The sequence below is a fragment of the Clarias gariepinus genome, chromosome 15 (genome assembly GCF_024256425.1).
Source record: "Clarias gariepinus isolate MV-2021 ecotype Netherlands chromosome 15, CGAR_prim_01v2, whole genome shotgun sequence".
Classification (NCBI taxonomy): Eukaryota; Metazoa; Chordata; class Actinopteri; order Siluriformes; family Clariidae; genus Clarias; species Clarias gariepinus.
In genome coordinates this window covers 23,838,810-23,910,898 of record NC_071114.1, presented here as the reverse complement: position 1 = coordinate 23,910,898, position 72,089 = coordinate 23,838,810, and the positions used below count along the sequence as shown (strand labels likewise).

General features: G+C 38.5%; 3 protein-coding genes across 3 annotated transcripts; all 3 read right to left on the bottom strand.

The window, feature by feature from the left end:
• Positions 1–5,145: 5,145 nt before the first annotated feature.
• pycr1b (pyrroline-5-carboxylate reductase 1b) lies at positions 5,146–12,513 on the bottom strand. Its single transcript, XM_053513913.1, has 8 exons — positions 12,375–12,513; positions 10,505–10,590; positions 10,163–10,233; positions 9,867–10,046; positions 8,461–8,682; positions 8,163–8,255; positions 6,190–6,353; positions 5,146–6,092 (listed from the first exon to the last, which is right to left on the bottom strand). The coding sequence occupies exons 2-8, from the start codon at positions 10,569–10,571 to the stop codon at positions 5,930–5,932; spliced, it is 960 nt and encodes a 319-aa protein (XP_053369888.1). The 5' UTR covers positions 10,572–10,590; positions 12,375–12,513; the 3' UTR covers positions 5,146–5,929.
• Positions 12,514–23,842: 11,329 nt separating this feature from the next.
• On the bottom strand, positions 23,843–25,947 carry LOC128543309 (myeloid-associated differentiation marker-like protein 2). Its single transcript, XM_053513693.1, has one exon. It carries the CDS (start codon positions 25,426–25,428, stop codon positions 24,514–24,516), a length of 915 nt encoding a protein of 304 aa, XP_053369668.1. The 5' UTR covers positions 25,429–25,947; the 3' UTR covers positions 23,843–24,513.
• A 7,000-nt stretch (positions 25,948–32,947) lies between these two features.
• aspscr1 (ASPSCR1 tether for SLC2A4, UBX domain containing) lies at positions 32,948–71,432 on the bottom strand. The gene is made up of 17 exons (XM_053513294.1): positions 71,337–71,432; positions 70,957–71,012; positions 68,816–68,930; positions 56,423–56,523; positions 54,476–54,533; positions 54,277–54,350; positions 52,705–53,248; positions 51,702–51,761; positions 50,691–50,830; positions 47,677–47,758; positions 47,360–47,426; positions 46,849–46,911; positions 46,686–46,738; positions 39,713–39,764; positions 39,363–39,432; positions 35,324–35,520; positions 32,948–33,169 (listed from the first exon to the last, which is right to left on the bottom strand). Exons 1-17 carry the CDS (start codon positions 71,424–71,426, stop codon positions 33,159–33,161), a joined length of 1,833 nt encoding a protein of 610 aa, XP_053369269.1. The 5' UTR covers positions 71,427–71,432; the 3' UTR covers positions 32,948–33,158.
• Between the last annotated feature and the right edge of the window lie 657 nt (positions 71,433–72,089).

Genomic DNA, 72,089 nt, shown 5'->3' with positions numbered 1-72,089 from the left:
TGACTTCACATCATGCACGCAAATAAACAGTGGCCTTCGGAAAGCGCTACACAAGGCCAGCATTTCTAATCGCCACGCTGACACTGGAACTAATCCCGCCGCCGCATGTCATTCAGCATACTTGAGGGATATGAAAACATCTCCCTCAAGAAGAGACAGGCACTTCCCATGTTTCTCATTATCACACTTTTTTATGGTGAGGAGGGTTAATCGGTTCTGCACATTTGCCAGTAAATTGTGTGTGGAATTGTTTGCAAATGAGCTGCATTTATCACAGGTGCAAAAACATAAATGGACCTAATAGAGTACCAGGAGGAATGCCTGTGCCCTTGGGCGGCTTTTGGAGAAACTACCATAACGTACTTAGAACTGTAAAACTGTGCCTCTAAGGAATGGCAGGCTAGAGTGATGTCATTGTTCACTTCCACTGATGTTCCAGAGTGCTCTCTCTTTCCAAAATTGTGCTGTTGGTTCATGGCTTCCTCAGTGTGCGGTCTGACATGTGGGTCATCCCCAAGGTGTCCTGTTGCAAATGACGCTGACAGTGGAGTTCTAAAACAGGCAGCTCGTCTCTCCAGGTGGCGAATCGTGCCTTCTCTCCATGTCAACCGGTCAGGAAAAAAATCTATACAAAATTCTGTTCTATAAATAACAGAGACTTCTGGCTGTCTCGGGTACTACCAGTACCAACGGAGTTGGCAGCACACCACAGAAGAAATTTTATGCTCTAGCAACACACACTCATACACAGAATACAGTCATTCAGTAAGGGACAAAATGTAGGTGCAAAACGTATTTGTCTTTGATGTAACTTGCTGTAACTTACATCTTGGTAAGCAATTTGTAATGTTAAATGGGAAAATTATGAGAGTTAATGCAATATGGTTTTATTATGCAGTCGTGTGAGGTTCATTTGACAGTTAAATGCAACAAGGATGGAAAAATGAAGGTCTTTGCTCAAGATATTACAGGTAGAAAGAGCATTTTTTGGGTGATTTTTCAGACTTTTGGATAAACTGCATGTGTGTTAGATTAAAGTGTGCCAATTAAACTTTTTGAATTTTGTCCTCTTTTTTTTTTTTTTTTTAAATATGCAATATTATTCAAAAAGCTATTTATGTGGCTTTATGATATACACAAAAGTTTTCTTTTTAAACCTTATAAACCTCACTGCTTATAGTAGGAACTCATGAAGACAGTATTTTAATTTTTTTTATGAATTGATAATTTTAGAATGATTTCTTTTACTTTATTTGCTATCACTATTTGCACTTTGTATTGGTGTATTGCATTGTTTTTACATCTTTTCCAACCAACATCTTTATTTCTCTTGAGAGCATATTCACTGTGAAATAAACTTAAAACATATTAGGGTAAATATGAAAATTTAATTAGAAAATGCTCATTTTGCATAAATAGATGTAAATTCTTTAAAACCTCCAGTACAAAAAAAATTATAAAAACATAACTCATCCGCTACTGAATACTAATTTGTTTTTAAACGATCCTTTTCACGTTTATTGTCTTGCTTTAATTTGAAGCGTATGAATTCCATCTTGTTAAAAGACAAACATCTGTTACTTTAAAGGAAAATGGAGGTAATGTGATGTGAGTATCAAAGGGAATAAAGTACTATTATGCAATCCTGTAAGTTGAGTTTTACAGTAAAATGCAACAAGGAAGGAAAAAACGAGGCTCATGGCTCTCTTGCACAAGCTTTTTTGTGATGCACACTGATAATTTTTCCCTGCAATACCAGTTGAACAAGCATGCATGACTTCTTTTTGCATATTTATGTCTGCACTACGTAGTTCAGGACTATATATAAATATTGCAATGATGTATTTATAATAGATGGTATCACACAGTTTTTCAATGTTAAAATAACTCCAAGCAGAAACCCATTGGCACGCTCACAAAACAAATGTTTTAAAAATGTAGCTAAAAATGTTCAAATGTTTAATGAACCAAATTTTTTGTGAAATGTTTGTACAACCGCTGATGACCTTAAAATTAAGAATAGGGTTTTTAAATAGAAAATTTAAAGTATGAAATAAGGGGAAAAAATAGAACAAATATAGAATATACAAAAAATTTTAGCTATAAAAATGTACAATATGTAAAATAAAATAGAACAAAATTGAAATGACATTTGGATATAAAAAAGCATGTCCAGTCATGAGCAGAACAATGTGCAGAATAATGTTCAGAATAAAGTGCAGATTTGCATTAACTTGCAGATTAAAGTTCAGTGCAGTTCAAAGTTAAAAAAAAAATGAAGAAAAATATATTGTACACAAAAAAAAAAAAAAAACTTTTTTGGATGCTGTTATATGTCTTTGGCATTGTTTTGATAAGCTTCTGATCTTGTATTAATGATGAAGGAGTCAGACTTCTGCATAAAGTACTCTCAATCAAAGATCCTCAGTAGGGTTAAGGTCTGGATTCTGTGTAAAAATAATGTCTCATGCTCCTTGAACCACTCTTTCACAATTTCAAGATGATGAATCCCTTCATTGTCATCTTGGAATATGCCCATGCCATCAGGAAAGAAAAAAAATTCATTAATTAAAAAAACCTGGTCATTCAGTACATTCAAATTTCAGCTAACTTAATTTTTGGACCAACATGGGCTTTTTCCAATGCCAAGAATTTGTCCCTTCTAAAACAAAGTAACATCTTTGCCACATTCTCAGGATGTCTTCTCAAATAGTGGTTTAAGAAATGACAAACCTACTCACTGCACCAGTTAGGGTTAAATAACTTGTTGCCACCTGAACCATATTAATCACTTTAATAATTATACAATAGAAGGCTCTTAACTATTAGCTTAGTTAAATCCAGGTGGGGTTTTTTTTGGCCGCAGTGTACATTTCTTTATTAATAGAAATAGCAGTAAGGTTTCCAGGGGTGCCGTCTGGACAGTATCACGCACAGGGGCACTCAGATGGCTATCAGACGTCTGAGGATTGTGTTAAGCAGACATGACCCTTGTGTGTATGTTGGAACCTGGAAGGTACCACACAACAACAACAAAAGTCATCCTTACACACAGTGTAGATGTAACAGCATTAATGATGGCGTGTCCAGCAGAAAATTGTCCCATATCATGGCCTAGATATCTTGAAACTTGAAATGAGGTGCAAGTTATCCCCTTATAGAAGGATCAACTTCTGGGATTGGAAGGATTGCTACAACCCCAGCAGTAAAACGTCTGACATACTGCCTTTATGCATCAGAAATTTCTATTTAATTAAACTGAAAAAATATAGCATATATAAAATCCCTGGCTTTGCAGTTCTTGGTCTTAAATGTGTATTACCCTTTTAGTCTTATAGAGTTTTAGAATAAAACAAGGTAAAAACAACTACAGATGAAATTAAAGACATGGAGGAAAACTTTTAGAGTCTATAGTATTTGTGATAATTCTGTGGTTAAGGTTTTTGCATTAACTGCACAAAGTTAGGGAATGTAAATCCCAGACTTGGGCCCTAAATAAGGCCCTGAACTCTCATTTACTCATCATTATAGTTTACGTGTAAGATGCCTTTGGGGAAAATACACCACACATAAATAAATATTAATATGATAAAAGCCATCGTAAAACAATAAAATGCATTAAACACCTTTTTTCCAGTACCTGAAGAACTTATTAAACACTATACTGTACTACTTGCAGGTCAATAACTGAATAGCTGGTGCTGAACTGCACAAAAGAACTTGTAAACATCTATAGATCAGGCTTTTAGTTAAACCAGGTAAATCTGTGGTTTGCAACTTTACTCTTAGAGGACCTGCCGTGCATATTTTAGTGTTTCCCTGCTCTACCCATTTCAGTGAAAAAAAAGCCTGTTACTTAGTTGATTGGATAAATCAAGTGTGCTGGGAGCTGAGAAAACACTAATATGTGCAGGCTAGTGGTCCTCCAGGACCGATGTTCAGAACCAGTGAGGTACATAATACTCCATAACAGAAATCAAGATGAGCACTAACAAAATGTTAAAGAAAACTCAGCTGAATATTGAACCTGTTACACATAAATAAATTAGCAGTGATTTGTAGAGCCGGCATTAAAATTTAACATTGCTTAAAGGTCCTATATTTTACTACTCCTAAGTTAATATGGGCCTCAGAGTTCCCCAAAATGTGTCCATCTGTTAATTCTGCCGCTGAAATACTCCTCCGACAATGTCTTTTTTAACCCCTCACACTCCCTTTATTTCACTCTTCCTTGAAATGTGCTGTTTAAGTGTCCGTGTACCTGAACTACAGCTGAGTCCCACCCTCCAGGAAAAAGCAGAGGTAAGCAACAAGCTGGGGGAGGGATCTTCCTTAATGATGTCACAATAGAGGAAAAATCTAATTTCATTGTGTAAAACATGGTCAAAGCAAAAATAGAGACAAAAAACGGAACAAAGCGTGTGAGCACACACACTGAAGACCAATTAAAATGTCTAAAAATGCATAACAGGTCTAATTTAATTTTCATTCTTCACAAATCAAAGCTTAAATTTTAACTGGGTTTACAACCGATCTGCTCAAAATCTCATATCTTATGATCAGCTGAATATCTACAAGGTAGTACTGCTTCTTAAATACAAACAGATATAATCAGGAGTGACAAGAGCTATGGAGGTGAAAACACATGGTGATTAAAAACAGCAGATTGTAGTTGAATAATTTTGGATCTTACAGACTTTAAAATTTGTGCTTGGCACTGCAAATAAATGACGGAGCACACAGGTTATTAAAGAGGTCCTGTAAGGTTGACTAATGGACTTCAGGGAAAGGTTTCCAGTTAATTCAATTACTGAACCATTAATTATGCATACTATCCTCTTGCTATAATTACACACAGGGAACAAATAAATGGAATTTCTTCCTTATCTGAAACTCATTTGGTCTGTGATGTCTCTTAAATCAAAAGCTTTTTTTTTCTTGTGGGTCAGCAAAAAAAACAAAACAAAAAAAAGCCCTCAGCTCCAAATAAAAAGTGTTTCTTTATTAGAATCAGCATATTTGAATTGAAGCCTGCAGAAAGCCAAACTAGTTTCATTCATTTCCACATAGTGGAAATTCCTATGATATAAAGGACGAGTAGATTTTTCTTTTTACTTTCAAAAGAAAATTCACATACAATGCAAATATTTTTCCAAGGGAGCACCTAATGCTTTTTTAATTAATTAATTTTTTAAATACTTTATATCAATTCTTTACAAAGGGTTTTAACAAAAGACACAAGAGCAGAAAAGACATTGCAAAAAAAAAACAAACAAAAAAAAAAAAAAACCACCACACATGACTTTTGCACCTTCACTTCCTTCTACAGAAATTTAAGGTCTTTTTGCGCTTCTGGAATCTTGAAGGGTAGGCGTAGTGAGTCACTACAGTGATTCACCATGCAGCACAAATAAATATATAACATACATACTGTATATAATTATTATGTGCTAAAGTAGAGCACTAAGAAAAGAACAAACATACTTAGTGATTTAGTCCCAAATGTTAGACATGAATACTTCAAAAAATAAATATTACAAATATATAGATTACAAAATCAAATTTGACATTGTTGATTTTTTTTTAAAGGACAGGAAGGTACTTAAGAAAAAAAAAAGAAAAATTTAATAACGTCACAGAGCATCTGCTGCCTGTAACTCCTGATGCTACTCCCGAGGGAGCGAACAAACTGTCTGCTGCTGCAGGGAGGCACAAGGCGATAGACAGCATGCTGGAAATGCACTTCTGTTCATTTCAATCTGAGATTCTGTATAAGTGTGTGTGTGTGTGTGTGTGTGTGTGTGTATATACCGTTATGCCAAACCACTCTGTTTAAAATTCATCAGAATAGTTGGAGTAACATCTGTCTGTGCCCAAACAAGGGAATAAAGTGAAAAAGTGTGCGTGTGTGTGGTATGTAATACATCTCTTAAACTTTCTTAATTCCGCTCCTGTTGTTGAACATGTTGACTCTGCTCTTGGTTCCCACTGTGTTAGCAGAGACACCAGGCTGCTGCAACACCTTGTCCAGCGTAGTCTTCTTAATAGCAGCGGGGGAGATTTTCTCCTGATCAGCAAGAAACTGCAGTTCCCTGGAAAGAAAAGGAAAACCAAAACACAATTAGTTGTCATCTCTGAAACCATCTGTTCACATCTCCAAAAGCAAGACAAAAGGCAAAGCCGGCGTACTTGGTCCTTATACATGAAGCCTCGACGGCATTGATGAGAAGGCTCCGGAAGCCACCACTCTCCAGAAAGTGCAGGGCGTGGATGGTGGCGCCCCCTGGTGAGCAAACGTTGTCTTTCAACTGGCCTGGGTGCTGCTCTGAATCTAGCAGCATTTTAGCAGCGCCCTGAAATTGAAATGTAAAGCAAGATGTGTTAGATCAGACACAGAATAAAGTTCTTTCCAATGACATTATAAATGATTCTAATATAAAAGATACTTTTTCTGATTTATCCTCATTACATCTGCAAAAATTACTCGGGTAAACTGCAGATAAGAAAATGACCAGATAAAGTTTCTTTAATCTTCGATTGTCTGATTTGGCCAAACTTGCCACAATGTAGCCTTAGATTCCTGTTCTTGCTTGATAAGTTTCAGCATAATGCAAGTTGCTTTTCTGTCTACCATGGTTACACAGAGTGGTGTGCATTATTGTAGGCTTCCTGTCATAAAGACTGAAATAGCAACATAAACCTGTGCAATTATTTAAGTGATTATTCTAATATAATTGTATATCTAATTAGTTATATTTATAGCTGGACATTTCTGTAGGGTTTTTCTATATTTTATCTTTAATTCTTTTAAATATTTTTAATATGTTTAACAAATAATGGATCATCTTAATGAGATCATTAATGCAGTCATTTGGTATTACCTAGAAAAATACTTAGGAATACAAAAACTGCACAATTTATAGTTTAATATCGCAATCATGATGTGTGTCAAATTAATTTTTTTTTAAATATAAAATCCTGCAGTCCTCTTCTGACCTCTCTCATGATCGACATTTCTGACCACAGGACTGCTGCTGAAGTGATGTTTGCACTATACTGTGTAAAATCCTGAATCTGAAAAATCCTAGGTGATCAGCAGTTCCTGAAAAGTTTCAACCAGCCCACCAACCATGCCACGGTCAAAGGAGTACTTTTTATTTTTTGCCATTCTAATATTTGATGTTAATATTATTTGCATAAGTAAACAGGGGTACATGTTTCTGTTAAAAATGGCTTGTAAGAAAATCTAAAAATAATAACTTGCAATTTTGTGATTACTAAATGTCTAAAAAGTTCTCATAAATAATGCTGAGCATCATTAAAAGTGATGATGTAAGCTAATGAGCTCAGTATAGTTAAGAGAAGAGTCATTGCAGACAGAGTGCAGGTTGCAGACAGAGTGCAAGTTCTTATATTTCCCCATTAATGCACAAACATTTCAGTGCTATTTTTGTCTCTTTAACATTTTATCATGTGAAGTTCTCTAATGATTGGCCAATAACAAGATTAAAGGGAGGACTTGGGAAATTTTTAGCCATTGATCGATATGGCAATGTATACAATAATAAATAAATAAAAATATATAAATAAATAATATATAAATAAATAAAGACTCATGCTCTCTTTAAGTAAATATCATAAATGTGAATTAGGGATAACTTTAAATACGAGGTGTACCAAAAAGAAGAACCACCCACAAAATAAACAAAGTTAAAAATAAATAAATAAATAAATAACTCTAGCAATGTTACTCAGCCTGACACACTCATTAACACTACACACACCACCAAGTCAAGTGTTGTGACTATACTAAGAATGAACATGCTTCCAAATATCAGAGAATCAGTGATGGTCTTGTGGGCAAGTTGAGGTTCAGTGGTTAAAACTCTGGGCTACTGAACGGAAGGATGTGAACTCAAATCAAGGTTGTGTCATTTCACATAACCCTTAGCTTACCAAGTGCAAATTGCTTTTTGTTTTAAGTAAGATAAGAGGGCAAACTATGGACAAAATACTACCAAAAATAGAACAATGTAGCTGTACCTAATAAACTGGCACAATATAAAAACTACATAAACTAAAACAATGAATGAAAACCATATTGAATTTTAGCTCTTCTGTGCTGTCTAATATAAAAATATGCATATTAAAGCACTACATACAAGCAGTGCCTGCGCTCCCAGTCTCATGGCCAGCCTCCTGGGCAGCCCCATCTTCACACCACCATCAGCCAGAGCATCGAGAGCCGTGAAAGCCTGGACACATGCACAAACATAAGCAATGAACACCTCGACATCTGCTGACTTGTCATTTCCAAACTGCTACATTAAAATCTGCTCATCACTGTTTAACTGGACTAAATAATTCAGCAAATCCTGCACCTTCTGTACATAAAGAATATGCTTAATCAGCGTTCAAACAGCAAGCCTCATCATTTTCATAAACCCAAAAACCACTCACGTAAGCTGGCCCGCTGCCGCTGAGTCCTGTAACGGCGTCAATCAGATCCTCCTCCACCTCTGTGCAGAAGCCCACACTGGCCATGAGCTGCTCAAGGAGCTTCCCGTCCTCAACCTCGGCGTGCGTGCCGGTGGCGTACACAGTGGCCCCCTCGCGCACCACCACTGGGGTGTTGGTCATGCAGCGGATCACCTTAGGGTCAGTGCGGTACTGGAGCAGTTTCTATTTTAAAAAAAGGTTAAAAAAAAAAAGAGCAAGAATAAAAGAGAGCGGGAGAAAGAGGCAGAATTAGGTTTAATTAGATTGACTGGACAATCAAAAGCCATCATAGTTCATCAACAGTAATCTTTACTCCGATACAAAGAATAAAACAAACAAAAACAAAGATGTATGGTAAAGATGATATCCACTAGGGATAGAAATCACCAGGGAACAGATGAAACAATACAATCATGACAGTGTTTATTCAGTTATTATTGCAATTTTTAACTTCATAAATATGTCTATGATAATGTTTTTGTTTTAGATTTAGTTACAATCCTAAACAAACGTAGCAACTAATTTTCTCCCACCACACAAAAAGCTGTGCTGCCTGGCAATATATGAATAGCTTAGAGCACACCACCTGTAGGATTATACAGGAACATTTAATCACCTCAAAGGCAAACACATTATATATATTTCAATAATAATGATAATTAAAAAAAATAAAAAAAAAGGTGGATTTGGAGTCAGTGTGGAGATACATGAATCCATAAATCCATTGCATGGCATACAAACGCACACACTATAGGCAATTTGAAAATGCTAATTAGCCTAATCTGCATGTCTTTGGACTGTGGGAGGAAACCGAGGGACACCCGGAGGAAAACTAACCAGGCATGAGGAGAACATGCACACATACCGGAGGTGGGAATCAAATATAGACCTTGGAGGTTCGTGGCTACACTGCTAACCAGTACACCAAAGTGCCGCCTTCATTTATTATTATTAGTCAAAGCATACAACCAAGTTTTTTTACTTATGGGATTTTCTTAGACAATGGGTAAAAACATATGCATATAGGCTGTGTAGAGCTCTGAGTCAGGACCGAATAAAGACCTCTTAGTCGTCTAACTGAGGACCCAAGTCAAAGTACTGACTTGAGCCCTGAGCCAAGTCCCAGTGTCACCCTGATTCGAGATCAGCCTAGGTGAAGATTGCAGACTTTTTGATTAATAAGTTTAGGTCATTGGTTCAACTAAAAGTCATGTTCTCTGCTTTTTAAATTCAAACCTAATTTTCTGTCTAATGTATTTGGACAAAAAAAGCCACATTGTCCTTATTGAGCCTTTGTATATAAAGATGTTTTAGGTTTTAATCAAATAACATTAGAACAGAAAATTTGCATCGTTCTTATCCCATACTTTCTCAATGGAACTAATGGTGACCCCAGCAGCACAGGACACGATGAGATGCCGGTCTTCAATATCAGGTCCGATTTCATCCAGAACAAAAGGAATAATATGAGGCTTGACGGCCAAAAAGAGGACGTCACTTTTATGCGCTGCTTCCTTGTTGCTGGTTGTTAAGGTCACGCCCATTTTCTAAAGTGTTTAAAAAATAAATAAAAATACATAATGACATGACAACTCAGAGACATCATCATAGACAGTCTATAGGAAAGACACACACACAGCTGCTGAAGCTAGAACACACTGACCCTGAGCCCGGCCACTGTCGGCAGATCTGTATCTGGAGAACTGGCCGTGATCCGGTGAGCTGCAATTACACCTGAGAGAGATAGCCAGAAGCAACGACAGAAACAAAAAGAACAGCGAGTGTGTGAACTTGTGTGAGAGCACATAAGACACCCAGAACGCTCATTACAGCGACCACAGAAGAGCTCAACTCAATCAAATCAAATCTGTGGAGCACAAGCAGAGCCTGCAGGTTATTTTCCTGCTCTTAATAATTAAGCTCAGGCATAAACAAGCAATTGAAGCTCTCTGGATACCAAATAACAGTTCAAGTCACACAGTCACCATTATCAGTGAGGTCTCACCTGCCGCAGTGAAGCCCTTTACCAAGGCATGGGCCAGCTGACCCGCTCCAATGAAGCCTACACTCATCCTGTTTACTCTGGCAGACCTGCAGATTACAACAGACAAACTATTCAAACCAGGGTTGCATAATGTATTGCTCATTTGTTAACCGCTGCAATACTGGATGCCCCATTACTCACAGTGCAGAAACCTGAAATTTAGAAATGAACACTGATTTATTCAGATTTTGAGGCTGAAATTAATCTCAGCAAAAGCAAGGCATGTTTAAACACGTTAACCTAGCCTGCATAATGCAGACTCACTTCATACTGTGACTTAACATCCAACTGAGTACAGATGGTTCTGAGAGTCACCCAAAAGTGGATGCAGTATTTATAATCTGGTTTCTCTTAAACCAGATTATAAGCACTTCTTCTTCATGTTATTCCCCCCCCCACCCCCTCCAAGTGCTGCCTCTGGTTTGATAACTAGAGACTTTTGTAAAGTGGATGTGTAACAAAGTGTAATTTTTAAAATTGCTTTTCAAATAAACTGGAATAAAAAACTCTATGTCCTTATGGCTGAAGAGTGTCTGAAGAGTTTGAGTCATGCAAGTTGGCCATCTTATGAGCAGTGACTCACTTGTTAGTTAATAGAATATTGGATCAGCATCAACTCATGCAAAAGGTTTCAGTAAACAGGAACAATAGAATTATAATATACAGGCTGGCTTAAAACTCTGGATCCCACTGGAATTTTCCTTATATGAAATGTTGATGCTGAATATCACTGTAAAATCTTCCTATTTGCTTGCATATGAACCTCAGGTTTTGAGCCAAGTCATTTTATGGCAGTTTGTAGCAGTAAAATAGTGTAAGCCAATTTTCTTCCATATTGTGAAGACCATTTTTTTTTATATATAATTGAGCAAACAAATAAACAAAATATTTCAAATAGATCAAGTGCATATTATGATATTTGGATGAAATTCAGGCCCAAAGAATAAAAACTATACCTTTTTAAATATTATATTAATCTCCTATACCGTATGCTGTATACACGGTTGCAAGGACCTAGAGCTTATCCTAGGAGACTTTGGGTACAAGGCAACATACACCTAGACAAGGTGCCAATCCATTGGAGGACATGGACGCACACACTATCGCCAATTAGCCTAATGTGCATGTCTTTGCACAGTGAGAGGAAACCGGAACACGAGGAGGAAACCCAGCAAGCTTGGAAAGAACATGAAAACGCCACATACACAAACCCTAGATGAGACTTGAATCCTTTACCCTGGAGGTGAAATGCAACAGTGCAAACCACTATACCTTAATGCTGGCTTAATTTATTATTATTATTATCATCATTATTATTATAATAAAGATGCAAAAAAAACAGGTTTAGGTTTTTTTACTTACTGGAAATTGTAAGGCATATTATATCCACACTAATGCTATATTTGTCTACATTTAACATATTTCAGCATAAACAATATAAATGCTAAACAATAAACAATATAAAATAAGTACACTGTAATTAAAAAGAAAATCTTGGAGGGAAAAAACAAGAAAAAAAAAGATAGACAGGCAGATAAATTGATATTATTTTGCAAACAGTTGCTGGCTAGTTTAATGTGCTTCCGCAGGATGTTTTAGGATTAAAACTTTAAATGTTTAAGAACATTTAAAGAACACTAGAAGGTTTTAATACCATATTTCACACTTTAATGTCGCACCTGTCACCATAAACCTGAGCTCACCTCTGTGGATAAATACTCTAGTCTGGCTTTTACTTTGTAGCATCATTAGCAACATTAGCATTGTAACGGCAACAGCCAGTAGCCGTTTCCTCGTGAACATTATTCCTGTATCAGCGTTAATGTCTTACCTTTACACCTCTTAGTCTTTTACAGCAAACTCTTCACTGCTTTTTATAAAATCTGTCTTTTTTTTATTATTTAAAACGCTCGCTGAATAAAAATCACCGCCTCTGTGTCAACGTGGCTACCTCCCGCACACAGTCCGCCAAGAAGACGATACAAGACAGGCAACCAATCAGAGTGGAACGTCTTACACCTTTTAACCAATCAGCGCTGATCTTTGGATGTGGGCGGGGCTTAAAAGATGAAGCTCTAGTTGCATCATTTCCTCTCCCAAATTTGGGGCTCTGATAAAAATAATGGTTCACGAAGTTCACAGCCATGTAGTGAGGAGAGTGCAGGAGCTGTGCAGAATAGACGACATGTTAGTGTGTGACTTTTCTGTATATGTGCTTTATTATTTAAAAAAAAATAGGACAAAAGGAAAATGCCATGAGATAACATGAGATAAGAGACAATAAGATTCTGGGACTTTAGTTTATCCTAAAGCAAATTTCCACCAACTTGCTCATGAAAACACAAACACTCTCACTCACTCACTCACTCATCATCTATGCCGCTTTAGCCTTTAATCAGGGTCGTGAAGCCCATCCTAGGGTGCCAATCGATTGCAGAAAAACACAAACAGTAATGAGCAAATATTAGTGAAAAGCAAGGGCTGATAAAAAAATTAATTATTAACATGATAGAGCTGTAATTCATTTTGAAATTCCAAATTCATTACAAAGATATGGGTTGTAGGCAGATTGGTGTTTCCAAATTCCTCGTAGTATATGACTGGGTCTGAGTGAGCGTGTGTAAGTGTGTGTCTATGCCCTGTGATGTGTTGACATCTACTGTTTCTCTCCTTCGTTACCCCCTATTAGATTACTCATACTAATTGTACTAAAAAAGTTGAACCTATTATTAAAAATGAATTTCAAAATTAAATTTATCTCATATTATTCCTTTCGTGGGGCGGCACGGGCTGTAGTGGTTAGCACTGTCGCCTTGCACCTCCAGGGTCCGGGCTCGATTCCCGTCTCTGTGTGCATGGAGTTTGCATGTTCTCCCCGTGCTTGGTGGGTTTCCTCCGGGTACTCCGGTTTCCTCCACAGTCCAAAGATATGCAGGTTAGGCTAATTGGCGTTCCCAAATTGCCCGTAGTGTGTGTGTATGTGTGTGTGCCCTGCCATGGATTGGCACCCTGTCCAGGGTGTACCCTGCCTTGTGCCCTAAGCCTCCTGGGATAGGCTCCAGGTCCCTGCGACCCTAAATACAGGATATAGCGGTATAGAAGATAAGTGAGTAAGTAAGTAAGTATTCCTTTTGTCCTGGATGAAATCGGACCTGATATTGAAGATAGGCCTATCATCGTGTCCTGTGACCCTGAGCTGCTGGGGTCACCATTCTTAATCAAAATTTAGATTGAGAAGATTTCACTAAAAACTTTCTGTTTCTGATTTCTATTTCAGTCTGTCTTTCTGCAGTTCATGGCACAATCACTCACTTACTCACTCATCTTCTATACCGCTTTATCCTGTATTCAGGGTCACGGGGGCTTGGAGCCTATCCCAGGAGACATAGGGCACGAGGCAGGGTACACCCTGGACAGGGTGTCAATCATCGCAGGGCACATACATACACACACTCACACTCTCATTCACACACTACGGGCAATTTGGGAACGCCAGTTAGCCTAACCTGCATGTCTTTGGACTGTGGGAGGCAACCGGAGTACCCGGAAGAAACTCACCAAGCACGGGGAGAACATGCAAACTCCATGCACACAGAGACGGAAATCAAGCTTAGCCGGAAATCAAACCCAGACCCTCAAGGCGACAGTGCTAACCACTCCACCACTGTACCGCCATGGCACAATCAATCAACAAAAATTATAATTAATCACTTATTATAATCATGATTTATGCTCAATTGATTATTTTAATGATACATTTATAAACCACTGTTGACAATGGTTGATGGGACAAACAAACATACTGTACAAAAACAGTAAATAAGACTAAACCCCATCTATTCATAACAAGTTATGTTGAACAAAAGAACATGTATGTAATATTTCTCATTATAAGATTGTTGTAAAATATACTGTATGACCATTAATTCTATTCATAGACACATTTATCAATTATTTCTTTAAAGAAATAAAAGCTTATAATATTAAATAATAAGAATATTACCTTTCAATACACTATAATATGACTACTTCAAGCTTGAAATGAGTAGAATATCCTGAAATAAGTGTAATACTTTGTACTTTAAATTAAAACAATAAAAAAAGGTAATTTGAATGTGCCTATAAAGAAGATATATTTAATTGCTAGGATATACTTTTTTGCAGTGGGAACATCAGTAGTTATCATTGAAAAAGTTTTATTAATCATACTTGTTCCGAATTTACAGTAACTCAATAATAGGCACTCTTGGAGCTAACTGGTGGAGAGAAGGATGCTACACAAACTAGTAGCCATCATGGAGAACACCTCACATCCCCTTCACTACCTACAGACTAAACAGAGGACTTTCAGCAAAAGAATACTCCAGCTCCACTGTGACAAAGGATTTTTTTTTCTGCCAGCTGCAATTAGACTTTACAATAACTCTGCTCAGTGTGAGAGGGATCTCCTTCTCTGACATCACTATGAAAAGGCTCATATACATTCTGTTTAACTGTATAAATATGATCATACCTTTTCATTCACTTTTTTATTAATATTACAATCTATGTAATATTAATATTACTGACTTAATTATATAATTTACATTATAATTTACTCTGCGACCCGACTTTGGATAAGCGGTTAAAAATGGATGGAATTTAGATTTTCAAGGTGCTTCTTATAAACCTGGTTTTGTTCTTCTATCTTATGACTGAACCCTCACATAACACAACTGGACTTGGTTTAGCATGCAGTAACGTTGATTAATGCAGAAAATAAAAATCATATAGAATTAAATTAAATTTTATTTTAAACTAACACTAAATATGAACAGTTTGACAGCAAAATAAGATTTGCATTTTTGAGAAATTAAATATTTTCAATAAAAGCAAGAAATATGGCGAAATTAAAATATTTTGTAGATGCTTTCGTTAACTCAGAATAGAGTTTAAAAAGCACAAATGCCACGAATGGTAACTTAGTGAGAATTTTGTGTGATTTTGTGAAACATTGCAATTCCACCTCCCACAGTTTTGTCACAATGGGTAAATCAGCCTGCAGTTGTGCTTGTAAATGAATGTATAAATGTTGTGATTATTTAAGTATGCAATTTAGTATCAATAATAGACTTGGATCAATTTTTATGTAAAATATAGCAAACCAATGATTTGATTGTGTTTTTGTATTGAACCACGGGCAGCAAATTAGAACAAGGAATGAAGGGTTGAGTTTTGGTGCACACACTACAGTATCCTACGCAGCTTTTGTTAAGTAAATAATATGGTTTCCTACTTTGCAGAATGTATTGTGAACATTAAGCTATGTGTACCTGTTATGTATTGCAATGGCAGTGACTGATTGCATTGGCAGTGAAAGAGTGTAAACGTCCTTTTCTCTGGTTCGATATTGTCCAAAAATCCATCAAACACATTTAGTTTCCTCACAGCAGCCGGATGGTCCACTGTTGCAGCCCCCCGACAGGAGAGGCCAAAAGGCGAACAACAACAACAACAGCAGCCATTGTTTTGCACAGTAGTTTTGCTTCACTTATCATGTGACAGAAAGAAAGTGGTTATTGGCATTTCAGGATGTGTTGCGCCCTGCTGTGAAATGCAGCCACTCCTTGCCATGGTTTGCCTAAATGTGGAAGTTCAAACCCTACAAAAAAGGATATGTAGGTTTTCAACTGAAATGTTTTGTATGTCAGATGAAACTAATTTACAAAAGTGAGTTGTTGTTGTTGGTCATTCGGCTGGATCATCACAGGAGACCACCCGATCCTCACACAACTCGACACTCACTCATCCTCTATGTCGCTTATCTTCTACAAGGTCATGGAAGGCCATGAGCCTATCCAAGGGCACTCTGGGCCCTAGGCAGGGAACACCCTAGACAGGGAGCCAATTGTCCTTAGGGCACAAGCATACACACATACTTTAGGCAAGTTGGAAGCACCAACTAGCTTTGGGAGGAAATCAAAATACCCGGAGGAAATATGCAAACTCCACACACACAGACCTGAGGCAATACTTAAACCCTCGAGTCTGGAGATGCGACGCCACAATGCTAAGCACTACACTACCATGCCACCTAATGCTTATACACTAATACTGTAACACTAAATGCATTTTTAACGCTTGAGTTTATTTCAAAATAACACTTTTTACATCTTCTGGCTAATTTTTGGTTTTCGATGAACACTTCCTTTAATTTACTTGATTAAAATCTTGACACAATATCAAATACAGTATATATCTTCCTGTATTCTATAAGACCCCTTCATATGACTAGATTGGCAAACTAAAACTATCTCAGGAGTGTACAAGCACGTGTGCACCCTTCCTACATGTGTTTTCCACAGGGATCAGGACACAGACTGCTCCTGAGAATCTGCTTTCAACGTGAGTTGGATAAGTCTGGAATGCAGACAATGCCGTCTCCAGTCTGTCGGCATGCTTTCAATGCTTTCATTTTCATGCATCGATGATCTAAAACGTTTCTCATGATTCACAATGAAAGAGCAGCAAACACAAATCAGCCTTAGTTACAGATCGAACCGAAGTGAAACCAATTTCATTGCTCTCGGTTCGCAAATCATTACACAACTAATAGCATGAAACGCTGGACAGCTGGACTGTTCCAGATCATCATTGTGATACAGCCAGGTTGTTTTGATAAGCCATGTGCAAATGTAATGACCAGTGTGGAGAGTTATGCCGTCTGTGGAATAGCAGTCATGCCTTGCTGCTATGTATACAGCAGAAGGTAAAGATAGGTTTCAGAGTGTAGCAGCTGTTTTAGGCTGTCAGCTGGGCAGCATTAGAGCTAGGGTTATTTGGACCCTGGGGCAGTCCAAATTTACACATGCACGATATCCAGGTCATGCGGTCTCAACAAACCTGGTGTGTGCAATGTACTGATTACAGGATATACTGTATACAGTGGAGCATTTTTTAAAATAGGTTTATATACATAAGTTCATGGTTTGCTGTGGCACTGTAACAGTAAGTCAGGTGCATAGTTGCATCCCAATGCAGCACATATATATATATATTTAATTCTACATTTGAATGATTTCACCACTTTTTTTACAGACTTTTCTCACATTTTTCCAACACATGAAAGATTCCCTGATTAGATGATGAAATGTGTTGCAGTGAGTTAAATAAGCGAGGTGGTAAAAAGATCAATTAAAATGAGAAAGCACTGCTGTACATGATTGTGAATGGTTTCCATTAGCATTACTGAAAAGAAATGCAAACAAATTGCTATCACTTAATTGCTTCTCTCAGCTCCCAGACAACTAATCTACAGTACATTGCATTCAAATGAAGCTCAAATGTAGCACTGCATCCATTCTGGATCTGCAATAGCACGACAATCCAATACCAGAACTGAGCTGTTTTATGAATATGTGCTTGAGAACAAAGACAAGCCTTTAATCCTACTGTAAAACATGGTGGTGGATCGTCGATGCCTTTGTTTTAGTTGATTCAGGGGCTGTTGTGAAGATTGATCTCATTTGCTAGGAAGTCTGGTTGCAAGAAGGTTAAGACTTGGCCATTGATAGATCTTTTAAACAAAATAATGACCATGAACGTTCATCCACGTCAACACAGAAATGTTTTCCAGGACACTAAAATTTTCATTTGCACTGACGATCTCTAGATATGACCCTAATACAAAAAAAACCCCTCACATGTAGGTTATTTACAGGAAACGAGCAGTTACCTCTCAAGTCTTTTGGTCTGAATCACTCATTCTTTTCAACTCCCATAGATGCTATGCTGTGTAATAGATTCAAAAGAATGAACAACTCGGACTAGAAGACTCATGAGGAGAACTGCTCAATTCTGTTTCTTGTGTAATGCACTGCATACCATCTATACTGTAGCAGTCACGTGACAAAAGAACAAACGATTTGGACCAGAAGATATGAGAGGTGAGCTGCTCATTCTGTTTATCATAATATGTCCTTAGCTGCATTATAATGTTCTAATTACTGGAACTATAGCCAAAATTTGTGTTGGGGGTCTGTTTATTGCAAATGTAACATTTTATTTTTATTTCTGATCAAAAGAACAAAATGACGCCGGCATGGTGGTGTAGTGGTTAGCACTGTCGCCTTGCACCTCCAGGGTCCAGGATTGATTCTCATCTCTGTGTGCATGGAATTTGCATGTTCTCCCCGTGCTTGGTGGGTTTTCTCTGGGTTCTCCGGTTTCCTCCCACAGTCCAAAGACATGTAGGTTAGATTAATTGGTGTTCCCAAACTGCCCATAGTGTGTGAACGAGTTTGTGTGTATGTGTGTGTGCCCTGCAATGGATTGGCACCCTGTCCAGGGTGTACACTAAGTCTCCTGCGATAGGCTCCAGGCCCCCTGCGACCCTGAATAGAGGATAAAGTGGTATAGACAATGAGTGAGTCAGAATGAAATGAACTGAATGCCTCAAAAAAGATTTGTTCATTTTGATGAACAAAATTTAAAGAACCGAGTCGCTAAAATGATCCAAATGATCCCATCACTACCTCTAAAACTAACATGCCACCCTAATTGAAAAACAGTAACCCAAGCTCATAATCATACCAATGAAGCTAGAAGGTGGCAATGGTCCCCTACCACTGTGCCAGCGCGATTAAACATTAAACCAAATAAACAGCATTTTAGTATTGTTGATGCTCAAAATACCACACATACAGTATATATACGTATGTTTAATATAAAGGGTCATCTTGATGAAGGGTGCCAATAGTTATAATTTAGTGAGTTAGGACTATTTCCTCCTAATGCATGTACTGTATTGTTGGGTTTTGCTCAAGAGCCCAAGCATGTATTGAGTATCCCTATGGCTGCAGACTCACTCCCATTACCCTGGCTCTGATGAGACTTGAACCTCATGATGATGAACACAGGCCCTTAAACGTGGAGCTTCCACAGACCTGTTGTTGCTATTTCGTGTAAGCACGAGATAAGACGAGCATTTCTTTTATTACCTAACAAAGAGTTAGAAGAAACCAACTTTGCTATGGGGAGGCCTTACAGAATTTGTGAAAAACTCAATTAAATCCTCCCCGCGTGGGCACAATATGCCTCTCTGTGGCCGCCGGAGCGTGCCGACACTCATTCGATGCCACCCTCAAATCCCTTCAGATTTATTAAAAAATACAGAATCTGCTCAGTCTAAAAGGGAATTCAGGCGAAACACGGATGACAATTTTATGTCACCGTGATTAGGCGGAGTTGGCATGTAGAAGGAGACGCACGAATCCAAATCCACAGACTGACAGTTTTTCTTCAGGGGCTCATTTTGATCCCAAAAAAAAAAAAAGTAGAGAGAGCGACAAGAGGGTGAGTTAAAGAGACAGAAGGTATAAAGAGAAATACGAGGTGTTCCGCTGAATTTCTATTCACGGGTCATATCTCTGAAATTACCACACCGTCCACTGGATTAAAACCACAACACAAAATAAGGCGGACGAGGCCGGGGGAGCCGTGAAAGCGCCTCCTTTCAGACGGCCTTTGCTTTTCCCTTAGGTGGGTTTATTTCTCGGTGTGAGGGGCTCTTTGATGTTCCAGCCTTCATGGTAATAAACCGTCAGGTCGAAGAGTGCTGCTAAATCTCTCATAACGCCAGCAGCCGTGGCGCACTCAGTCAGGTGCGAGGAGCCTTCGGTGCATACAAATGAGTTTGCGCTTAGGATCGCTCCATGGGTTCGTCATTAAAAGTCCACCCACATTTGCATAGTCGACACCAAACAATGCCGCTGATTTATTAAAGGCAGGCGTCTAATTACTTTTAATTAATGTTGATTTATTCACCTTGATTGACATGCGAGAAACACAGCAAGGGCCCAGCTGAGTTGGATCGCTTGCTCCCAGGAGTGCAGACTTGGTTACACTATATTCAGTGCACAGACATCATGACCAGCACATGTGGCATGTATGAGTGATGTGCCATGACAGGCGGCTGCTATTCATGCTCTTACCCGGAAGCCCTGAGTGGTGGAGGTCTCTGGCTGCTGACGGACAGCTGTCTGGGATGATCTCGCTCAGACGGCGCGGTTACCCGCTGCAGTGATTTGGGCACCGAGCATACCGAGATCACAGACAGAGGCCAGTGCTACAGAGAGTGAGATGCCACCGGCACTTCACTCCACTGATTCTGAAGAGCCCCATGAGCCTCCTGTTGGTGCCTGAGCTACACACTCAAACACACACACACATACAATGATGAGAGACCTGCCAGACTGCCGATGTCGCTGTTAAACCGAACGGATGATTTGGAGTTGTCACAGCCCTTGAGCAGCCCTGGGGGTTGATGGGAAATCGGCAAGGCATTGTGGCACGCGCTGGCTCAGCGAGGAAGGATTGAGCTGATCTGTGCGGACTGCCACCTGAGGGGGCGACACACACACACACACACACACATATATATATCCACTTCTACTTCCAACCTACAGTATGCTCTCTACCATCTGTCTATTGCTGCATCCCTGAACCCCTTAATTCTTGTAGTGGGGGTTCATAAGGGATGGAGTGAAATGGGAAAGAGAGAGAAAGAGAGAGGGGGGGAAAGAGAGTAGAGGGAGAGAGAGACAGAGATGGCAGAGAAAGCAAAGCAAAGCAGAAACATCAGCGACAGCTTGAAAAAAAAAATGAGAGCGATTATCTACATCAGCAAGTCAGCACTCTTATCCTCCGCTTGTGTTATCAGTAAGCACCTTTTGAAGGGGATGTGCTGCCACTCGGGTAGCCACACACACACACACACACACACACACACACACACACACACACACACTCATGCGTGTGCTCATTCTCTAATTATAACCATGTACGCTTTATAATACATTCCAAAACACACTCCAGGGGTGTGTGCTCCTATTTTATTGCCACTTTATTTTACAACAGCATCACTTCTAATTGTGTATTCCTAGTGTGTAAAAAAATATCAGGGCCACAATGTTTAAAACCATAAATAAAATACAAACAGGAAAAATAGAACCTTTTTTTTAATAGACGCCTGGTCACTGAAACCCCCCTAAAATGAAAAGTTCTTTAAATTGAATGATTCAATGAAATCTTTGTTTGATATGATCATAATTCATCATCAACAACAACAACAACAAAAACAACGTCCTATTTTGGACAAAGAGATAGGACTTCTTTTTCAGAAGGAACAATGTGTAGTTACTTGATGGTGAACTCAAAACTTGATGGAATTGATTTTTGCTGCCTTGTTGGAGAATCGGTGAGGCTTTCTTTTATGACTATCTCATCCTAAAATGAAAAATGTCGAATTCTTGACCATGTTATTTGGTCAAGTATTTCCTATTGGAATGGTGTTCTGAATTTCTACAGCTTTTTCCTTTAAAAAAAAAAAAAAAAAAAAAAAATCTTCTCTTCTGTAATCGCTCATATGATGCAATGGATAGAGATTAGGTGCAAAAAATGCCTTTCAATGTGTCTTTTGTGGATTCTCTTTTATGGCCAACTACAAGAAGTAAAAGAGAGGTAAAAAAAAAAAAAAGAAAAAAAAATCCCCAGAAGAACAAAAGAAAAAAGGGAATGGATAACAAATAGCCATGTCCGGATGACAAAAGAGAAGAAAAGCAGCCGTGGATGAACAGATCAGCAATATGAGATATAAGAGAGCGCGTGATTGATAGAGAACGCTAGAGCACTGGCTGGAGAAAATGAAAAGTTGAGTGAAAAATCTGCCGATCCTAATGGCGTGATGCTGAGCTGGCTGGATTGGTCACCGTGTCATCCAGGAGAGCAGAACATGCTGACAGAGAGAAAGAGAGAGAGAGAGAGAGAGAGAGACTAACCAGCTGCCTGAGGAAGGAGAAGACCCTCGGGACTATGAAGAGGATTACAGCACTCATGCTACAGTTGGCTTTGTGCTACAGGACTAAAGGTGCTTGTTTAAGTGTAAGTGTGTGTAATGGAGTGTGTGCAGTTCAGTTTATTTCAGGTCATAAAGAAAGAGACGGATCAACACTTTCGATAATATTACTAGTAGAACTGGGTCACGTCTAATAGTCTGTGCAGCACATTAACTCAGATTTACACGTATTTAATAATGTAGTCCCAATATTAAAAGCATTTATTGTAAATAATGCAGAAGATTTGTTGAATTTAGATGCTAACAATTGTGTCCTGAAGAGAAATCATGTAATGAATAAAACTTTACTGTTGCATTAAAAACAAAAAAGTTTACAAAAAGTAAAACTTCTCTATTAAAAAAACTATAAAAATTATCTATTGTGTAAAAAACTTTTTTTTATTATGAATTTATTTTTTGTAAATCTAGTCGATGATAAAAACAACAAAAAACAAAACTTGTCTACTATTAAAAAATACTTTTTTTTCCAAACTTGTCTATTGTATAAAAAAGTTTTAAATATTTTTATTGTAAATAACCTTTTTGTAAAACTTTACTTATTGTAAAACAAGCAAAAATGTATGCATTGCTATAGTAATTTTTTTTTATGTAAAACATTTCTATTGGGTAATAAAAAATTAAAAATCATAATAAAAAACTGTTTTATAGAAAAAACTAACAAAAAAAACTCACTTTTTTATTGTATAAAAAAAACTAAAAGTAAACAATAAGTGTAAAAAATTAATACTTTTCTACTACATAAAAATCAAAAAGTAAAACTTGACTACTGTAAAAAAAAAAAAATTAAAAAGCATTGTTAAAAGAAAAACATTAAAAACATCTTACTTCACTATTGTAAGTGCGTCATACTTCCCTTAGGTATTTTGTTTTGTAAATTACAAAATGTAATTTTATGTTTTATCCATTGAATGTGAATTATGGCTGTTAAACTTTGTTAAACTCTGTTTTGTATAACTTGTGAACTCGCTGCTGTAGCATCATAATTTTCTATTGATATTAATACTTTATCAATCAATCTATTGCTTTTAACAAAACATTTTTGTATTGTCTATTGTCATTTTTTTAAAACATTTGACTACATAAAAACAAAAAAACAAAGGCACATATACAAGAAAGGCAAACAAAAACAAGCAACAAAAAAATCAAACAAAAAAAAAAAAAAATTAATTCAAAGCAGTTCCAAAAATATTTTAAGAAATAGTAATCTTAATTAAAATATTAAAATGTTTGGATGTGTATACAATATATTGGCTATTTATTGAAGGTTTTAATTCCTGAACTTTCCACACACAACACAAGTTTAATATATAATATAATTATAAAATCACAGGCCATGCTTCATCGAGGGCTGGAAATTCCGGACCTCATTTTGAGAACCACAACTGTAATCCAGACTGTTACATAATAAATAGAAACAGCTCAGTGAAACAATATTTTTCTTTATTCCTTCCCCAAGACTTACTGTGATCTATAAAGGCTTTTTTGGCAATCTGGTGCTGTAACATTGTGAAGGCACCATTTTAAACAACCAGATAATATGTCATGGGGGTAAGAGTCAATGCATCGAGCACATCGGGCGATGAAGACTCCCCACCCCGGGAGAAGTATCTGTCGCTCCAGTGGCAGTTTCTTACAGGATCATGTTTGATGCTAAAGTAATTTCAACTTCTATTCCTAATTCTATAACAGGAATCACTTCTATTTATAGATTTTCTATTTAAAATGTAATGATGTAGCTTAAACATGGACATCCATTAAGCAAGTATCAGATATCAAACATCTCTTAGCTGATTGATTTACGGAAGTGAAAGGTAGAAGTGGAAAGATGTTTAAAATTGATTTTTTTTTTTAACCTAAATATGTCTTTAAGCAAGCATTTGCTAACCTAAAGTTTTTAGATTTAATGATCAACGCTCTAAAAGTGGTCCTTGTCCTGCCTGAATGAGGAGTTCATTTTGCAGTGGAAACAGTAGAACAGTTCATAAGCATTATAAGCACTCATGCCTTATTGATTTAAGGCCCAGTCTCAGATCCGGGAACAAACATGAAGGTATAGAGCGTGCATACGGCGTAGGTGTCACACACGTGGCTGCCGGGTCACAAATCGTGCTTTCTGGGAACAGCAGAGATCTGCTATATAAAAAGCCAGGTTGAGAAAGCAGAACACGCTCACAACAAGCTGGCTGTCCCATGCACACCTTCCCCCAGGACAACCCTGAGGTCTGAGCGGTGAGCCGTATTTCCTGTCGAAGCAGAACACAGGCCAGGTCACAGCAGCACTCACATACAACAGCACTGCAGCAAACGTGTAGAGTACTACAAACCGGTCGAGAGGCAGACTCAGGAAAGTTGTACGTCCGAGGACTCTCAGTGCCACCACCAGCACCGTCACAGCAAAACAGAACACAAACACTGCCACGCAGTACACAGTCGCCGGGTGACGCCAAAACTCAGTCCCATTAGCAAGAGTGATGAAAATGACACATCCGACGTAAGCCTGCACCACCTTTAGGAGGCCAGATGGAGTGGACATGTAGCTGGCTGCTCGGGTTGGTTTGGCTCGGGACAAGGAAACTTCAGTGATGTACGCCACAAACGCTGCCCAGGAACACACAGTTACAGCTATCCGGAAATTTCTTACCTCACAATCATTATACGGGCACTCATTGCGTAAAAAGTAAACTGGGTAGACGATAGAAGCTGTGAAGTAGAGCAGAGCAGACAGTGCAGCCAGGGTCACAGTCAGGTTCTCCCAGGACACAGGAAGACATGAGTGTAGACGCGTCACATCCAGAGCGAAGATGGCTGCCGAGGAGGCAAAACAAGTGCACCACGCTGCCATGCAGAAAATCCCGTAGACAGCACTGTATCCTGCACCGTGGACCACTAAAGAGATCACGGTACAGCCGAGAACAAGCTCTGTCAAATGGACAGCGCCGAGAGGGGAAAGCACAGCTGTCTTGTTTAAATAATGGCCACCCTGGGGGGTCATACTGGAGTTATGCTTTCCTCAGCTACGACTTGGACTGCTGTGACTTTGATTGTTTTAGACCACTACATACAACTTATGTCAGGTTGTCCAGGTGATGGTGAGCACTTACAGTGATGGTGACCCCTGGCTTCCTGTCGTCCGTTGCCGTCAGTGGGCGTTTCTGTAAAACTTGCACCCTTAGGGTGGTTCGACGTTCTAGTTCTTCCTTACGGGCATTTAAAGTACTTCCGTCTTTATTTTTGGAACACAAAATGTCACAAACAAAATCCTTCGAAACGGACGGCTGAGCGGTGTACCCTTTAACCGTAGCTGATTCAGACCTTAGTCTACATCACAGTCCACTACATACAGTCCGACCGGCTCAGTTTAAACCATGCAGAAGCATATGGAATATTTACCACCCGGAATTGCTTCAGAGGGTATAAGGTCTGTAGGGAGCTGGTTTCAATAGTCTCTTCTCTTCCATACATTTCATGATTTTCTAAATCTCTGGTAAATCAGCATACGGATAACCTCAGGAGAAGCGTGTCTTCGTCCGACAACAGCGCAAAAGAAACAAGACGAGCCATACTAAGCTGTATAACTCCGTACCCAAGTGGCCACGTGCTGGACAGCACCGAAACTGAAGATACATAGAAGGCAGGAGAAAGTTATTTAAGCTGGGGTGCGGCAGGGTGTGGATGCCTGAGGGTCGGTATGTGTGTCTGGACAGCAGGATGAGGGCAACAGGCACCTGACCCCGACATTGTTGGGGGGGGAAATGACCAGAGTTCATCTATAAATAGCACTGGTAGTCTCCACAAATGATCAGGATGTAAAGATATGGGAAGTTATGTGGTTGCACTCGGTACCCTTTGACACAACTGTCTGCGGATAATCTCAAGTCCGAACAGGTGGCTGTTGATACGCCCAAAATAGCGTATAGTTAGATATTTCATTTTTGTTAATATATATATTTGCTGAATTTAAACTATTTTATAATGTACAGCATGTTGTTTTCTCCTTACCCCTCCATATGTACATTTTATATACAGTCATCTGCTTTATATAGGGCAAGATTTGGGACCAGATTGGTTTAAGACCAGATGAAAGCTCTGCTGCATCGCTCTCTTTAGGTAGAGATCAAGTGATGGCTTAATCACACTTATACCTTATGCCACTAGCAACGGGCACTGCACGTAAAAGCCAATGTGGGTAAATAAAATAGACAGCACTTTATTACAAAAGAAATCTGGGATACCAGATTTCAAGTCATTCAAGGTGGATTTTTCATTTGAGTTCAAATCAGGTGATGTTATAGAAAGTTCATTTAACATACATTCTGGGGTCTGCTGCCATCTTGTGGACCAACACATTCAATGCCAGAGATGTAACAGGTCTTGAGATCCTGTCAGCACCTGTAGCGTGCAACATACACATACATAACTACATTTTCCAAATCTTCTATGTACAGACTTACCTGGTTCAACTTCCATATATATATATATATATATTTTTAAATCAAGGACTTATAATGTCCTGAATAATTATTGGCAAAAAATCAAAAGCCCTTGTAAAATATGTCACCAAATCATTGACTTTTTACACCTGTTTTGTGACTAGGTGGTGCCATGAGTCCTGCTGCGTGTCAGAACATTTCAGTCCCAAATCTGTTTGCTTCTGCCAGGAAGTTAAACCTGACCTGACTGCAAATTAAGTTATGCCTTTATTTCAGTCAGGTCAGAGCGCAGAATCAGCCATGACATGTCACCCCTGGAGCAGACAGTATTAGGGGGCCTTGGTCAAGGGACCAACAGTGGCAGGTTCATGAACCGCTAACCTTCTGATAACCATCTTAGAGGCTTAACCTGCTGAGCTACCAAGGCCTGTTACTGCCCATGTGAAATTATTAACAAGATACTGAGAAAAGAAAAAAAATCATGTGTTGTGCACATGAAAATCAGTGTTGTGCATCTACATTTCTGGATTTTAACCTGATGGAATGTCCACATGAAATGTCCACATGTGCAAAAAATGTAAAATCTTGCTTTGAGCATGAAGGAGCGGACTCCACTATGTATTAATTACAAGGGTGCTGACAAATTGATCAGAGATGTGCATGAATTAGAACCACTCATGTTTTGTGTGATGATCACATATTGCACATGTAATACTTTTTACATACTCTTTTTTGCATTATTTTATAAAAGGTACCAATGATCCTGGAGGGCCTGAAAATGAACAAATGTTTAAATACAAAAAAATCAAGGTTTTAGTTTCAGACGATTCTCATTGAGTTACCTCTTAATATTTGACCATGTTTGATTACTTACTATAGCATTAGAAATAATTATTTAAAAAAATATATTTTAGCATATGGCTTCATTTGGTTCTACTCATGGCAGGGTTGAGCTTTATGCTGGAGGTCAGACAAAATTGACATCTTATTGGTTCAGAGGCTGTAGTGTTATTCAAATGTGCTAACCTGAATGATCACTACAAAACCAAACAACCATTTGCATAACCATTCAGCTAATCATTAATGGTCACGCATAAAAACTTGCTGCTATTCAGTTATGATCTTTGTACTTTGTACTAAATTATAACAACGAACTTCCAATAAGACGTGATGATTTGTGTCCTGATAACGTATCTGTCTTGTTCTCACTGAACGAGAGAAAATGTAAGAGAGAGAAGAAAAAAAAAAACCTCCATGCACTTTTACAGTCTGTTACTTATTTAGGCCACCTTCTCTCTACGCTCTCTCTCTCTCGCTCTCCTGGCTCTTGTTCTCTCACAGCTGAACGTCTGGCTGCCATCCAAAAGACCTCTGTTCCTATCAGACAGAAACAAATGAGAGCATTCCTATGCATGACAGGATTTTATGAGCAGTGGGTTCCCTCCTTCTACGTCCTCCCCTGCATCTCTCGAGCGTAACACTCACTCAGCAACCCTAAACCTATTTTCCCCTCTGCCCTCAGAAACACTCGCTTCCTTGAACTACCTAATACAGGGTCTGCTCGAGGTCTCACAGGCTACGATGGAAATTTTAACCTTTGCTACTGAAGTAAATTATACCCAGGAGCAGTTTTTTTTTTCTTCTTCTCTCTGTCCCTGTTCTGCATATACTGCTTGAATTAGCTTCCAATTTCTCTGCTGAAACTTATCACTCTTTAAGCAGCAGCGTTCCCCCTGTGGTTGTCGAGATTCTGACTGCCGAACAGAGAACCCAGCTAATTACTTCCTCCAGAATGACTCACTGGGAAAGGATGCTGATGTCTAAAGGCATTTCAATCACTCGCTGAACCCTGCCAACCTTCTCCCCTTCCTACTGAAGAAGATGGCATTCCCCACCGCTGTTAAGATTAACCTTTACCCAAATTCCCCACGTTGGTCTTTCTCCTGGTCTATTTCGAAACTGAGAGGTCATTCTCTACACTGACGGTTCATCATTCTCATGCAGCAGCACACACAGCTGCAATAAACTGTCTCTTTCAAACAATACCAATGTGACAATTTATACAACAATGCTATATTGAATTCTGATCTTGATTTGGACTTTCTGAATCCTCCATAAGGTGATAAACTGCATTTGAAAAGAGGCTAATAATGAACACTTAATAGCTGAGAAACAAACTTGTTTTGTGGAGGATCCACAACATGAAATGTCACTAAGATATTATTATTATAAGAAAAATTATGACTTGTTATTCATCCTTAATTTAAACATCTGTTTTTTTTGTATCCCTTATATAATACTAAGATTGTGATAAATTACCCCACTATACACTTGTCTGATATATTATCATTATTCTTTTTTAAAAAATTTAATTTTATTTTGGTTTCCTTGGAGCATTTCTTTTGACATCCATCAATCAAGGCAGCACTGTGAAGATGAGATGGTGACATCAATTTCTTCAACTCCTATTGTATGTACCATAATACAGAACATGATCACAGCTAGCACTAATCTTTGCTTTACATGTAATATTGATAATAAGGTCCAAAGTGGACTTGAAAAGCTTGGTAGTCCATGCTACAGTAATGTTTAGTTTAGGTTAGGTTAGTTTAGTTAATGTATACATGTGCTTCTACCTAATGATTACAACTCTTACAACTCTACATAATACTGATGTCTTCCTTTAAGGTGTCCCTTTTGTCGTGGTCACATACACAGTTTGTACAAATGTATGTGTGACAGACCACAGTCCATATCGGTAATAAAAATAAAAATAAACGTCCTAAAGGTTAGACTCTATTTTACATTCATAGAAAAAGAAAACACGTTTTTCATTAATTCCAACAAAGGCAAACAGTTTTTTGGAGAGAAACAAAACGATAGTTTAAGGTATAAAAAAATGCCAGACCTTTAATTTGTATTATTTTTTGCAGGATTATACTGCTGCATGATTTGTAGTTTGGGAGAGTGCACGAATAAGCATGTGTACAGGTGTTCCTAAAAAAGTGGCAAAGTGTACAGTACTGTACAAAAGTCTTAGGCACCCTGTGTTTGTTATTTATTATTCATGTTTATCTTATGACTTCATTATTAAAAAATTCTGATTTTCAAACATTAGTATTCCAGGAAAAATCATCTTACAGAAAAATATCTGCAGGCCAGAGAAGAAATCAGCATATTATGTAAAAGACAACTTTTATGAAAAAGAGAAAAAAAGCTTCGGAGGTTTGCATGCCTGAAAAACGAAGCAGATGGGACAAAGTTCTCAAAAGGACTGTGGCTGGATCGGCAGGATGCTCAGTAAAACTAAGCAGCTGAGTTCCTTATAAAACTGCACAAATTGTTCCCGAGACTCTATTTTATGCAAAGGGTCTGACTGACTATGTTTAATTTAATTAATTTTTTTTTTTAAATATAAAGACATTTCTAAGACATCCTTGCTATACGGCAGTTATTAACGTGACTGAGACTTTTGCACTGTAAGGTATATCTACCCATCTAATCTGGAACAACCTGGACCAGAAATAATCTGAGGTAATGCCATAAATCTAAACAAATAATTCTTAATATTGAAGTGGCAAGGAAAAAAAACCCAATAGTTTCCAATATTATTTTCAAATAAAAATGTAAAATTTGTAATTGCCCAGGCACTAATCTTCATTTATGTAACATCTCTAAATTAGCTCTTCAGAAAGAGACGTCACAACGCAAACATTTTGTTTGCTAATGAAGTTAGGTAAATTGCTCTATTTTCCCCCTGGTGGAATAATAGTAACCCTTTTTAATCTCTGATTTTAATTACAGTCCACAGAATGATTTTAATTTAAAACACATTAATGTTAAGGGCTAGACTCGAATCTTTATTGAGCCGGTCCTGACCTATTTGTTTGATCCACCTGGTTGAAGGTCTTATCTAGAGGATGAAAAAGCCAGCAGATGAGCTATTTAAGCATATGTATTATTATTATTTTATGACCATTGAAATGTTAACTAAAGTCGGCCCGATAACAAAATGTAAAAAAGAAATCCTTTTTTTTAAGGGGGGGCAGAACTTAATTACAATTTGATGTCTTATTTTATCTGCTGCTATTATAAAAGCGTCCTGCTAAGTAACAAGGCATTTTTTTTAAATTCCCCAGTGCTTAGCCACAGCTTCTTTGAAAAGGAATCATGCTGACGTTTCTCTGCCAAGAACAAACACGTTAAGTGTTTAAGCTCTCTTCACTGAACATCAGCTAGGTGTCAGTGCTGTTGTGCATGAGCATTCAATAGAACTAGAAATGCATTTAGGGATTCAGAGTCATGGAAACAAGACTATATGTCCAAGTAGTACTGTATTATGTGCCTTTTTTTTATATCTGTTTTATTTTATTTTATTTAAAATAGAAGGCATGTGTGCTTCAATTTTGACATCTTACATCAGCCTACATGATCATGCTTAAATAAATGATAACTGCATCCACCTTCCCCTTAGAACTCCAGTGATTATTATTAACTGACTGAGCAAGGTGATGCTTTTTTTTTCCTGTTATGACAATCATAATCAGCTCTCTGATGCTTTTGCGTAATAAAGCCCTTACTAAGTGTCACTAAAACTTCCTGCCTGGAGTTGAGCATGGTTAAATAACATTGATTATTATATTAAGTCTGTCTGGGTAAGATGCTTTGAGAAGTTAAAAAAAGCAAATAATGGTTTTTCAGGGGTTTTATCAAAAGCGTTCATCCGTAACCTATTCCACAGTCACCTACACATGGGCCTCGAGTTCACCCAGCAGGTGCGTGCAGCATGTGCCCTTTCTCTACCACTCCCACCGGCTCTTCAAAGAGCTGAGCACAGCTGGAAGTAATTAGGGGGCTGGATGGGGAAGGAGGGTGGGAAGAGTAGGGCATGAAAGGGGCGGTCAGCTAGTTAAGGAATGACAAGTGCCAGGAGCACCAGGCTACCCCCTCTGGACACTTTGAAGTTCTCTCAGATGGGCAGCAGAGTAGTTTGGTTTCTAAAAAGAAAAGAAGAGAGCGAGAGTTTGTGTGCATGTGTGTGTGGTGCTTTTAGAAGCAGTAGGGCTGCGAACATCAAAGATACCTGAATAACAAGTTTAAAAAGCGGAGTGGCCAAAAGGGAACATCTCTGAAGCACAGCATCCATCTCATCTGGCATTTTCAGCACCCTGTATTTTTCTTATTACATTTCTTTCTTGAATAGATTTTTTTAAAAAGTCAAATATGAAACATCAATATTAATATGAGAATACTCAAGTGGTACTCAGTGCGGCCTAAAATACAAGCTACCACAGTTACTGTGTATACTAGGCTTGCGTGATATAAATATTTCCCTGTCCGTAATTTATCAGAGTACATGATATTTATTTCAGTTGGAATGATTAAATGTTTACATTTTCAGATTTAAGCAAAGGGTAGGATATAAGCTGTAACAGGATATAAATAGTTCAAAATAACTTAAAACTGCAGAGTGTACAGTGTGAGACGTTTGGGGGTGGGGGTGGGGGTAGTGGGGGGTTAAAACACCTGCTTAAATCCTTCCAGATTCATGTGTGGATTTGCTAACCTTTCTATATTAATGGAGAACAAAGTAACTCCTCTTTTGGCATTCATATGCATGATCACTCGTATTGGTGTACTTCAATTAATTTAATTAAATAAAATCATCTACAATTTAATTAGCATAAATGTCACTAGACTTCATGACGGTAAACAGAAACTATAATCGCACAAGCCTAGTGTAAACAGACACACGTTTTTAATACTGCAGTATTAAGTTTTGCATTTCGCCCTATGCTAAATCCATGCACAACTGAAATATTACCAACTGACAAAGTTAAGCGTATTGGAAAACTTCTGTCACAAGAAATTTAACTTTTCAAAAGTGAATAAGGTTGAAGACACAGCTCACCTGCTGAAACAATCACAGATGCCATGCAGACCAAGACAACATAATAAAATAAGACTCATACTCTAAACAGTGCACGGTGTACAGGAAACAAACTGTTCTATCTGTTCTGTACATAATTGATCCCGATATATTTGGAAAAACTGCTTTCAAGAATGGAAACAACACTGGTGTAATCATTGGCAACTGTCATTTTAGTTTTAATGAACAAAGCATCTCATTAATCACCACAAAACTATAGAGTTGGCTCTATTTGCATTGGCAGCTATGTGCTTTCAACATCTTGATTTTGTTATTGACAGCACTATGGGCCCTTGGAGAATTTGACTACTGAGGAAGCCAGTCTCCAGTCCTCTTCTTGAACATCTAGTCACTCCATGCTCTTTACTTCTTTCCTAAAGAATTCAGAGATAAATATATTAGTAGACATATCAATAACCTGTAAAGTTTTTTATATTATGGTTAATGGTAAATTAAGCCTGTTTCTTAAAATAATATTCTATTCAAAATGCATAAAAAATACTTTAAGGTACCAGTTGTCAATTCATACACACATCACCAAAAAAAATGCAAAACTGTTTAAAAAAACCAAACAAACAAAATATATATATATCACTTTGAGACAATCCACTACAGTTTTCACATTTAGATTTTGCATTGACAACAATTTTCAAGACAACGTTCAACAGCGCAATAAATAATAATAAATAATAATAAACCGTTAGTAGGACTCATCCACTCCACTAGGACAGACACCCAAATAACTTCTAATAAAACCTGGTGCCGGTGCATAGTGTTTGAAAACATGTGGTGAAATGGTTATGCCAATACAACTGTTAAACATTCTGAACTTCCAAGACATTCTTCCTTCTCTTTGTGTTTTTTTCTTTCCATCCCTGAAGACAAAAGGGCTGGACTGCGTGTGAGAATCATCCAGAAAAACACAATAAAGGACAATAAAAGACACAAGAACACAAAACGGATCATTGACGGAGCGCCACCATGACCACAGCATAGCACACAACAGATGGGAAGGAGGCCCTGAGTTGCTTCATGTGGCCCAGACTCTCGCGGACTGTGCAGAGATGTAGTGGCGGTGGTGGAAGATCCGAGCGGGAGGGAGCGGACAGAGGAAGAGCGGGAGAGAAGGAGAGATATGGAAGGAAGGAAGGAAGGAACGAACTGTACTGTGACAGTCTTATCTCAGGCAGTAAAGTGGGCAGTTTGAGTCCTTGTGGTTGGGGCAGATAAATAAAAAGGGTCAAGGAGAAATTCTGTTGGTCTGGTATAGATTACTACTGCAGGACAATTTGAGCTTTCTTGAACGCTTGATCGGTTTTCAGGTTATAAAAAAGTAACAAAAGAGAATTATTACAACTCCACCCCTGCATATTTAATGCATTACTATCTTGGATGTAATATCTGGCGTTTATGAATTTTGGTCAGCTCTATGCTGTATTCATTTTTGTCTATCCAGCAACAGACACAATTAGTCTAACCGAGTAGAGGGTGGGATGTCAGGCAGATGATGTAATGGCAAAAGGTTATTATTATTATTGTACATTATATGTTTGTCTATGCTGAAAATTGTGAAGAATTTTAGGAAAGGTATGCTGGAACCATATTTAGCAGTCATTTGTGCAGTCCAACCATCAACAACGTCACAAAATTCAAGATAAAGACGAAAAAAGAATTTCTGGAAGAATGTATATTTAGTTTTCCACTTAAAATTATATTGCTTTTTTCACTTTTCTTGCTGTCATGATCTATCATTGGCTTTTTAATCATATAATGTATGATGTAGGATATATGTAATCGTATAATGTAATACAAGCAATCAATGTCTAACAAGTCAGTTAATATTTCTGTTCATATATGACCCTCATATAAGCATTTTATTACTGTAATACATACACACACCTTACAAAAAGCAATCTTTTACTGACATTACATGTAACATGTTAGCAGATTTTGCAAATTGGGGAAGGAAAATACAAAACACAATACAGAAATATGTTCTTATTAGTAATGGACTATTTACAAATAGTCTATGTATTATGTTTATGTATTATGGCCTTGAAGCAAAAACTATTAAAATATATTTCTACAATGTCAGAAATGTTTTTTAGTTTCAACGAATTCTGTTTATGTCTCCCTGAATAGAGATATATAAAAGCACATAGCTGCAGAATTACATGAAATTGATCAGCACAAATAACTGAGAATAGGACATGCGATCATGTGCCAGGCTGAGCCATCACTTAGGAGTATTCATGCTCCTCTCTAGTTTACACCTGCCCAAGATTCTATCACAGTGTGACTCAGATTATTTCTGGAGTCGCCGTGCATGATGTAATCGGATTCCAACTGCATTACACGCTGTCCGCAATTCAAACGCTATGGCCGGGTCACCTCAAATGCGTGTTAACACAAGTTTTACATTAGATACCACCGTGTACACAGTAACAATGACCAGTTTTAGTGGTTTACTGCTTCCTGGTGTGCATTATCATAGTGCACCTAAAAGTGTAAAGTGAACGTGGACACACCTGGCAGCTTTAGCCACTTGGGCACCTTTGCAGGGGCTGTGCAAATGGGTCTGGATGTTTGAATTTGCTCATCACTGGGGTCCTCCGAGTTCTTCTGGCTTCTGCAGGCTTCATTAGACTCAGGGTGCAGAGAGAAAGTGTCCTGAGGGGGGACTGAACTCGAGGATGGAGCTGGAACTGGAGACCTGGGCATACAGCTGAGAAAGAGGGGAGGGGGGATAATGGGAAGAACAGAGATTAAATAGGAGGGGGGAGAAAGAGATTAAAGGGGAGGATATCAAACATTTGGAGAGCAATAGGAAGGAAAAGAGGGAAGAAAAAGAAAGGGGCTTAACGAGATAAGTTCCGATCCTTTGCTTTCTAAAAAAAGTGCTCTTAGGCTGAAGGATGCATTTAGGTTGGTGTGTCCATGTGTTTGTGTGTGTGTTGAAAGGTTAACCCTGTCTCGTTGACTGCTTTCATGTGAAGGTGAAGAGAGTAAAGAGGTTAAAGGGCGTGACCTCCTGAGAGGGTGCTGTTATTAGAAGCTTCCTGTGTAGAGCCACTTCAGCGCAAACATCTTAATCTTTCCGGCTACAAGTATTTCCGCAGAGTGGGACACCAGCCACCTGCTGCTCCTGTACCAACATCCATAACCTCCTACAGGGAGAAGGCTCATGCTGTACTGAGCACAGAATACTTCTGAAGTCATGCCTTAAACAGACTAATAACCATGCACATCTCTTAAGTGCAGGCTGACAGGAACAGTTGAAACTGTTTAAAAAGAATGGTAAAGGAATCATTTTCCACACCGATCCATATCTGGGGCAATCTAGCATGTTCTTGGACTGTGTATATCAAATGATAATAAAATACAAGGGTGAGTTCAATAAAAACAATGTGTGCATTATTGTATTTCTTAGGTCTTTATTAACCTCTAAAAAAAATGGATGCTTTCAATTATACACGTTGAGGTTTTTATTCAACTCATATAAACACCAAAATACATCAAATAGCTTTAAATATTTTTTTTTATTAAAAAAAAAAAGATTTTAATCTACATTTTCATTTTAATCCTATACATGATGTATTTGTGTTAAATCTTGTGTTACAAACTGAAACATTTTTGCAAGTAAAAAAAAGAATATATCTTTATACATTTTAAGCATAAGATTTTAATTTTATTTTAAACATCAGTTTGTTTACTGATACACAGTAACGTTTTCTACTCTGCTACATTTTCTTCTGCGAGAAAAAAAACAAGCTGGAAAAATTATCTAGTTATTAGCTAACGATTAGACTGAATCCTAAATGCACTGCAAAAATCTATATCTTAGCAAGTGAAAATAGCCTAGTTACATTTACGTACTCTGCTGTAAAATAAATGTATAACAAAACACAAAAAAATATTATTAAGCTCTAATCAATATTTACAGAAATTATAAGCATAAATTCCTTTAGCAGATCATATAAAAAAAGTTATAAACCTAAGTTTTACTAATTTATTTCTAGAAAAACGCAAAATAAGACAATACAAAATGAGATTTTATTTCACTTACAATTTGATTGGCATTTGACTAGAAATAAGTTTAATAATCTTGTATTTGAATTGTTGTAAACTGATTTTAAGAAATTGTAGATTCCCTAAATCTAGGTTTGACTAGATAAAAAAATATTTTGTGTAATTTTCTGCAGTATAACTTCCTAGTTACTACACAGAGTATAAAATTATTTTAAGGAAAATTTTATATTCAGTATAAAAGAAAAACAAGTTATAATGGTGTTTTGGATGATTAAGGAAATTTCTTAAGGAGGTTTTAGTTTTTAGAAAGCTTCTTTTAAGAGCACCCGCAGAAGCACAAACCAAAGAACCTAAGTCTTTTTGTGTCTGTTAGAGGTGTTTACTACAAGTACTTTCAAAATGAGAAAATTAGAACAGTCATTATTTCAAATCCTTTTTCTAACATAATGCAATGAGTGTCAATTAGGCCAAAAGATTACGAACTGGAATTATGTTATGTTAGATTATGTTATGTTAATTATGATTACACAAATAGAGAACAAAACATAGTGGGGCATGTAATTATAAGAAATTAATCAGTACTAGAATGTTTTTCATTTGTATTTTTCTTTATTAAAGAGCAACACACTGTACTTGTTTCCCTTTTGATATTTACATTTTAAATCTTGACCAGCTATAAACAGAGCTTCTCATCAGCTTCTCTCCAAGTTAATAAAACAAAATATGTCTTAATTTGGGGTTTGTCTTGCTACAGAATAACCACAAAGCCCTCCGTCCTAATGGCTTAGAGAACTTTTACTCCTGACTATGATTACGCTGGATACTTCAAAGTATCAACACAACTACAACAAGCTAATGTCCGAGCAACTGGAATGAAAAATTAATTAATAACTTCTGTCCAAAATAAATGCTAATTAAAACTAAATCATATTTCAACTATGCGATACATTTACATACAAGTAAATATGGGACTGGGAGTATGTCTGATACACTAAGATGTTACATTAAGTCATCATATGGACATGTCATGCCAGACAGCAGCGAGAAATGGCATCCTCTTTGAAGTGAATTCAAGAGAAGGGTGTGCGTGTGTTTGTGCGTCCCGATGAATGAGTGAATGAGACAGGTGGGAGAGAATCGTGTTTGTGTATGCGATAGAGCAATGATACTAGGAAATGAGCTTCTATCTTTAGACAGAATAGAGCAGGGGGAAATGTATTTGTATGAGATGTGGTTGGGGGAGAAGTGTTCGAGGAAATGAGGGCGGAATGGGGGTCATGAAGGTGTGCGTGAGGAAGGGGGGCAACCTGTGGTTTCAGTGTAACACTCCCGTTTGGAACGAACCTCAAAGGCATTCCAGCCAGGCCAATGACTATCCTTGCAGAAAAAAGAAAAAAAAAAAGTCATCGTACAGTGACGGGGAGAGAGTCACTGAAGCGATTTCACAAGTTCATTCTGAAACTGTAGCGACCTGTGTGTGTGTGTGGGGGGGTGTTCGAAAGTGGATAATCAACTGGGCTAGGTCCGTGGTTTTACTTCTTGTGCCATTTTCACCCAGTTGATTGTGTGGGTTGTAACCATCCTTTATTAAAAAAATTTTTTTTTTCTTTTCTTACATTAGTCAATACACTTTGCTGTGTTTAAAGTCTGCTTCTTGACATTGCACTTAAGCTTTGAGGCCAATGTTGCAATAGCAAAGGAAACTTCCAGTTTATCATTGTGCAAACTGGCTGTTCAAAACCACTGTTCTCAAACTCAGTCCAAGGGCACAGTCAGTCACAGGATTTTTAAATTTGGTTACAATGGCAGTGACCTTTATTTAGCAATCTTTTTATATTCATTAGGCTGTTTGACCAAACCAAAACAAGCTTTAAATCATTTAGAATCTAAGATCACAGGAATATGTTATATGAATGGAAGGCTCAGGAGAAAAAAAAAAAGTTTTATGGCTTTAATAAATTGCGAAAAATAGGTTATTAAGTGAATTGTTGGATTATGTGAGAGCTCACGGTCTACACCACAACACACTCACATGGAGCCATGTCAAGTTCTCCAGTATGTCAGAAAGACTGATGAGATGGATGGTTATGCAGCTATTTATAAAATAGATAAAAAGAGGCATATTGAGTATTAACCTTTTTCTTCCTCGGTATAAAGTTTGGTATCAATGTGTACAAGAATCAGTTTAGTGGAGCAGGCCAAAGTTTGATGGTAGAATTGTATGTTAGAGAAGATTTGTATAATAATATGGTACCAATTTGTGGAAATGTATTTTTAGGCATGCCAGCCTAGTTACCAGCCTCAGCTTCATAGCTTTGGTAGAAAACAAAAAATGTGAATATTGAATGCCTAACTGACAACAGTTTGACTGAAGAGGAGAGGTCAGGCACATTTTCGGCATCTAGACAGTTATTATACTTAAGCATGACGCATGTTGCTGCTGGTACACATTTAATTTAATACACTGATGATTAATTTACAGGGAAATTACTGCCTATTAAAGTTATAAAATGTAAGGAATTGTGAAGGATATCATACCCAGCAATGATCTCATCAGCCTGCAGGGCAGAAACACTGCTGTCCACAAGATCACTGCGCAAATAGCACTCTGTCAAACACACACGCACACACAATCCATTACATGCTTTTCAGTGACCTTGGGTTTCATTCTTCTGCATAAATGACAAGAATGTCATTACTGACTAACTGCTTCAATCACAGAAGACTAAAGTGACCACTACATTACGCTGTATCCGGTGTCGGCTCTTCAGTTACCCAGGATGCCCTCTGGTTAGAGGGTGCTTTCAGTAAACAGGATTAATTTGAGGTCATTGCTTTGGACGGAAGATAAAAGGGACAAACAAAAATGGAAGTTGCTGTGAACAAACCTGTCTTCACATCTGAGCCAAAGTACACTAGAGCAGCAGGGAAGAGGCTGGCCTGGGAGAGGAGAGGGAAGACAGGAGACACAACAATGTCACTATAAACAGGCGTATTAAAAAAAAAAAACCTTGATCTGGGCACAGACTTAAACAAAGGAAGTTAGCAGGCGTACAGTAAAACAAATGTGAAACAGCTTGAAAACTTAACATCTGGGTATCAATCTCCAGTTAATCATTTTTAAATAAATCAAATAATAAAGTGCTTTGCAAATCTACAATATAAAAGTAAGCTAATATATACACCACAACATGTACTGCTGACTTGTATGAATATGCAAATATAAAATGTCCCCAACACAACATACACCTGCCCCTTTTCCCAATTAGCGCCCTAATGCAGACTACGATGGCTGAATTGCATATCAGAACAAGAGTGGCTTTTCCATGTTATGACACAGTAACACATGCCTGTCCCATGATCAGTCCTACAGCTGGTGAAATTTGCAGGCGAATCTGTTCATTCTTGCAGACAGAACTAAGGCATCTGTTATCACATTGAAATTTCTTTGTGAAACTAAACATCTGTCGAGTGAAAAAGGATTACCCAAGCAGTTGTGTCAGATCATGTAATGACTGCCACTCAAACACATGCACGGTCACTTACAGTTCTTTAAAAAAGCCACACAGAGAAGTATATCATCATACGTTAATGTTACCCGGACTTAAAGGGAGCACATCAATGTGTACAAGAATCGGTGTAGTAAACTAGGTGCACATTTAAATACTGCAATTATATTAAAAAGCTGTTTTTAAAATAAAAATGTAAGATGTTTGTTTGTGGTCTCACATAAGAAAAACAAGAAAGAAGTAAATTAGATAATTATACTTGGTACACACCAGGCTATTCCTAATATAAATCAGTAAATCTTTAACCTAGCATAAGGACAATATAACTCTCTCAAGTGAAAGCATCAACATTGATATTTTGCACTTGATAGTATTTTCTGTATCAAATTTGCTAACTAAAATAAGTCAACAGAGGCTGTAATCATGAAAAATCATTTTCTAGACTTTAAGGCGGCTTGAATCCCCTCAAAATATCTCTCACACACACAAGGATGAAGGCTAAAGCCCTCTGCACCCTGCACTGGCACTATAATGGGTAGAGCTGTGTCCTAATTGCTATTATTAGGGCTCTTTGAGGGGGAAAACAATGTGTTTAAATGGGCTACCAAGCATTCTGTCCCCACAAAGCCACGAATGCCTCCCGTTTGAGCGGTGGAGGGGAGAGAGGGGCTGGTGTGTGTGGGGGGTTGTATCAAAGGCTGCCTGTGATGGGAAACATTCCTTCCGTGACATGACACAGAGTGATTAAAGATTCTGTTGTGTGCCTTTAATGCTTTTAAGTCCTAATAGAGGGTGACAGAGATAGAGACAGAAGAAAAAGAGACAAAGAATTGAGAGAAGGGGACCGAGTATTGTGGAGTGAGAGGGAGAGCAACAAGTGGGTAAAGGGAGTAAAGACGGTACACAAAAACAGGAGCAAGTGAGAAGTAAGAAAGATAAACTGTTTAAGGTGTTCATCCGTAAAGAGATGTACTGTACATATACGTGCGCAGACAAAGCCAATTAAATGTTTTGGGATACTACAAAAGGAGCTCCTGCTTTTTCGGAAGACAAAAACAAGACAGAAAATACACAATAAAGGCAAAAATTTCCTTTCCTATGCCCTGTAATTAGACAAGAAGTCTATATACCATCTGGATACACAAAGAATTACAGAAAGGAAAAAGAGGGAATGCGAAATGTCCTGTGGTTGCTGCGATTTCTCGTACCATGGCTGTTTTGGTTCTTAGCTTGGTTTTGATGGTTCTCCGAGTGCGCGTGTTTGTGGGGGAAGCTCTGTGGGACACACTTGTAGTGGTCAAAAACGGAGGGAGTAAGTTGCTCCTGGGGCAATACTTAGATTCCGGATGTTATTAAAAAAACAGAAAAAAGATTCTACATTAGGCGTGCATGTGTATTTATAGCTGTGTGTAGAGAAGGAGTGAAGTGGCGAGTCCTGATCACTGCTTGGTCTCAAAAGCCATCACAGTGCTGGAATCGAGGAAGCAAGAAGCCACAGAGCCATGGAGAGTTACACACACACACGCACAGACACAAGACTTATTTTAGGAAAGTGAAAGGTTTAGGAAAACTAAATATATTCGAGCTTATCACAAGGTTCTTAAAAAGATATATCTGGCATGGTACTGGTACATGGACTGGAGAATTAACCAGAGACAGAGAAGATACTGGACAATAGAGGAATGACACCTACGAATGGCACAACTACTAAACGAGAGATAACTAGAACCGTTCTTTGCATCAGGATTTCCAGGCAGATACTTTATATACAACTGTCCCAAAACCAGACTCCAGAAAAGAGAGAGGTTGAAAAAGAGGAGGGTTGGGATCAAAGCACCCCCCATATGCCAGTTTCCACCTGGCTAAATGAAAGCCAGCTGAGGTCAGGGCAAACACAGAGAACATTCCGGCCCTTTTCCTTTGAACAGAGAAGAGAGGTGCCTCAAGCCAGCCTGTCCTCTTCCATACTTTTTTTTTTTTTTTACCATATCCACCGCTCCCTCATTCCTGGTCCACTAAGCCTCTGATGCTAACCTAATCCATAAGTCCACTGAAAGGCTGGCTTTGACTCATAGTCTACAGCAGAGCATGAGAGAGAAAAGCAGTAGGCATACCCTGATCTAATACAGAGCATCAACACTGAGGCCAAGGGCAGGTCCCTAAATGCTGGTTTGTATCAGATTTACCAGAAGATCCCATCGCTAATGTATTTTACATTCCTTAAATTTGTGTGATGTTGAATGACAATTGGTTTGTGTCTCTATGTGTTTATGCACCAGATCTGTGTTCTTAAAGTCTGTCGCCATTGCCTCTTTGAAGTTTTGCGTAACTTGGCAACGGCTTGCAGAAAGTTGGCTCGGTCAGAGAAAGGATGAAACCCAGAGCTCTTGGGGTTGCATAAAAAAAAAAAAATTAAAAAAAAAATGATGCATCACAGGATAAAGAGAAAAAAAAGGTTTGCGTGTCGGAGCAATAACTGAACCTAAATTGCGAGTCATCACATAACATGGTGGAGAAGAACCCTTTCACATCTAGCCAAGAACACTCTTGAGGAGGTATAGTCATTGTCAAAGTCTGTAGTCAAGACTTTTTTATGAAGTAAATACAGGCTTTGACAGAAAACTTTGCCAGATCCTTTGGACTTATGAAACAAACATTTACTTGTACCAGTGTGATGGAAAGAGAAATGTATGGAAAAAGAAAGGAACAGCTCATGATCCAAGGCATACCACATCATCTGTCTAACATGGTGGAGACACTGTTATGGCATAAGCATGTATGGCTGCCAATCGAACCGGTTCAAACTGGTGTTTATTGATGACTTGGCTGCTGATAAATGTAGCTTTGCTCAGAGTAAGCCAAATGCTGCAAAACTGACAGGACGGCGCTTCATATTGCAGATGGACAATGACCTAAAACATAGAGTGAAAGTTACCCAAGGCAAGTCAAATGGGCTATTCTTCAACCCGACAGGGCATGCTTTACACTTACTGAAGATATGACTAAAGGCAGAAAAACACACAAACAAGCAGTAGCTGAGGGCAGGTGCAGTTAAGGCCTAGAAAAACATCTCAAAAGAGGAAACTCAGCATGTTGTCCATGTCCATATGTTTCAGACGTCATGCAGTTGTTGATATCCAAGTCATCCGATTAATTAAATGCTATCCATACATTTGTAATTATGCTAGTTTGATCCATTATTTATGAGCTTACCAAAATGGGTGTTTACATGAATATGGCTATAATTCCTGAAATGCCACACTTTTGTCAAACTCATTGAATTAAAGCCTCATCTTTGCGTGGATCTTGAGGGCTGCATTTCAAATTTAATGTGGTGGTGTACAGAGACCAAAAGGTAAAATCAATCAGTCACCTCCCTTATGGTATTGCATGATGGATAGTTATCTGGCTGTTTTTCACAGCATTAAGGACACCATTATTCCTGACTTAATCTCCAATCCCATCTGTAGAAATGCAGCCCCAAACTTACAAGGAACCTCAACCATGCTTCACTGTTACCTTCAGACACTTATCAAAAATATACTTTTTAGTCCTTTGGCAAACAACCAGCGTACTGCTTCAGAGAACCTGCTGCCTTTTTCCTGCACCCCAGTACCTATGGTTTTGTGCAGTTGAAGCCCACTTCTGGCCAGACCCAGGTACTCCCTTCTCTGAAGAAGTCTGGCCAGAACTGGTCTTCATAGAAGAATATTGCCCAAAAGCCATACTTTTGATGTGGAAACAAGGTTAGGGGTTAAGTGACTCAACACAAAACCATTTACCAAATATTGATACAAACAATTAAATTACCTATTTTACCATTTAATCTTATTTTTAATTAATTATTATAATATTTATAATTATTGTTCTTACTGTTATAAAATTTTTGCACAGTACTGTGTATACTCACACACACACACACTGTACATATGCACTACCAGTCAAAAGTGACACACAGAGTAATTCCGTATTCTTTCCTGATTTTTATTTCATTTTACATTGAAAGAGCCAGTTTCATCATAGCATTTGTTGGTTTTGACGATTACACCTCGGCAACTACACATTGCACATTCAATGTTCTTGAGATTTTTTGGGTTGATTGACCTTCATTACTTGTAGAAACAGAATGCAGTGCAGTACAGAATCCACTGACCTTGTTTGAAGTTTCTACAGTGGGTGATGCTTTGGGATGCCATATCATCTGCTGGTGGTTGACTACTTTATGAAGCCCGAAGTCAATGCAGCTGTCTAACAGGAGACTTCACAGAACTTCATGCTTCTGTGTGCTGACAGGCTTTATGGAGATGCCAAAATTCCTTTTCCAGCAGGACTTAGCACCTGGCCACAGTGCCAAATCTACCACTAACCGGTGTGCTGACCATGAGGATACTGTGCTTTACTGGCCTCCCAGCTCACCTAACCTGAACCCCCTAGGAGACTCTCGTCTGTATTGTTTGTTTGGAGGTTTCTCATCTTCCTCTTGACAATACAGCAGAGTTGGAGGCTGCTATCAAAGAAATCTGGACTTCAATAACACTTCAGCAGTGATCACCTCCACCACCATGCCACATTAAAGGCATTTGGCAGATAATCTTATCCAGAGCAACTTACAAAAGTGCCATGTAGTTTTAATCATTGGATAGATCCGTACACTGGGTTACCAGGTTACTAAGTACTATCAGTCAATCGGTGTTGGGATGTTTTTTTAATTTTTTTTTTTTTTTTATGGGGTGGCTGGAGATTCGTACTAAAGAAACAGATATGTCTTAAATCATCGTTTAAAGATTGCCAGAGACGTAGCTAAACAGACATCTAGAGAAAGTTTATTCCACCACTTAGGTGCCAGAACAGAAAAGAGTCTAGATGCACATCTTACTCGAGTCCTGAGAGATGGTGGGACCTGCTGAGCAGTGCTGGAGGATCAGAGGGAACGTGGTGTAGTGCGAGGTGTAACTAAAGCTGAGCGGTAGATGGATGCTGGGCCGTTTTTGGCTTTGTGGGCAAGCATCAGAGTTTTTAATTTGATGCAAGCAGCTACAGGAAGCCAGTGCAGGGAGAGGAGAAGTGGAGCGGTGTGGGAGAACTTGGGGAGGTTGAAAAATCAGACAGAGCTGCACTCTGAATCAGCTGCAAAAACGAATAGTGAACAGAGGAAAACCTGACAGGAGCAAGTTGCAGTAGTCCAGTCTTAAAATAACAAGGGACTGAACAAGCACCTGAGTAGCTTGTGAAGAAAGAAATAGGCTTTTTCTGTTGAAAAGAAGAAATCGACAGGAGCGAGTGAGGTAAGCAAAGTGTGGGGAAAATGACAGTTGATGGTCCAGAGTTACCCCAAGATTGCGATCAGATCACAAGGTTTTTACCACGGAATGAATCACCGGGGTTGAACAGACGTTGCAATTGATGCAATGATTTGTGCTAAAGGAACCCTCACCAAGCAATGAAACTGTGTGTGTGTGTGTGTGTGTGTGTGTGTGTGTATTATTTATATATATATATATATATATATATATATATATATATATATTATTTTTTTTATTTTGTGTGTGTGTAAGTATATGTATGCGTGTACAGACAGACATTTGTGTGCGCGTGCACATAAGTAAATGTTTAAGCTTTAGTTTTGGATAAAAAAAAATACAAAAATAAAAAATAATAATAATAATACAGTACACCCAAATTTACTAATGCCTAAAGTGCACGAGGCCCTTAAACCAGAATTACATGAATAAAAAAAATAAATAAATAAATAAAAATTTAGTAGTCTTGTGTGGAAGCGCTAGGCATATAAAGCATATGGATGCCAAGTATAAAATAAATAACGATTGACACTAAGAACAACAGTCATCTCATGACCACTTAAACAGGTTTAGCTGTCTTTTAGGTGGACAATGTATTGCCAAAGTTACAGTAGAAGCAAGACAAAGACCTTATTAATATTTACACAACCCTTAAATGTGTTCCGAAACTACTGAACAGTCCAAAATTACTTGATAGTCACACTTTAATTACACACAAACCCTAAAACACGCTTTAGCTGATATGCCGATGCTTAGGAATAGCCCCGAGAAGCCCCAGAATTGTAAAATGTCTGATTGCCCGGAGGTCACAACCAGGTGAAAATCTAACCAAAAATTTGTTAAAGACAAGATCTGAACCCGAAGTGAACTCTAGCATGCATGGTAGGAGATGCTTAGCGGGCATGGGAGTCAAATTTTTTATTCATAATGGAAACCAAACCCTTCACACGCGAACATTAATACACGCAAACAGATGTGGTAGGCCTGCATTACAGCACTAAACAAAGTTCAGCACATATCCACTCACAAACACACAATACTCAGAGTCTCACCTGAAATAGAGAAGCGCTGGAGTCATGCAGCAAGGTTTTAGGAGGTGCAGTAACTGATAAGGCAAGAGAACAGAGCCATCTCAGTTGACACAGAAAGCACCAGAAATATTCTAAGATGTAATGATGGTCTCTACTTTGTGCATAACAATGTGTTTATACTCACATAGATAGAATGGGAGATTGGGATCCTGTAGATGAGTCCTTACAAACTGCTTCAGAGCAGCAACTACAAAAATAACTCAGTTCTAATTTCACATCACAAAATGAACTTTTATAAGAAAGCACTACCAGTCAAAACTCTGGACACATTAGACAGCATATATAAAGTTTTCATTTAGAATTTAGGACACGTGGTGAAAAGCTTGGCCTGCCTGTAACCTTAAAAATCTTTAACAATATGACACGGATCTCAAAGCTCGCCCAAAGTGTGTCTGTAAATGCTCCTGCTGAAATACCCTCAGATAACGATTTTTTTCATACCACAAACTCTTTATTTTACTCCTTCCAAATATCCTCTATTTCAGTGACTTTGTAAATAAGCTATTGCTGAGCATGTTTTTTTGTATACACACAGGAGACATATCTGAATATCTAAAATGACTAAAAAGTGAATTTTGCATAATATGTCCTCATTAAATAAATTGTACAGTGTATGCTCTTTCAGAAGATCCAACCTGTTTCTAGTGGTCTAAAAAAGCCCTGGAGGACTTGTCTGTCAGGAAACTGAACTCTCAGGACCACCTGTATTAAAGGAAGATATGCATGAAGTAGCAGAAAAAAGTTAAGTGTTCATTAAATTTAATAAAATGAAATGTATGTAATATGATTAATGTAGCCGTTATAATATCGGTCACATACGGACATGTGCATCTTAAAAAAAATGTGATCCACTAATCCAGGCTTGTGTAAGCAACATTTTTTAGAGAGCCGCAACATGAGCAAGCTAAAGGTCTAAAAGACCCGGGCTCAGAGTATTGGCATAGAGGCTCACCTTAGGATACCTATCCATCTTCTCTTTCTCCTGAGCTTCCCTCAAAGACTGAGTCATCAGAGGGGCCTCCTCCAACACCCTCCTAAAGACACAGACAAAAAACAAACACTGAAATAAAAATGCGCGTGCTGCAAAGACAGAGAAAAAAATGTAAAAACAAAACACTGAAATAAAAATGCATGTGCTGCAAAGACAGAAGAAAACGTAAAAACAATTACAAAGAAATGCATCTGATTACTGATCCAGAGATTGTTAATAATATTCTGAGAATTACAGACCGGCATGTGGGCAGACATGAAAGGGAGACCGCGGCAGACAGAACCTCGTGGTTCCTTAATTTTATGGTTTATAATTAGAGTCAATTAAATGGCAGAAACCATGTCATCAGCCTGTCTGATCCTTCAATGGAGCAACAGCTAACGCGGCATAGTTTAAGCAAAGTGGGTGGAACACCTTGGGGCGCCTAGATCCTACCCAGAACGAATATAATTGCAAATAAGTCAATTAAGGTTAAGTGGAGGTCGCTGCTCGTAGTTGAAGAGCCGCACTCCAATGTTCGAGTAAAAAAGAAAAACATAAGTATGTACATGTGTACAAGAGTGTACTATATGCTAGCTACTCTAGGGCATGAATATGTTCTGTAGATAATGTAAACATTCACTATTAAATTATTTTAATGTACACAATTTATTGATAATTCATATCAAATAGCTCAGAGATATACAAGTTAAGGCATACAAGTTAAGGCATGTACTTAAAAGCAACATTTTGAACAAGTTACAGTAGCACCAGGGCAAAACTCAAGATCCAAATGACATGACACCAGACATTTGTGGTCAATGAAAATTGGGGTCTAATAAAACCTTTTTTTCACCAGACTGTTCCTTTATGAAGTCCATAACCATAAATGACCATAAAAATACATACACACAGGGATACCATCTAATGCAGAACAACAAATACCACCGCAAAAACACAGAGCAGACACAGACATGCACTACACAAAGACAGACAAACAAACACACATCAAAGAGCCGAGACAAAGATGAGGTCTTTGGTCACAGAAGCATGTCTGCTGCGGTAACACTAAAATGGTATTATGCACGCATAGCAAACAAAAAACATGCAACACACACACAAACAAACAGAGACATACACATATCTCTGATAGCCTGCATGGAGACAAGCTCATTTAAAAAAAAAAAAAAAAAAAACCTAAAGGATAAGGAAGGGATGGAGAAAGATGTTTTTGTAGCGTACCGCTTTCTGTGTATAAGTGAGGTTGGAAGGCAGTAATTTGGAGCCAGAATAACTCTCCTGTTTCCAAATGAAAGCCTGCCTGAAGAGTAGAGCATGCATGGGTGGGAGGGCAAAGGTCACCAAACCACGAGAGCGCACGCCTCTCTCTGCCCCCGTCTCCTGAGTTTGTGCATCTCTCAATCGCTCCAATCAATCATGTTCAAAGCATTTACAGTATTATAATAAAACTAATAGGGAATCATCAGAAGGTAGAGAAAAATTAAGTTAAAAAAAAAAAAAACGCCTGCTGTAACCTAAGCGCACAACATTCTGATCTACTCTAATCTCATTGTCCTAATTAACTGCTTTAATTAACCAGTAAGTGCTACAAGTCAAACCAAGGGGTGTTCAAGTCAAACTGGGCCTTTTGATTGTGCAGAATAACAGAACACAGTTATGAGAGTAAAAAATATACATTATATTTTTCCATATAATCCTCTGCTACACTAATGCACTTATTTCAGTGTTTCACTAGTGCTTAGATACCATCAAAGTAGAACAAGGTAGTTTGATTAGACTGCCTGCTTCACGTCTGAAACGCTGGCCTATCCCAGGAACTCCTTTAATGGCCAAAAAATGTGAAAATAGCTTGGAGCGTGGTCAAGGACTGAGCTAAGTTTCTGTAATGTGCAAGTGTTGTTTGAGTGATTGCATGTAATGTTTCCACAAACAGACACGTCTCTTCCTCAAGCTGACAAGCTATCCATCGATTTTCAAGGTGTTCCATTTGCTAAATATTCAAGGGAACGACTGCATTGTGCTCCGAGCCACCTCGTCTGGGATAGTCATTCACGGACATGCGGCCTTCTTTAAAATATTTGGTCCGTTCACATGTTTTACTGTGGCTATGAGTCTCATCACTGTTCTGTAAATGTCCATAAATGTAAATGGTTCATGCATTCATTCAAGAAAACTTTCATCACAAACACACATTTGGCTTGAACACCCCTCATATGTCCCTCTTGAATGTACTACACACAGTTTAGTCAAGATGAAATGAACCAGCTAGCCAGACTTAAATAATATCTTGAAAGTGATATATGAATAGAAAAAAAACAACTCTAGGAACTGACTTTTTGTCCAGGGTGCAAACATCATGTTCTACATCACGTTCTTACAAACAATTAATGACTGAGCTATTCAGGAATTTGTTTGGGTCTGTATTAGTGCATTTAACTAGCTTTTACATAACATCATACTTTCTTGAAGTAGCTTTTTTAGCGTAAATAGTTAGGTTTCCAGGGAACCAAAATTGGAGCTGCACAGCACATAAAAGCTTTATTTGCATCTTGGGTGGGCTAATGAATGTATGATTTGTATGATTTGTCCACAAACAGAAAGGTATATAAATATATGGAATCTCTGCTTGGTGCTTATTATAATGCAGCATTTTTGTACTTTTGAATTTTGAATTCGTCTAGCAAAATATTTTAACCCTTTAAAAGCGTATGATGCAGTATTTCTCCTTTATTATTATTTTTTTAGCAATTTCTACCACCGTAAAATTCATGAAAATGTAGTTCAGCATTGAATGTGTACCACTTAAAGAGGACAATAACAATTTCTCACTTTGACTTTCAAATTAACAATTAAAATGTGCATGCCAATATTCATATATATATATATATATATATATATATATATATATATATTATATAATGTGATAAAACATAAAATGTGGGCCCTTTACCAGCTCCTCATCTCACTGAACACACCTCTCACTCTTCAGCTGAGCAAACCTCTTCCTGACATCGTCCACCGTCACCTCAAAGAACTCGTCTGGCAGCTCCTTCTCATCATGCTGCCGCTGCGTTGTTGAGTCCAGGTCGAAGACAAGTGGTTCCCTGTCCACAGGCTGCAGTATTAAATAGGTAGACGGTAAGCAGACTTAATTATCCGTTCAACAAGAATTCATTAAAATCACCCTAAACGCATCAAATGTGTCTTTTTATTATTAAATTCTATCAGCAGGAGCTAAAAGGTTATTAGAAAATATTGGTGTTGAATATGTGACGAGAAAATTATGATGTCATGCCGTTATTGTGTCATAAAATACAACGCCCTATCAGGTTGTAATACTTAAAGACCATGCAGGAACAGAACTTTGGAATGTACACCACTGTGCAAAAGTCTTGAGCCCCCTCTTATTACTTCAGATTTTGCATCTAAAGCGCTGGAAATTCATGTGCTGTTAATGTGGTGCTTTAAGCTTCCTAAAAAAATTTTAAGCTCTCATTTGGTAATTTTTTTGTCTATCAATTTCAATCCAGTCCCTGTACCTAAGCAGTATCAGAGGAATCTTTTTTGTTTGTTAACCCACACAGTGACCTATGGATCACTAAAAAACATTTAACTCAAGGCATGAATCATTGAGAAACTTAGTATTATTCATTAGTATATTGGTGATAGTGGTTGAGACAGACAAGAGAGAAAATAAGGTTGCTGTTTAACCTGTTACATAAACAACCAATTTTTTAATTGTATTTATGCACTTTGCAGCCTGTCATAGTAAAATTTGTTCACATCTTTTTACCTTACTCTTCATAAACTTGCACAGTAAACTTTTTACAGACTTTTGCACAGTAAAAGTCGTAGTGCTGCGTTAACTGAAGTTCTGATATGAAAGTGTGTATGTGAGTTTAACAGCATGAACACTCCAGATAACTGCATTTTCACAAGCTTCCAAGCTTCCAAGCTGTTATGCCTGCCAAATATCCCTGTATTACCTCTAGATATTCCTCTGCCTCCTCTGAATCCTTTGCTCTGCATGTGGCACTAGAAGATCGCTGAAAATCAAAGAGAGAGAGAAAAAAAAAGATCAAAAGGGCAGCATAAAACAGTGAATGAGAAACACTAAAATGCTTTCCAACACTGGACCACATCCTTCTGTTCTGGACAGAGGAGTGACAGTACCACTATTTACTATAGATTTAACTGGGTGAAAAGAGAAAGAAAAAAGGAAAGAAAGAGATACAAATGCCCCATGTGACTGGAAGAGTCAGATTGTTCGTAAAGATTTGCCTCGATGCCCGTGCGTGTAGAATCATGTGCATGTTTGCTTATGTATGACGATATCTTCCTTTTTCTAAGGTATGTGTGAATAGACACAACAGCCACAAATGGAGCTTCCATCAGAGCGCTACTTCAAAGTCATTACAAGCGCAGGAGTTTTAAAGTGGAGAGAGGAAAGAAAAAAAGAAAGAAAAAAAAAAAAAAACACATACATTAGCAATCAAGCAACCCTCCAAAAAAAAAAAAAAAAAAAACGAATAGAATGAGGATATGAAATAATAATAATCATTCTGACAATACAATCTGAAAGAAATCAATCTATTTTATAAAAAGGAGTCTAATTATGCAGACAGGCATCTGTTAAAGGAAGTAGTGGTTAAGTTTTTTTAAACAAGATAAAAAAAGCTTTTAGTTGCGAATAGGGGTGAGTGATGTGACAACATGATAATGTTATCTAAAAAACATTCTTTTCTAAAAGTATTGTGCAAAAACAAAAGAAGTTAGACCAACTAGTTTTAAATCTATTTTATGAATAAAAGACAATGCAACCACCTATCTTAAGGAGATCACACATTATCAAACTCTGATGATGACAAAGCTATCATACAGTGGAATTGAGTGAAAGGCATGATGTTACTCCATTCCCTGTTCGAGGAAATAAACCTTACAAATCCCTAATAGGAAGAGCTTTGTGCTCTTTGCCCGTTTGAATCCTACCTGGACTTCATGGCTAGGTTTGGCCTTCTTGGCTTTTGGAGGCCCACTGGAGAGCGGTGAGGAAGAAGGCAACGCTGGTGAAGGCCACTCTCTCTGTTCATCACCTCCAGAACTACCAAGTCTCTGGCCACCACCACAGAAAGGCACGAAGTTGCTGGGCGTGGCTGAATCGGAATGAAATTTGTGAGAAGGTCCTGCTTGCTCTTCATCCACCCGTGGCACGGAACTGGCCTCGTGAGGCATCTGAGTACCATCTTGCCTGATTTTGGGCCGCACAACTTGCTGTTGGTCTTGAGACAGCTCTGCCTGTTCCTGTTGTACAGGAAGTGCTTGGCACAATTGGGCAGAAGCTTTAGGGGTCTGTGAGGGTGCACTAGGAGTTTCTGTGGGCACTGGGGCAGGTGTGGGCTCATCTGGCAGATGAGAGGGCTTGGGGTTAACAGCAGGAGAAGGCTGGGATGCGGGGGCAGCCGTGTCAGTTGGTGTAGCAGCTGTCTCCATGGGCTCTGTGCTCCCTGAAGTGTTACTGGCTTTCAGTACATACCTAAGAGAAGAAAGAAGTTTCAGCTTCAGCAATCCAAAGATGACAACTCCACCTGGCCACCCTGAAATGTCTTCTAGGTACGAGATGTTAGCAACATCTCACACCCAAGTGTGATGCATTCTGCAGGTACTGTTTTACTACATACCAGAAAACAGCTATTATGTACAAGGTATTCTTGCCCCCATTTATATAACCAAACCCCTGGCCAGGAATATAATCAATAATAACAGTGAGGCCCTAAAGTTGATTATATTTAAATAACAGCCATGTTGTGGTGCTCTATTGTTCTTATACTGATTCTTATATTGATGAATGACATTAACACAATGACAGATTGTACCTTTCAACCATACATAGCTCTCCTTTCATAAACTTCTGCCACTCATTATGTACCCTAATCTACATTGACTTTCATGATCTCAGTCTTGCATCACACTTTTTGCACTGCTGTTACATTTAATTGCTGTCTCAGTATTTGTACAACTCAATTTGCACTAATGTATCCGCTGATTATGCATCATCATTCACCTATATTTTGCTCATAATCATCTTATTTTATTTAATTTTTTTACATATTTTTCTTTGTACACTACATTGTACTTTATTTTTCTTTAAGTCATTTTAATTAAAGCATGGTTTGATGATCTTGCATGAGTTCAACTTATGTCTATTATATTACTATCCTAGCCACTGGGATCAATAAAGTATTTATTAAATTTTTAAACATTTTATATCAGACCAACTGTGAAACAAGCAAGTTTCTGCTAGAAATTATAACAGCTACAAAAAGCCAAACTCATGCACTAATTAAAACCAATATATTTAACTACCATTATAAGATCTGGGTTCATTAAAAATTTCAACACCTTATGACCATTTATAATCGGCCCTATGGTCTTAAATCACTGCTGGGTTTACAGATGGATGAGCGATCTAAAATGGCAGGATCTGCTAAAACAGCCAACTGCCAACATTTCCAATTAACATTACACTAATAACCTCATTCTAATTATCTTGTGGGCTCTGACCTCAGTATGGCATTGCCTCCAGTCAAGCCCAGAGACCTCAGAGTGGTCCTCCTAAGAGCCTCCTCTCCACTGACCTGCAAATGACCACACAGACACACACACGCGCACCAGTATCTCATCACATACTAATAAAATCCATCATCAGATTGAAAAAAAAGAAGGATTAAAAGAAGATAAAAGTCAAAGTAAAGGATCTTACCTCATCTCTCATGTAAACGCAGACTGGTGTGGCTCCTTGCACTTCCAATTCTGATATTCTGTTGGGTATAGAGACACATAAAGATGCATAACTATATCAGATTTACAAACCATCATCTATAAATTAGAAAGAAAAAGTGAATCTCTGTCACACTGTAGCCTATTTTTGATTTGGAGTAAAGCATCAAACAGCTCATGCATGACTAAGATTACATGTTCAAGTCCCCTGGGCCATTACTTTTTTGATGAAAGAAGAAAAAAAAAAAACAGCAAAAGAAACACTCAATTTGTTCCCCTCTCATTGCCGTCCTCTAAATTCCAAGACTGGAAGCTTCAGTGGAAAAAAAAGGAGAGAATTAAGTTGTAATGATGTCAGTGATGAAAAGCAGGCAGACAGACGAGAGAACACACTGGCTGGCAGCCAGTCCACTACAGCCAAACAAGAGCGAGACTTCAGAACAGGTGCCAAGCAACCTAGCGGCATGGGTGAGGTCTGCTGAGAAAAAGGGTGTGGCCTGAGATCAATGGCAGGGGTTTCGACTGCTGTTGGAGAAGAAACGTATGCGGTATTCACAGTTCACACAACATGGCACAAATCAAAAAACCACAGCAAAGGCACATCAAGGTTGCTGTTGATGCTGCTGATGACAAGGTCGTTCCCCATGGCCTTTGAAAATATAGACAGAAAAAAAAAAAATCACAAAAAATTTGGATTTACATGAAGTTTCCAGTTTATTAGTTAAGAAGTCTGTTCACCTAATAAACTGGTAACTCACAAATACAGTGTTTGCAGGTTATAAGGTTTACTGGTCTACTGCTTTGGAAAGCATTTTGCTGGTTAAAAAAAAAAGGGTTCAATTGTTTCCCGAGAGCAAGGAAAAAGTTTACATGCACCTTTTTGTTTTATTTAACTCCAGAAAAAAAAAATGTTACCTAAAGCAATTTACCAAAAATTGTGCACGTAATATTTTCTGTTGAACACATCTGATCAGAATAAATAAAAAAAGTACCCTTTTTTTGGAATGATTTTGACTTAGATCTTTGCTTTATCCTGATAAACACGGTTAACTAGTGTTTAGTTATATAGTTAATGAAAAAGTCAAACATACCCTGCCTTACGAACTTTTTTCAGTTCCCATGACAAGAATGTCACAACTTGCAAGCAAGGAAAATCGAGTTGCAATGAAAGCACAAACCAAATAACAGCTAATATCAAAGTAATAACATAGAGCTTAAGGAGGGGGGTTAATATCAGAGAGTTAAAAACATTGGCACAACGTTCAACTAGTCTAGAGTACATGTTGATTGGCTCAACTGCCATTTTTACTGTGGGAGAGAAAGGAAACTGCTCTTTTGGCCTGTTTTTGAGAAAGAACCCAGATGTTGAAATGAACAGCACCTATGCAAAACACAAGAAAACTTCAAAAGGTATGCTTAAAGTTCTTTTTGTAACTTCAACCGCTATTAAAAAAAAGCTTTAAAATTCTGCACCAGAGCCCACTTTGAGATTCACTGCATTAGAGGAAGCATTCAACAGAAATATAAAGTTTATGTGACTAATAAACCCGTCCTGATGGGAGTGGTACCTTCCAGGATAACCCCGCCCCACATCCACAGGATACACTAAATGAATAAGGTAATATTTTATAAATCATACACTATGGTCATCAATGGACCCAATTTAACATCTATGAGAATTTTAGGATCAAGTTTTTTTTTTTTTTTTTTTTTTAATATAACCATCATAAAAACACCCACTGAGAAAAACATATTTTTGGCAGACTAGTGTCCATCAATTTATCAGACTTGTAAAATCTGTGCCAAAGAACACTGTAGGTGTTCTGATGACTCATGGTGGTCTAACATCTTACAAACTCACTTTATATACACATAGGTTACAAATTAAATGTTGATTTTCCTTTAATCCGTAATCCTAAAAATCACACACCTGGTTTTGGGGAAGTGGTTGAGCAGATCCCATAAGTTTTGGCTGCTAGGGAAAGATCCCTGTAGACGAGATCCATCCTCCAATTGGAGTGCAATCCGAACCTGTGTACAAAAATCATAAACAAATCAGGTAATCATCTGAACAAATGAAAGTTTACATGGTGTTATGAATAAACCATATGGAAAAAAAAAATATTGCAATATATTTTTTCCAGATTTCCTCTCTAATTTAGTCGTGTCCATTTCCTCCCTATCACTACGGGGCTCCCACATTACTACTACCACCCAGTCAGGAGTGCCGAAGACTATCACGTGTCTCCTCCGAACCACATGACGCCAGCCTAGGGCTGGGCGATAAAACGATAACGATATGTATTGCGATAGACACGTGATCGATATCAATAAAAAATGTGTTCGATAAAACGTTCGATAATTTATATTCTTTGGCGGAAGTAAACAGAGGTCGCGAAGCTAGTTTGGTTGCTGTCATGCGCACTCGCTCCGCGACCGGCACTAGGACCCTGAAATAGTACGGTCGCAATTCAGGAAGTATAAAAGGAGACAAGATGGCGCTTCACATTGCTCAGTCATTGAGTCTGTCCATGCAGTTTCCAACGCTTCGCCGAATCTTATGTGATTTTGGGTCCAATTCCTGATTAAGTGTGTGTTGCTAGATCGCGGTGTTAGCTTCTCCGCTTTATTTTGTTGCTTCTCGCAGCAGCGCAACAGCCTGTCAATTCATGCCCATGCGGTGATGAGAAAGACAAACGAGTCGATGCATGTCCATTTTTTTATTTTCTGCGTTTTCAGGCGATATTACAAACTTCCGGGTGAATTCCGTACTTAAATCAAACCAAAAACTACTAAAAGAAAACAGGTTCAGGCTCTATATTCCAGCTCATCTCACATTTCCGCGTTCACGCACATTGGACTGCATTACCCACAAAGCATTGCCCGCACTGGACTACACTCCCGTAAACAGCTGTCGTAAAATCAACCTCTCTCCCGCAACAGCGGGTATAATTGTGTAAACTCTTGCTCTCGCCGTGAAAGAGTTCTTACAATGACTCGCGTGGTTATCCTGCCTGTTCGCGCTATTTCCGCGTTTGGATTTACCGTCCACGCTACAAGGGCTAACTGCTAGTCTTCTGGTCCGCTTCCGGTTGCCTGTGACAGTTGCATTAACAAAGGCACTCGCTCTCTGGTAACCTAGCAACGTTGGGAGTGATACAATACATGATTGACGTTAGTGTATCACGTTTGGTTGCGCCATGTCGTTGTCTCATGCTGTTCTGCTAAATTCCTCTTCAAAATCAGAAAATGCACTTTGCACTATTTTATTACACTTTATTAAGCATTTCTTACATTTTCTTTCATTTTGCGCCTTAAAATGAAAGTGTTAAGAGATAATTGTTAAGTGTTCATTGTGACTTTAGACTTATGTTTACATTTTAATTATTTGAGTTTTCCATGGTCATTGACATTTCTGTCTAAATAACTGAGGGGACTATGATCAGAGGAAGGTTAAGTTTAAAATAAAAATGTTTAAATGTAATATATTTTTCTCCTGGTCCTTATTTTAAATGGGTCATAAAAATATTAATAATTATCGATATCGACCGATATGAAACACTGATATCGTGATACAGTTTTCAGCCATATCGCCCAGCCCTACGCCAGCCAACCACATCTTTTCAAACTGCTAGCTCACGCACCGTTGGGAGTGGCGTAACACTCGGAGGACAAAGCTACCCGCACCTTCCGCTTGTGCCCTTGACACCCTCTGATTAGCTGTAGATTAACGTGAGAGCACTAAATACCTCTCATCCCTCCCCTCTCAGAGAGCTCGGCCAATCAGCTCTCTCTAGATCTCCGGGTGCGAGAGGTTACAGCATCACAGAAAATGAACTCGCGATCTACACATGATTGCTTGATCAGATGAGTGCTTTCAGATTAAGTTCTAACCTAAAGCCAACACATCACATCATATATATCAATCCTGATACATTAACGAAATGTTCAGCAAATACACAAGTGCCACAAAGTCAGAGATGATATGCCATACTTCCTCCACAGCACATGAATCAAAAACTGACTTGTGTGTTTTCACAGCATAACACTTGGCTTTAGAGTTTTAACTGTCCAGTTGCCCTTTAGAGAATATATCCAAGATCTCAGAAAACTCACATTCTGACAACCGTGATTTTGACATAATCAGCTTTTTTGTTCGGGTACGCTTTCATGATTTCTATACTAACAGTTTGGTTCTGTGGGACCTGCATTTTGACTGCTCCACATAAATGTGGTAACAATGACATGAAGACATGATCTGCGAGAAAATGTGATTCGCAGGGATTTATTTAAAGTAAATGTAATTTGCAGTCAGTGATAAAGCTGTTCTTTTACGGTTTTTGACATGGGATGTTTTGTAGTCAGATAAGATTTGCAGAGGTTTTTTTTCTTATTAGCTTTAAGGCAGAGGAAATAAAGAGCAGCTGGTGAAAGAATTGCTGTTTATAACTGCTATAACATAAGTGATAACAGGGACTAACGTTTCTTATGGACTTTACACAACTGTGAAATGATAAAAATTATTGTTGGTCTTGGCAAATTGCTGTGGTATAAAAAGAATAAACAGCTTCAGGAAGTGCTGTTAGAAGAAAACAATCAACACCTTGATTGTAACAGGAACTCTGCTGTGCTGTGTTGGATTAATCATACTATCACAACAGTGATTATTTTTCTATAATAGCATGCTGTTGGGTTTGATTCCTTATATAACAACATGTTTAGAGCTAAGGAATAGAACCCAAATGTGCAATAGGGCCAAGAGCGAACACTCCATGAAAGCCACAGATAAATGCAGATCCTGGTCAGTGGAACAAAGCCAGTGTTTATACGCAGCATGAGTTGCCCTGATGTAATGATTCAGCGCTGGGTAAATGTACCACAACCGCACTTGGACATGAATGAACATTTCTTCCCTGTCTTACATCCCGTAAACATGAGTGAGAGGGGTGGTGTTGAGCATTAGTGGTTAGCGCTATTCCCAACAGCCACAGTCACCCTGGCCAGCGATCATTTCCCCTTGATCCTTCGCTCACAGATTAGGGAAGATGGAGCGCGTAAGAGACAGATTCTGGTCTGCTTTCATCCTCCGTTCCAGAAACAAGCACGCGCGCACACAAAGTCTGCTTCTCTCGATCCTCTGCTTATAAACACATTCTTCTGCATCAATAAACCAGAACTGATGGCAGGTACACATGCAGGCAGCATATGAACAATTGTGTCCATCGGTGCCTTCACAGGCCAGCCAAACACATGTTTTAGCCATGGAGCGTGAACCTGGCCACCATTTTAAACAGTCGTCGCTCTCTGTTTTGACTGTGGGTGGCCCAGCCGGCACACATGGATGACAGAGGCTAAGGAAGGCTGCCGCAGATTGACGACGTCATTAACCTTGGCCTCGGTCTTGACCTCAATTTCCGCACTTCCGAAGTCATCGAGCGCCGAGATAAAAGTTCTTCCAACATGCCAGCGACACTTATCACGCCCTCAAACATCTCAGACATGTGAATAAACATTCTATACAAGTTTAAAGTCATAATTTATTTGTTTAAGTTATTTAAAACCACCATAAACAAGCAGCAAAGATGAAACAGCAAAGAAAAAAAGACAGATTAAGTAATGGCGGCAGAGTGGTGTAAACAAAACAGACTTGTATGAAAACTCGGACGTGGGACTGGGAGGGAAAAATGAAACAATAACTTGAAAAAAGCCTCTAAATTCTTAATGTTTAATTAGCACACATTCTAAAATGCACAAAATCTATACAAGATATCTTAAAAGTCTTTCATAAACTTCCTTGATTACACCGCCACTCGCCCTAATGATGCGACCAATAGTTCTGGACAATTTTATACCACGCTTCAACTGAATTAATACGATTTATCTAGAGGTCATGGCCTAGCATCGTATTTCTTACAATGATCCAAATAATCTTTTAAAGTTGTTTTTAAAGAATCAAAGTCGAGTAATTTTGCAGCCCTTCATACTCGAATAATACACAAATGTTTGTTGCAATGAACAGTTCACTTATTATGAAACTTAGGAGTGTCGGTTATGTGTTCTGCTTTTACATGAAGAACAATAGGCCATCTGCTTTTATGACCAGTCGCTTTTATACGGCTTTTATTCGTCCTAGTGTTTAACCAACTCATATTACATAACAAGGTGATGCTATTGGTATGAGTAAGTCCTTTTTCCCTAAAGGTTTAAGATGTGGTTTCAGTAAACAATATATTTTCATAATGCATTGCAAGTTTTTAAAGTTTGGTTTTAAAATTTAAAAGATTCAAATACACCACAAATAATTAGTGGACAAATTCTTGCCTGTAGTGCCTTTGCTTTAGTCTGTTATTCAACTTTTGCTGTATTGCCTCCCCAATACCCTTCAACTTTGTTTTTTAAACCCCTTCAAGTGGCTTTGCTGTCTGCCAGGCCACTATAATAAATAAGATGCTGTTCTTAATGACTTGACTGGATTAATTTATTCATACATCCATCTTTCAGTAAGTGTTTTATCCTGGTCAGGTCCTCATTAGATCAGAAGCTTTCAAAACTCTTTCAGTTTTTCACACTTAATTGTACAACAGATTTCATTTAAACTGCTTACATTTACTTTTTAGTCCGTCGAGAGACACACAATGAACTCATTTATTAAAAATCAAACCTTTTCTTTTAGCGCCAAACCCCTTTTATTTCATACTTTAAAGCAGTTAGAGCTCCATGACTTCTTGGGAAATTAGTCAAAAGAATTGAAAACCTGGATTTGGGAAAGTACTGCCATTTCTCCTGGCACATCCTTTCGAATGATTTGATCTCTCAAGTTCAACCCAGTTTAATGAGGGGAATCTATGAACTGCCTTCATAGGAGATCCGTGGACCTGAAGAAGTTGAAATCTGGACTTAGGCTGGGCCTCAGTAATAATATTCACAGACTTCCCAGACACTTTAGAGCTATATTTACTGTACGTTTTGGATTGTTGTCATGCGGAAATATGAACCTTCATCAAAGTGTAAGGTAGTGTATCTTCAGAAGCAGTTTTCTTTTTTCCACGGATCACGGTCTGTTTATCATTTCATTAATCCTTCCCTGGATTCTGACCACTCAACCTGTCCATGCTGCTAAGAAGCTGCCAAATAGCACAATGCTGCCAACACCATGCTTCAGCATAGGGATGTCATGGGCCAGTTGATTAGCAGTGTCTGGCTTTTGTCAGGGATTCAAGCCTCATCAGAGCAAAGAATCCTGTTCCTCATGCCTTCTCATTTTCCTTTAAATGCCTGCCATATGCCTTTCCTCAAGAAATGGCTTCCGTCTGGAGATTCTTCAATAAAGGCATGATTAATGGAGTTTTTCTAAGATGGCTGTCTTTTTGGTAGCTTCTCCACTGCTATAAAGGACATCTAAAGCTCGATTATAGTACCGATTGAGCTCTTAATCACCTTCCTGACCAAGGCCCTTCTAATCTGGTTTAGGAGTTTAAATATGCTTTTGGGTGAGAACTGGTTGTCCAAACTTTACTTCACAATAGGAGAGCTTTACAAATGTCCTGGATTTGTCTCTCCAAGTAATTTAATTATGGAGGTCAAATAAGAGTTTCTTAGGACCTCAGGGATTCATGGTATGGTTTTTGAATGAACAGATCAAATATCTGTCTTGAACTGGTATTGGCCTGGAACTCACCAATCCACTTTTGTATGTTGTGAACGAGCTTGGAGATACCCAACATCTGATTTATTTATTTTATCATAACCTCTTAAGTAACTTAAAGGGAACAATAACAATCCTCCTGCAACACTCTCTAAACAGCTGGTAAAGTGAGGGGGAAACTATTGGTACTGCACACTCTTGGAGCTCTAATTTTGAGTTCTACCAAATCCTCTTTATAGTTGAGTACTTGAGTAAACAATCCATTACTACATGTTTTGAGCTTTATTAAACTCAGATCTAATAAGAACTCTTCGCTCAAACACTGGTGCTGGACAAACATCCATTAACCCTCACCCATAATCAAAAAGGCTTGAAGTAATTAGTTTCTTCCAAAAACAAGCAATCAGCTGCAACCAATATGAGGTCTTGTCAGAGAGACAGGGGCGTGTTAACGAAACCTGCTTGGCAGATGTGCCCACCTCAGGCCAGTTCAAAGATGGCACTTTGTGACACAAACCAGAGGAAGGAGAAAAAGTCTGTTTATAGACTGCTTTAAGACTTGAAAAAGACGCCATGGCCATCTCGTATCCGACGAGACACAGCCACATGGCCCTGTAATGCGGACGCTTGATTATGCCAGCGCACAAACAGAAACTAAGCGAGAGGTGTATGAGTGTATGTGGTTAGGAAAAATGCATGTAAATGTTCAAAGCAGACAAATAAATGTTTTGGACCACAGAATCAAACAAGGCGCTGATTATTTTTATGACCCATGTTGTAGCAATAAGTGGGAGCACACGTTATGTTCTGGACACCGGGAGAGCTACGTAAATCAATCACACAGCACCACAGGTTTTAAGCACTTTCTCTCACGAATAAGCCCAAAATACAGGACACCACACACTCTCCTTAAGTCATTTAATTTGTGCCAGCACTACAATCTGCATGATGGAATGAGGCAAAGACGCATTCTTCTGTGCATGCAGTCTCGTGTCGGCATGTGCAAAATTTTTAACTAAATTACACTACCTTTCCCACAACACACAATGAACTCTAATTGGAACCTTAAATACAGCTTCATTGTAATTCATAAAATAAATGAGCTTCATGTCAATGTTTTGGGCAGTTAGACTTTTAGATCATATTGCGGATCACTGTGTCTGCCAAATTAAACAACTAACTGAGAATACAATCAGAAATATTATTACATTAAAAACCGTAAAATAGGAACATTTCATGTTTCTATTAAGAAAGGTATCAGGTTCTTGCTTGCAAGATTTCAAATGCTGATGGTGCCAAAGGCATCTTTCCTGATGCCCGCGGTAACAATGGCCACTCATCGGCATCTGAGTGGCTATTGAGCATGTATGTGAAGCAATTCAGACAGCATTTATGCTGTTGGCTGGCTTTGTGTCTTGGACAAACTAAATGTTAGCCTCCACCCTTTTTGGTTTGCCCTGATGGCACAGATGTACAGGTCCTTCTCAAACAATTAGCATATTGTGATAAAGTTCATTATTTTCTGTAATGTAATGATAAACATTAGACTTTCATACATTTCAGATTCGTTACACACAACTAAAGTAGTTCAAGCCTTTTAATTGTTTTAATAGTGATGATTTTGGCATACAGCTCATGAAAACCCAAAATTCCTATCTCAAAAAATTAGCATATTTCATCCGACCAATAAAAGTGTTTTTAATACAAAAAAAAAAGTCAACCTTCAAATAATTATGTTCAGTTATGCACTCAATACTTGGTCGGGAACCCTTTTGCAGAAATGACTGCTTCAATGCGGCATGGCATGGAGGCAATCAGCTTGTGGCACTGCTGAGGTGTTATGGAGGCCCAGGATGCTTCGATAGCGGCCTTAAGCTCATCCAGAGTGTTGGGTCTTGCGTCTTTCTCTTCACAATATCCCACAGATTCTCTATGGGGTTCAGGTCAGGAGAGTTGGCAGGCCAATTGAGCACAGTAATACCATGGTCAGTAAACCACTTACCAGTGGTTTGGCACTGTGAGCAGGTGCCAGATCGTGCTGAAAAATTAAATCAAATTAAATCTTCATCTCCATAAAGCTTTTCAGCAGATGGACGCATGAAGTGCTCCAAAATCTCCTGATAGCTAGCTGCATTGACCCTGCCCTTGATAAAACACAACACCAGCAGCTGACATGGCACCCCAGACCATCACTGACTGTGGGTACATGATACTGGCATTTCCCTCTCCCCAGTCTTCCTCCAGACTCTGGCACTTGATTTCCAAATGACATGCAAAATTTGCTTTCATCCGAAAAAAGTACTTTGAACCACTGAGCAACAGAGTCTAGTGCTGCTTCTCTGTAGCCTAAGTCAGGCGCTTCTGCCGCTGTTTCTGGTTCAAAAGTGGCTTGACCTGGGAAATGCGGCCCATTTCCTGCACACGCCTGTACACGGTCGCTCTGGATGTTTCTACTCCAGACTCAGTCCACCTCTTCCGCAGGTCCGGCAAGGTCTGGAATCGGTCCTTCTCCACAATCTTCCTCAGGGTCCGGTCACCTCTTCTCTTTGTGCAGCGATTTCTGCCACACGTTTTTCTTCCCACAGACTTCCCACTGAGGTGCCGTGATACAGCACTCTGGGAACAGCCTATTTGTTCAGAAATTTCTTTGTGTCTTACCCTCTTGCTTGAGGGTGTCAATGATGGCCTTCTGGACAGCAGTCAGGTCGGCAGTCTTACCCATGATTGCGGTTTTGAGTAATGAACCAGGCTGGGAGTTTTTAAAAGCCTCAGGAATCTTTTGCAGGTGTTTAGAGTTAATTAGTTGATTCAGATGATTAGGTTAATAGCTTGTTTAGAGAACCTTTTCATGATATGCAAATTTTTTAAAATAGGAATTTGGGGTTTTCATGAGCTGTATGCCAAAATCATCAATATTAAAATAATTAAAAGGCTTGAACTACTTCAGTTGTGTGTAATGAATCTAAAATATATGAAAGTCTAATGTTTATCAGTACATTACAGAAAATAATGAACTTTATCACAGTATGCTAATTTTTTGAGAAGGACCTGTATGTACAATGAGGAAAAAAAGTATTTAGTCAGCCACCAATTGTGCAATTTCTTTCTCCTAAAAAGATGAGAGGGGCCTGTAATTTTCCTCATAGGTACAGTATACCTCAACTATGACAAAATAAGAAAAAAAAATCGAAGGAAAAAAAAGGATTTTTAAGGAATTTGCTAATTATGGTGAAAAATAAGTATTTGGTTATTAAAATTTCATCTGAATACCGTTACATACCCTTTGTTAGCAATGACAGATATCAAATGTTTTCTCTAAGTCTTCACAAGGTTTTCACGCACTGTTGCTCGTATTTTGGCCCATTCCTCCATGCACATCTCCTCTAGAGCAGTGATGTTTTGGGGCTGTCGCTGGGCAACATGAACTTTCAAATCCCTCCAAAGATTTTCTATGGGGTTGACATCTGGAGACTGGCTAGGCCACTCCAGGACCTTGAAATTCTTCTTACGAAGCCATTTCTTAGTTGCCCGGGCGGTGTGTTTAGGATCATTGTCATGCTGAAAGACCCAGCCACGTTTCATCTTCAATGCTCTGCTGATGGAAGGAGGTTTTCACTCAAAATCACACGATACATGGCCCCATTCATTCTTTCCTTTACACAGATCAGTCGTCCTGGTCCCTTCGCAGAAGAAAACAGCCCCGAAGCATGATGTTTCCACCCCCATGCTTCACAGTAGGTATGTTTTTTTGGGATGCTACTCAGCACTCTTTTTTCTCCAAACACGAAGTTCTATTTTGGTTTCATCTGACATTCTCCCAATCCTATTCTGGATTTACATTTGGGCATTTGGCAGATGCTCTTATCCAGAGCGACTTACATTTTTATCTCATTACACATCTGAGCAGTTCAGGGTTAAGGGCCTTGCTCAAGGGCCCAACAGTGGCAACTTGGTGGTTGTGGGGTTTGAACCTGGGATCTTCCGACCATAGTCCAATGCCTTAACCACTGAGCTTAAGCAGGGGGACATGTCTGGTACTGCAGTATTTGAGTCCCTGGAAGCGCAGTGCGTTACTGATGGTAGCCTTTGCTACTTTGGTCCCAGCTCTCTGCTGCTCTATCACTAGGTGATGGTGGGTGTGGTTCTGGCATTTTTGCTCACAGTTCTTGTGATCTTTTTGACCCCACCGGGTGAGATCTTGCGTGGAGCCCCAGATCGAGGGAGATTATCAGTGGTCTTGTATGTCTTCCATTTTCTAATAATTGCTCCCACAGTTGATTTCTGTACACCAAGCTGCTTACCTATTGCAGATTCAGTCTTCGCAGCCTGGTGCAGGTCTACAATTTTGTTTCTGGTGTCCTTTGACAGCTCCTTGGTCTTGCCTATAGTGGAGTTTGGAGTGTGACTGTTTAAGGTTGTGGACAGGTGTCTTTTATACTGATAACAGATGGCATTAATACAGGTGGAGGACAGAGGAGTCTCTTAAAGAAGAAGATACAGATCTGTAAAAGCCAGAAATCTTGTTTGTTTGTAGGTGGCAAAATACTTATTTTCCACCATAATTTGCAAATAAATTCTTTAAAAATTCTACAATGTTTTTTTTATATCCCATAATACATTTTCTTACCGCATGAACTTTCACACACAATCCCATGCTTTCTGGGTGCAAGGGATGGCTTTTTTTTTTTTTTTTAACAGTCCAGCAGAGCAAAACTCAAAGTCTATTAGAAATTGATCTAACTCCATCACGTAAAACGTCTTGGAGAAGCACAATCACTTTACTTTTAGTATAAATTTTACCCTCCCACCTCGAGTCTGTCTGTGTGGGGTGCTTGGTGGGTTTCCTCTAGTTATGCCAGTTTCCTCCCACAGTACAAAGCCATGCAGATTAGGCTAATTGGTGTTCCCAAATTCCCTGAAATGTGTAAATGAGTGGGTGGTGCCCCGCGATGAATTCTAACTCTGTCCAGGGTGTACTCCATCTTGTGCCTGAAGTTTCCTGGGATAGCCTCAAGGCTTCCCATGAGCCTTTATATAGGACAGGCAGCATATAAGATAAATGAAAAAAATATTCTACCAGATAGGCTCTGCATCCCAAAGTCTAAATTTTAAATGTTTAAAAAAAGCATTTTGCATGCAACATAACTTTATCCATTTTGGCACTTAGTAATTATAACCTAAAGCTTGGCTACTACTCACTGTGTTCTCCCACTGCCACTGGTTGGTGACCGATCACTGAGACACTGCGAGAGATGCTACTGTGAGCTAATACAAGCTTTACTCAAGTACATATGTAAATTTCTACTTTTACTTAAGTACCCATCTTTGCATAGTATTATATATATATTTGGGGTTGGGGGGTAAAATGTATCAAACGAGTCAGATATTTCTGACACTGCTTCACCTAGTCGCAATCATTAGATCAAAGTAGAAAATATATATATAAAATAAACACACTTATAACTAGTTACATCAATAAACTCGGCCAACTTTTTAGTGGTAATGTGAATGATGTGCAGAATTAAACAAGCAGGAAAGCAATCAGACTAAATGATGTGTTATGCAATGGACAAGAATGCTAATAACCCCAAATACTGACAAAGACTAAAAAAAATACCACAGACACGCTCTGCACATTTTCCCACATGGTACTATTTTACAACACTGGGAACCAGATTTAATTTCAACAGTTAAAACTTTACCATCACATTCTTCATGCCACTACTTTTTGTTGTTGAAAAAAAAAATGAATGAAAAAATGCCTTCCATTATTCTATTAGATATAGTAAGTTCCTATAAGCAAATAGAAATAATGACAATTATAAAAGAAACACTTTTACCCCTGGGTAATCATGCAATTCGTTAAATTAGAATTGCTGAATCTGTTACTCTCCTGAAATTTTAAGAGCAACAACCTTTTATGTTTGTTTACACAAAAATAAAAACGACCCAGGTCAGAGAAGAATGTACACGGTTATGCTGGTAACTTAAATAACCTCTCCTTAAGTGCTGTGGAGAGGAGAAAGGCATCAAAACATTAAATGCACAAAACATTGAACCTTGAGGTGGATGGGCTCCTACAGGAGAAGTATCACTCAGTATGTTGACATGCACGATCAAGTTGAGCTAAGGTTATAGCTTGACTAGGCCATTTAATTAGACCACTGTCCGCATCCTGTTATACAAGCATTGGAATCAATTTATTGATCAAAGTATGTCAGTCTCCGCTTCAATAAGTGTCGATATGCCCTCTTACAACTAGTTAGTATTGTATAAGAGAGGGTTTATTTAAATTGCTCTTAACATCAGTGTCTTTTAGCCATGCTTACAAGGAGATATGCCCCCACCTATAAACCTGTCCTTTAGTTCCAGCAACTTGTGATTCCTGGTATATACCCATATATTTATGGGTTTGGAATAGGCTCCAGATCCACCCCCACTGTGACCAGGATAAAGTGGTTACTGAAGATGAACTTAATTACTTTTACTGTCTTTTTTCTTGCTTCACATTCTTACTGAAATTTGCTGGACAGGTGATCACATAGCTTGCCAATCACCTAGTTCATGGTGACATCACAGCACCATTTTTTTTTTTATTATTTAATTATGTTTATCCTAAATATAAACAATTTAATCCTTCCAACTACATTAAAATATTACAAAGACCCAATTACGCACTGTGGTATCTGCTCCTGTACGTTGCTGTGTGCTTGGCACCACTTCTAACTTGGCATTGTTTGGCAGGTTGGCAAACCTCCACTGCAGCGTCAGGTCCAGCACATTCCTCTGAAACCTGTGGAAAGAAAGACACAAGAGGTTTAGAGATAATGTAAAGTACTGAAGCATCAGCTAGGAACAATGTACAGTATATACACCTACATACATATAGATATACATACACACAGATACATATACATGTACACAGTGCCTAGCCAAAAAAAAAAGGTCACACACACTAATATTGCATTGGACTGCTGTTTGTTATGATCAGAGCAATAAGCTTATGCAGTGTCACAACATTTATTTCAGTCCAGAGTCACATTAATGTCTCTCCAAGATCTTGTATTGATAACGGGAGAGACGGACCACTGTGTAAAGCCTCCTTTAGCACATTCCGTAGATTCTGAATGCAGTAATTAACCAATGGAAGGCTCTTAATTGTTTGCATAGTTAAATCCAGGTGGTGAGTACTTTTTTTGGCCAGACAGTGTGTGTGTGTATATATATGTGTGTGTACACACAGTAGATACTTTTTAGGCAGAAGTGAAAACTGTAAAAAAATGATTATGCTTTCAAAATAAGAATGCTTTCAAAAATAAGCGTTAATATTTTATTTATATCAATTAACTAAATAAACAGTAAACGAACAGAAGAGAAATCCAAATCAATCAAGATCTGGTGTGACCATCCAAAACAGCATCAATTCCTCTAGATACATTTAAACACAGTTTTTTAGAGAAACCCGGTAGGTAAGTTGTACCAAACATTTTGGAGTACTAACCAAAGGTGTCCTGTGGCTGTAGCCTGCCTCGAATTCTTCTCTCTCTTCATGTAATCTTAGAAAATCCTAGTGATGTTGAGATCAGGGCTTTGTGGGGACCTAACCATCACTTCCAGGACTCCTTGTTGTTCTCTACACTTAAGATCGTTCTTAATGAACCTGGCTAGCACTTATTATTGTACTGCTCTCCAGCCTTTTGGCAAACAACCTGCCTGCTGCTACAGACGTAAATTTCATTTTGATTCAGCGGTCCATCGCATCTGCTGCCTTTTTTCTGAACCCCAGTTCCCATGTTTTCATATGGAGTCGCCTTGTTTCCATGTTGAAGGTATAGTTTTTGGGCAGCAATTCTTCCCTGAAGACCACTTCTGGCCAGACTTCTCTGGACAGTAGATGGGTGTACCCGAGTACCACTGGATTCCACCAGTTCTTTGCAAGACATCTTCTGATGTCAAAGGGAAGTAAGCATGTTGTGTTTTTTATCTGCTGCAACCACTGGGTCTACAGTCGTCAACTTTTATTTGTGCTTCTTCAAAATCGCTTGAAGAGCATTTTGAAAACCCAACATCTTGAAAAAATCAGCCTGCTTTGAAATCGATGCCTAGTAGAGACCTTGCTGATTCCACCACATCTTTTAAATTTAAACGTGGGATCGCTAATGATGTTGCTTTGGAATTTGAATCCTCTGAAACTGTGCAAGAGAACAACACACTGTATCAGCAAAATTATGCCCAAAGTTATTCAAGTGACTATTCTGAGGAAATAGCGTTTTCATTCTCCGTATCCCGCTCATACTTAGCGACATGCCATTTGACTTTAAACGCCTTTAATTTCCAGTTTGCCTCGCCTTTGCCATGACTGTCAATAGAGGGAAAAGGAATCTCTTAAAGTTGTCGGCATTAATGCTGAAACCCCATGTTTCACCCATGATCAGTTTGTATGTCACATGTTCAAGAATGGGTATAATGACTGTATTTCAACCTATAAATAAAATTGATCATTAGCGGCTGGTTAATCATACACCTGACTTTGATCCTCCGAAAATCCCGGACCTTGCACAAGTGTAAGAATTGATGCTGGTTTGAAGCCAAAGGGGAGACACACCAAAAATGTATTTTCATTTATATTTATCTTCTATTTGTTCGCTTTGCATTCGTATGTGTATTTACATGCATGAAAGAATAAATAAAATTAATAAATATTGTTTTTTTTTTGTTGTTAAAAACATTCATAGTTTACATCAATTCTTCACTCCTGCCTAAAACCTTTGCACAATACTATAAGAGAGAGTGTGTGTATAATAATTTTCTGCACTTACTTCAGTCCGTATTCATCCGGATTAAAACCATGTTTCTTGCACACTTCCTCAAGAACCTGCAGGTGTAAAACAGAGCGAGTCGAAATCGCAAAAGATATATGTAAATAAATTTTGCAAACTCATCATGCCAACACAGCTAAACGCTAATTCAATGGAAGAGTCCCAAATTGCTCGCCTCTACCTACACCTGAGCACTTCACACACTGTGCACTAAGAGGCTGCTGAGCCCTTTGTAGCTGACTACAGAGCCAGCGGAAGCTGCTTTGGGAATCGACCATTGTTCGTAACAACATAATTTCCCGAAAAAAACAACAGCTCCCACTACAATTAAAACGCAACTATAATATTTTATATTTCACAACTTCCGGGATCATATTTACCTGAAGCAGCGGTGTGTTTTGGGAGACTTTTACAGTTTGCCTTCTTCCGTTAGGAGAAAGAACAGATACTGCTAAGCTGCTGGCTGCCATGGCAAAATGACGTCAGCGTGTTTGTTTGAAACAACTTTATTGCAATTCGCAACGAGGACAAAAAGGGCCCAGGAAAGTGTGTGTGTGTGTGTGTGTGTTGTCAGGTGGTTCAAAACAGGAAAAAAAAAAAAAAAAAGATCAACGTGGTGATTCAAAATAGGTGGTTTTATTTGACTGAGTGAGTAGATAGACAGATAAACAGACTGACTATATGGCCAAAGTAAAGTAAAGTGGCCAAACCTGCAATGACATTGTATCCAAATACCTATACTTCAATATGGAGTTGGCCCCCCTTTTGCAACTATATTTTGTAGTGTTTCTGTGGGAATTTGCATTCATTCCTGTAGAGCATTTATGAAGTCAGGCACCAATGTTGGACTAAAAGGCCTGGCTCGCAGTCTTCATTCTAGTTCATCCCAAAGGTGCTTAATGGTCAAGTTCTTCCACACCAGACTCATCAAACCATGTCTTTATAGTCCTTGCTTTATGCACAGTGGCACAGTCATGTTGGGATAGAAAAGGGCCTTCCCCAAACTGTTGACACAAAATTGGAAGCATAGCATTGTCCAAGATGTCTTGCTATCCTGAAGCATTCACTGGGGATAAGGGGCCTAATTGAAACGCTTGAATTTAATAATTAACAGGTTTGACACAATTCTTTTT

Excerpts from the sequence above, each read along its gene's own strand:
- pycr1b (XM_053513913.1), bottom strand. The coding sequence starts at position 10,571 with ATGAGTGTAGGCTTCATTGGAGCGGGTCAGCTGGCCCATGCCTTGGTA. Across the intron at positions 10,234-10,504 it reads AAAGGGCTTCACTGCGGCAG|GTGTAATTGCAGCTCACCGG; the intron begins GTGAGACCTCAC and ends TATCTCTCTCAG. Across the intron at positions 6,093-6,189 it reads GCTTCATGTATAAGGACCAA|GGAACTGCAGTTTCTTGCTG; the intron begins GTACGCCGGCTT and ends TTTTCTTTCCAG.
- LOC128543309 (XM_053513693.1), bottom strand. The coding sequence starts at position 25,428 with ATGACCCCCCAGGGTGGCCATTATTTAAACAAGACAGCTGTGCTTTCC.
- aspscr1 (XM_053513294.1), bottom strand. The coding sequence starts at position 71,426 with ATGGCAGCCAGCAGCTTAGCAGTATCTGTTCTTTCTCCTAACGGAAGA. Across the intron at positions 54,534-56,422 it reads AACCACTTCCCCAAAACCAG|AATATCAGAATTGGAAGTGC; the intron begins GTGTGTGATTTT and ends TATACCCAACAG. Across the intron at positions 50,831-51,701 it reads AGGCAGAGGAATATCTAGAG|CCTGTGGACAGGGAACCACT; the intron begins GTAATACAGGGA and ends TTAATACTGCAG.